General features: G+C 37.7%; 1 long non-coding RNA gene and 1 pseudogene across 1 annotated transcript; both read left to right on the plus strand.

Moving 5' to 3' along the window:
* The first annotated feature begins 6,773 nt into the window (after positions 1 to 6,773).
* On the plus strand, positions 6,774 to 51,500 carry LOC138804028 (uncharacterized). The gene is made up of 3 exons (XR_011365131.1): positions 6,774 to 6,857; positions 25,329 to 25,417; positions 51,305 to 51,500. It is a non-coding gene; the product is annotated as an uncharacterized lncRNA (long non-coding RNA).
* Positions 19,232 to 19,328, plus strand: LOC138804030 (U6 spliceosomal RNA; annotated as a pseudogene).
* Positions 51,501 to 72,089: the final 20,589 nt, after the last annotated feature.

The raw sequence follows: 72,089 nt of genomic DNA on the forward strand, positions 1-72,089 counted from the left end.
GTATAACAATGTTTCCATTTTTCTCTAGTACTCCTCGAGATTTAGACTAAGGGTTTGTGTGGAGTGGCTCCTCAGTGAATTCCTGAGGAAACCATTTGAAGCCTTCTCAGGAGAACGCCATTCAAGCCAGCAGAGCAGGAGAGTCTCTGAGACTATTTTCTCCAATAAACCACCAGAGAACCAGAAGTGAAGCAATGGCCCAGAGGGTAGAGCTCCAGCTTTAAGAGAGAAAACTGAGTAGGAGATACAATCCATACCAGGCAGGAAAGCCTGGGAATTGCTTAGGTCCAATTAACTACCAGCTGGCGGGAAGTGGAGCTGTGGTGGTGGTAGAGACTCAGCCTTGAGCAAAACAGCTCAGGAACACATCGGGCCCTGAGTTTAAATCCTGGGATGGCCACAAAAACATTCAAAAAGAGAAGGCCAAGTTTATGTATCAGTGCCCTACCTACATATGTGTGTATATATATATTACCTCCCATAGTGCAAACTCTGCTTTTATTTACTGGTTTATTTTTCAGATATGCTAGTTGTACATACTGCATCATTCTCTTCATTTCAGGCCCATTGCTTTTCTCTTCCAGGGTTCTAGGCCTGCGTCTTTATATGATGCACACTGAAGCTCTCAGCAGCCTTTATTTACATTTTATTATGAGGGCAATCCAGGAAAAATCACAAATCTGGCAAGGGTTTCTTAGAAGTAACCGGTATTCAGAAAATTAAACTTGAGAACATAAAATGGTAGCATACTTATGTAAAAACTACCATTAAGAAAAAAATGAAGGAGCTGGGAATATGGATTAATGAGAGAGTGCTTGCCTAGCATGCAAGAAGCCCTGGGTTTAATTCCTCAGGCACCTGTATACAGACAAACCAGAATATATGCTGTGGCTCAAGTACCAGAGTGCTAGAGACAATTCCCAGGCCTTGAATTCATCCCAATAACTGGCAAAGAGATAACTACCTAGGTAGGATGGTAGGTAGATAGATAAAAAGAAAGAGAGAGAGAGAGAGAGAGAGAGAGAGAGAGAGAGAGAGAGAGAGAGAGAGAGAGAGAGAGAGAGAGAGAGAGAGAGAGAGAGAAAGAAAGAAAGAAAGAAAGAAAGAAAGGAAGGAAGGAAGGAAGGAAGGAAGGAAGGAAGGAAGGAAGGAAGGAAGGAAGGAAGGAAGGAAAGAAAGTTGATAGATGAATCTGTTTTTGACGTCAGAAGGAAAGAAGGGAACATTCCCAGTCATAAGGCTTTCTGCAGTGCGCCAGGACACCAGTATCGCCTTCACACAAATGCAGAGTAGGATGACTGTCTCTGTCCGACTTCTCAGGCATCCAAGAGCCCCAGAGTCAAGAGGGCAGAGACAGGTTCTAACTCAGGTGCTTGGAGACAGAAGATAAATGGCCCTGCCCCTCCTTGGACTGGGGATTTGCATTAATGATGTAGAGAATGAAGTAAGGAGAATGGACTGGGAGAGATAGAAGGGCCTTCAAACTTGAGAAATTGAGAGTCAAAAACCTACTACCTAAGACCAGAGAGCAGGGTTTTCTACTCTGTTCCTCCCCTCTCCAGCCCTAGACTGGCTTTCTATTGGTAATCTAAAGATAGCCTGAGGCTCCCTTCACATGAGGAAGGAAGGTTAATTAGTCATTGTTTGAAGAGAGTGAGAAAAGCCTGATCCTGCTGTAACTCTAACAAATGTTTCAGGTTGCCCCCATTGCTGGCTGTGCCTGGAATGAATGAAGTGGTTTTGCAGCTCACTTCCGTGATGAATGTGTATATTCTGCCTCCTAATCCTGGAGGCCTAGTTCTCTGCACCTAGCCTGGCTTTTGAAACTGTTTTCTGTCCTTCAAATACAGTGTTACACTGGAGTTCTTCCTGCTATCAGAGTTAGGGCTTGGATCCTGAGAACTTCATTTGAACCCTGATTGGGTCAATAATATTTCTTTCCTTCTTCTGTAGCTCAAGAACTCCAAGAACATTTAGAGTGCAAGTAACTTCTCATCACCAAGTGAAACAGGAATTTCTTAAGCATCTGACCTTTCAGAACAGGAAATCAGAATGTCCTAGACTTCCCTGCCTTGGCTGGTTTCACCCTATGAGAGACCTCAGCCTCCTGAGCAAGCTTGATGGGCGTGAGGTATTGGTTCTCTGCTAGGGTCAGAACTGTAATGACATTGACAATACAAGTCAACTGCTTATCACAAAGTGCTTGGGGAGCATATTAAGACTTTCAACAATGTGCCTTTCAGAACCCTGTAGGACATAAGTTTATAATGCTAGAGTCTGAGAGGCTGGGCTTATGGATGTTCTACACTTGAACCTTGAGGTCTGACTCAAATTCTGGTGTAAATCAGCATTCATTTTCCTAAAAATATTTTCATAAGTAGCAAATAGGAAAATTATTTTGATTATCCCTCAATCTTTTTCCAGTTGTGTGTCTCAAACTGAAGCCTGGGTGCTGTCTCTGAGCGCTTCAGCTCAAGGCAAACATTCTACCACTTGAGCCACAGTGCCACATGGGGTTTTTTGATGGTTCATTGGAGGTAAGAATCTAACAGGCTTTCCTTCCCTAGGCTGTCTTCAAACTGTGATCTTCAGATCTCAGCCTCCTGAGAAAGTAGGTTTCCAGAGCCACTGGAATCTGGAGTATTGTTTTTGCCAGACCTGGAGCTTGAAATTAGGGCCTGGATACTGTCTTTGAGCTTCGTTTTCTCAAGGCTAGCACTCTATCACTTGAGCCACATCACAGCTTCTGGCTTTTTCTGAGTATGTAGCACTGAGGATTCAAACCCTGGCATTCATGCATGCTGAGCAAGATCTCTACCACTAAGCCACATTTCCAGACCCAACCTTATGATTTTTATCCCTCAACTTGCCTATCCACAAGAAAAGGCTTCTGAGTATAAATCATCTAAACAAATCCGTATAGGAAGTTGTCCAAAGATAAATAAGACAAAACTCATACTGGGGACAGACTCTAACCATGTGATGACTTGACAAATGCCTCCATTTAATTATTATATTTCAAAACTTAATAAAGTATTAATGAAAATTAGTCAATGTACTGAATTATTGTGTATAATTTTATAATATATATACACAACATAATAAATATTATGTGTATAATAATACTAAATACAATAAACAATAAAATGAGTAAAATGAAAATTAAATACAAAATTAATAATAATAATCATAATATGAAATATGCATACATATTTACCTATATATCTTTTTTTTTTTTTTTGTCGGTCGTGGGGCTTGAACTCTGGGCCTGAGCGCTGTCCCTCAGCTCTTCAGCTCAAGGCGAGCGCTCTACCACTTGAGCTACAGCGCCACTTCTGGTTTTCTGGTGGTTTATTGGAGATAGGAGTCTCACGGTCTCTCCTGCCCGGGCTGGCTTTGAACCGCGATCCTCAGATCTCAGCCTCCTGAGTAGCTAGGATTACAGGCGTGAGCCACCAGCGCCCAGCTTTTACCTATATATCTTATATTACACATGTACACAAATATTTTTTCTATTGCAGGGTCTTAATTCAGGCCCTGGGAACTCTAGCTTGAAAATTTTTTCCTCAAGGACAGGGATCTTAGCCTTCACCCAAGGTGCAAAAGAGTTACATGGACAGTGAGCTCAAATCCCAGCAATGGCAGAAATACTGGCCCCAGTTCCCAGACAGTGACTTAGTATTTGTAACAGAAACAGTTATGTTTATTCAGTTACATAATGAACACTGAAAAAAAATCAGTATAGAATTTTGTACAGCTGTTCAGACATACATCCCTTAACCCCAAAGTGCTTTTTGAGCACTACATAATGGCCTCCATTTAATGAAGGTGATTGTTTAAATGCTTCATAAAGTATTAATTAATATCGACCAGTATCCTATTATGTAATTGTGTATAATTTTATCCTCGAATCATTCAAGTACTGCCCATTTAATCATGACATATATCACATTCCTTTGGTAATCACATGAATAGGAATGAATTTCATAGGATCTCCTGCCATTTGTTGGTGGCAGCCCAGGATTCAAGCTGTGGGCTCCAGCTCCTACCACTTAAACCTGAGGATAGGGAACTCACAGGTCTGTCTAAGATCATCAGCAAAACCAGGCATCAGTGGCTCTCAGCAGTCCTCCTTAAAACTTACAAGGCTGTGAAAGGAAGATCATGGTCAAAGTCACCCTAGGCAGGACAGTCCTTGAGACTCCTGTCCAACTTGTGCCATCAAAGACAGAAGTAAAGCCGTGTGGCTCAAGTGGTACAGAGCTAGCCTTGATCAAAAACAACTCACAGATTGTGCCCTGATCTTGAGTTCAAGGTCTGGGAACAAACAGACATACACAACAATCTGTGCAGCCATCCGGCTAAAGTGGGTCACTCTCTTGTCCCCAACTGGATTGGACAGAGTTCCCTGGGAAAGGGGCTGCCGTCATTTTGACTCCACCCATTCTGCCTGCATCAGAAGATTCCAGCCACACCTCTATTGTTTCATGGTTCTTTCTGACCAATGGGATACAAGAATGGTGGCCACACCCACATTCCTTGCTGCCCAGTAGCACCTTGATTCTCTGTTTGTTGACACCACTACCTCCCCTCCGACCCTGACCTCGCCTCCCCTGTGCCCCACAGTCTGGCCCACGCCCTGCCACAAATGTGCCCCAGGGGTGGGGGTGGGGGTTGGCCCGAGGATGCCACCCCCATCCCCAGCGACTAGTGTCCAGGATACGGGGAGATGCAGGTTGGGTGAGGAGTGGGCGCCAAAGATCCCCTGGCCTGGAGCAGTGGGAGCCACACAGCAGCACATCTGCGCCCTTCCACTCCCTGGTGGGAGCCCAGTGGCTTTAGTCAGAGGTGGGGAGCAGCATGTCTACACCTGCCTTGGTTTTTTTCCTTTTTTTCTTGGGATGGGAGGTGTTGGATGCAGAAGATAGACACCCTTGCTGTGTGAGCCCTTGTCTTCTGTGCTCAGTCAAACTTTCACCTGAAGACAGAGAGACAGAGAGAGAGAGAGAGAGAGAGAGAGAGAGAGAGAGAGACAGAGACAGAGACAGAGACAGAGACAGAGACAGAGACAGAGACAGAGACAGAGAGACAGAGACAGAGAGACAGAGACAGAGAGACAGAGACAGAGACAGATAATCTTTTTCCTTGTACAGCCTGACTGTGCTCAGGTGAGTGATCCATTGGCAAATTGCAGGTACTGCATGCAGGAGTCTTCTGTCACCTGTCTGGATGTGTGTGTGTGTGTGTGTGTGTGTGTGTGTGTGTGTGTGTGTAGAATTGGGTTGTAACAAGGAGGCCGAATGCTTTGGTAACTTCTACCTGTTATCTTTGGGGCATGTATGGGCTTCACAGCTGAGGTCTGGGGGCCTGGAAGGGTGAGAGGCTTGAAGGGGACACAGCACAGTTAAATTACAAGAACAAGGGAACTGTGTGCAATGGAGCTGTGTACTCCCTTGGGCCTGGTTGGTGGCAGTGGGAGCTTGGGAGGATCTGGGAGTGTGGCCTGCAGGGGATGGCTTCCCAGGAGGACAGAGAGCATGGCCAACTCTTAGTAAGGATATGAGTTCTGCTAGTATGGAGCGCAACAGCATAGGTCAGTCTCTGGGTCTTCTCATAATGATGTCTGATGGGCAAGGCCAACCCTATTTTAAATCTTGAGCTGTGATCTTCAGATCTCAGCATCCTGAGTACCTAGTATTATAGGCATGAGCCTCTGGCACTGGGACTCTGGTTCTTTTTGGTATATTAGGGTTTGACCTCATAGCCTTAGGCTTGCCAGTCAAGTCTTCTACCATGCGAGTCAAGCTTTTCTGTCTTGGGCATTTCTGAGATGGAGAATTAATATATGCTCATTCTGGGCTGGATCATGCTCCTCCGATCTGTGACAGGCCTGAGCCACGAGGCCTGTTCTTCTGTAGTTGGGATGGTAGATATGTAGCGACATGCTCAGTCATTGGTTTAGATGGATTGTTCCAAACTCAGTCCACGGCAGCCAATTCTTGACCAGAGGTGAATCTCTGGGTTGGGCCTCAACCATTGGACTTCAATCTCTTCATGGGACAGTTGTGAGGAAACAAGGGATTGATACAGAGGGATCTCTGGAGCAGGGACAGGCACAGAGGGAGGGGCCATCTGATACTGTTCTTGGCAATTCTGTGAGCATATGATAGGAAAATACCCGGAAAGATCTCAAATGGTGTGTGTTATTAACAGTGCAACAGTTATGGGATTATGAAACAAAACATGGCTCTCTTTCTTTATTACTCTATCCCCATGAGTAACGGGATCACTCACTTTGTTCAGTTTTGAAGCTGGGGAAACTGAGGCATAGAGAAGCCGGGTGACCTACTAATGACTCCCAGCTGACAGGAAGCTCAGCCTGACTTCTCTGCCATGCTCCCTAGGACAATGGGTGCTATTCAGTCCACTTCTTGTGGTGGGAAGTCCACTTCTTTTCAGTCATGAGACTTGAACTTTGGGCCTAGGGCAGCTCCCTGAGCTCCTCAGCTCAAAGCTAGCACTCTACCACTTGAGTCACAGCACCACTTCCAGTTTTTTGGTGGTTCTTTGGAGATAAGAGTCTCACAGGTGTTCCTGCCCAGGCTGGCTATAAACCACATTCTTCATATCTCAGCTTCCATTGTACATAGGATTATAGGCCTGAGCCACCAGCACCTGGCTTAAGTGTAATTTTGACCTTCTTTCTTTCACTTTCTCTCTCAGGAACTGATTCAATGGGTGCTGGAGGAGGTGGTCCAGCAAGCCCATGTGGCTGGAACCAAGGTGGTCCTCTCATTCTCGAGGTAGGCTGTGGGTCAGGAGCTGTCTCGCTCAGTCTGTTGTACCAGCTCCATGAGGTAAGTCCCTCTGTGCCCTGGCTACACTGTGACAGTTATCCATTGTCCATCTAGCCTTACTGGACTCAAGTACTGTGTTCAATGCTCTTTTCTAGCAAAAATTCCTGGCTATAATTATGATACAGAGTTATAGAATGAAAATGTAATGCCATCTTAAGAAAGTCATTTAGGGTTCTGGGAATGTGGCTTCATGGTATGGTGATTGCCTAGCATGCATAAAACCCTGGGTTCAATTCCTCAGTACCACATAAATTGAAAAGGAAACACTGGAAGTGGTCCTGTGCCTCAAGTGGTGGAGGGTTAGCCTTGAGGGAAAAAAAACGCTGAAGAATAATTCCCAAGCACCGAGTTTCAGCCCCAGGACTGCCAAAACAACAGCAACAACAACAATGAACATTTAGTTAGTAAATGCGAAATAAAGAACCCATACTTGGAATATATAATTGCTCCTTCCATACTGATACCTGACAATAGTTCCTAATACATGTACTTTACCTATGTAAGGATACTGTGTTGAAAAAAATGTTTGTTCATTGGGTCATACCAATTAATGCTAGGAATGTGCTTAGATGTCAGGTGAAGATTAATTCTGGAAATTCAAATATTCCAGGCTTTTTAGTGGGGTCACTGCCAATCACAATGAGAAGGATAGTGTAAGTGAGATTCAGAAACTATTTTGGCCAGTCATCTTACAAAACAGGCAGAGGCTAATTAACAGTTGTGACAGAAGAGAAGGAATAACGCCAGATGGAAAGAATAAATGATAGTAACTAAGGTATAGTAGAAACCGTTCTAGGGAACCATTTTTGCTTATTAAAGAACTAGTTATCAACTAGGCTTATTCCTCATTGCCTTTGGCATTCAAAATCTCCTAGGCTAGTTCTTAATCTCTGTGTGATGAATGTATCTCCTTCTATGCTGATCTTTCATACCTGATCTCCTTTGCTTTCTAAAAATCTGTCTTGCTGTATTTATCTATGAACATTTCCTAATATTAAATACACCTACAAAGATGAAAGAGGATGCTAATGTAAGAGTCCCATAGCTCATGAGTCATTTATGTAACAAAATGGAAAAGGAGGACATATTTATTGCTACCTTAATTATTCTGAAAAGCTGCAATGTCACATCATATGGTTCATATTTCCAGTCTTTGTCTACATAGTGACATTAAGTGCACATAAATGCAATTATGAGTGGGGTGCTGGTGGCTCATGCCTGTAATCCTAGCTACTCAGGATGTTGAGTCCAGAGGATTGTGGTTCAAAGCCAGCCTGGTCAGGAAAGTCCATGAAACCCTTATCTTCAATTAACCCCAGAAACCCGGAAGTTGTGCTGTAGCTAAAGTGGTAGAGTGCTCAAGTTGTGCTGAAGAGCTGAGAGACAGTGCCCAGGATTAAGGTTCAATCCCCACAACCAACAAAAAAGTGCAAATATAGGTTTAAGTTTCCCCCAAAGGAATGATGAAATCAATAGTAATCTTCCCAAATGATTTAGTAGTGCACCTACTTTTACTGAGTTATTTGTTATGGCTTCTTTGCTAAACATATTCTCTTCTTTAAAAATTGTCAAATATTAGCTTTATAATAAACTTCATCTAATATTTCTAGGTTCAAAAGAGAAGTCCATAGAGTTGATGTCACTTAGCTTTCTTAGTGTCTTAGTTCAAAGCCAACCCAGGCAAGAGAGTCTGTCAAACACTTATCTGTAATTAAACACCAAAAAAGCCAGAAGTGGAGTTTTGGCTCAAGCAGTGGAGTACTAGGTTTGGGCCAGGTAGGAAAGAAAGACAACTGTTCAGGGACAGGGGCCAGTCTCTAAGTTCAAGCCCCAGAACCAGCACAAACTAAACAAACAAGCAAACCAAACAAACCCTGGGTATTTCTTTGGGACTCTCCTTAAAATAGTGGTGGTCTGAGAAGAGGCTGCTTTTGCTGATCATACTCACTGGATCCTGCTTTTTTGGAATTCTTATTGCTATGGAAAACTCAAGACCAGACTAAAGGAATTGAAAACTGATTCCTGCAACAAGAGAATCATCTCAGGAGTGAAACATCCATCCATAAGACACTTTAAAACCTCCATGTCTTTGCTTCTTTGCAGTAGAACACTTTTAAAACAAAGTTATTTCCTTTTGTTCTATGCCTGCCTTCAAATAGCATATTGTTTCCTTTTGCAAAACTCTCAACCAGAAGTTTACAGACAAGTTTTATATGAGTAAAGGACACACTCAAAAAAGTCAAGGACAGAATTTCCTTCCAGCCTTGGATTCTTTTCTTGTACAGTACAAAGGAAAGCAATAGTAAACTTGAACTTTGTCATTTCTCTATGTTAAATTCCTCTCCTGGGATCAGTTTCCACATCCAGTAACAGTTACTTCCACTTACTTCCAGTAACAATTTATGGTGCTGCTCCAGAAAAAATTGAATGTTTTCTGGCTTCATTGAAATAGCACAAAGACACTTTTGGACATGAGGTAACACGTGTTTCAGAGACAACTTAGTAAAGACAAATGCAATTTAAATTGCTTATAAATACATTATCCATGAGAATATTTTGTTCAAACTTCTCATGTGCTCTGTAAATTAAGGTGAATTTTAAATGGTAAGAAGGTTCTCAGATAATTTTTTGTGAGTCTATATGCTGTGCATTAATTTCCCAACTGTACATGAGTTAACCATAAAAGAAACAATAGCAATTATAGGAGAAAAAGAAGTTCTGTGTTTATGTATAAGTGTTCAATACAATATACAAGACTCTACAAATAAAAAATTGAAACAATAAAGCCAAGTCCCATATGTAGATTTATGGGAGTGATATAGAGAAAGCATTACCCCTAAGTGGAACGTGAAGCATGAGGCCACTCCCTTTCTAAATCACGCTTGCTAATCATGTAAATGTGCAAAAAGGAGAATGGAAAAATGATTCTTTTTCCAATGCAAGTCACATATGTGAGAACAGACTTAACTGGAAAAAAAGAGTCTATCTTGAGGGAACAGGAATTATACTAGCAATGAACCTGGTGGCTAAGATCACATTTCTTGTTCTTTCCTTTTCTTATATTCCTTTTTATTGTTGTTTTTCGTGGCACTTGAAATATGGGACTGGGCACTGTCCCTCTGAAACGCAGCTCAAGGCTAGTGCTCTTCCACTTGAGCTGCAGTGCTGCTTCCAGTTTTCTGGTAATTATTGGAGAAAAAGAGTCTCCAGGACTTTCCTACCCGTGCTGACATTAAAACCCAATCCTCAGATTTCACAACAACTTGGTTTATGATCACATTTCTAACAGTGTACACTCAGGATATGTATTGTATATGTTCATCTAACTTTATATGAATTCTTGAGTTAAAAATCTGGGCTACAGTTAGACTTTACACTCACAAAAGTGTTTGAAGTTTAAAAGTTGATACTCCTAGAAAATTAAAACCTAAGAATGTAAAGGAGTCTGGGAGGTTCAATTTGCATCCAGCTTGGACAGTATAGGCTTTGAGACACTACCTATAATTAACCAGCCAAAGCTGGGATACCAGTCACGAGCAAGATTGCTGAATTACAGCTTTAAGTTTTTGCATACATATATACATACAAACATACACATGCACACAGAGGCACTTATAGGTGCACACAAAAATACACAAATGAAACAACTCTCAGAATATGTAGAAAAGTTAGAAAACAATAGAAAATTGGTCCTGAGTAAGACTAGAATCAAGTGATAATTTTTAATATTAGAAAGCCCTCAAGTGAACTTTCCCCCAGAAGTTGAGAATATTACATAGGTAGGGACCAGAGATAGTAAGAGAGTCAAGCAATCATTCTTAACGGGATAGGATACATAGTGGAATGAATCAGGGAAGCCTGCAGGTGCATCAAAAAATGTTCATATCCTGTGTCAAATGTTAAAACACCTTTGAAAATAGTACATAAACAGTCTGAGCAGTCAGTCTAGTGTATAAAATCATAGGAGAAGTTCAGAATTTCTACTCTGTTTCTAGATTAAATAAACAAACTATGCCAGGGCAATGTGATACAAGCCTGGAATTCTAGCACTCAGACAAGAGATAAGAGAGTGGAATTACATAATGATCCCTTCCCTGGACCAGATAGAATAATTTTGTCTCAGTAAAACTAACCAAACAACAAGAAAGGAATACACAGTTAGAAGTTTGGCCTAATTTTTCATTATGTTTTGAGAAGTCAAGTTTCCTATTGAATGCACCTCATATATATCCTCACTTGTGTTTTAAATGCTCTCATCATTACAGAACATTCGTAGATGCAAAAGAGCTCATAATTCCCATCCCTCATTCTGTTGGATTCCAAATAAATGTTGAAGGATTACAAAAGCTTAAGACTGGAGAAATAGCAAAGTTCGTCTAATGTAGGATTTTGTAGACCTTGTTAAATTAGAATTTAGATTTAAAATATATTTTTTGGATTTGTTTGTAATTTCATATTCTATAGGATACTACAAAATTCTTTCAAAGTAGAGGGATTAATTGAAAAATTCACAAATAATTCTGGCATTCTATTTGCCTAGATATTCTTTCACGACAGTTATAATTAGAACATAGTTAATAGATAATTCGCAGAGTTCATGTATACCATGTTAATATGAATAATCTAGACAGAGTTGCCAAAAATGGATGACATTAATTTATACATTGAGAACAACCAATTTTTAAAGGTTTGGTTTAATATGGTATGAAGAGAGTAATTGTGTGACATCTTCTTTCTTCTACCTATATGTACCACAGGAAGCCATTTCCATATTTACGTGCCTTTGTATACATGGAGAGAAATGCTAGCTTTGGGGGTTTTTTTTCAGTTTTTTTTATTGGTTCATCCTAGAACTTGAACTCTTGGCATGGACAGGGTCTCTGATCCTGTTTATGCTCAAGGCTCAAGCCCTACCACTTCAACCTCAGTGCCACTTGGGTCTGGCTTTTGCAGAGAAGTTTTTTGGAGATAAGATTCTAAGAAACCTTTCTGCCTGGGTGGGCTTTGAATCATAATTTTCCTATCTTAGCATACTGAATATCTATTATAGTTAAAAAAGTCTAAATATAAATAATATTTGCAAGTGTTCTGATCTCAAGAATACCAGTGGAGGAAAAATGATGCAGCTCTGTTTATTGTGGTGTTCTTTTCAGAACAAGGAGGGTGTCACATTAGCAGAGGTGTAGTATTTTTTCAAAATAGAGATAAGGTATTCATAATGTGAATTAAGGAATTTTAAGGTATCCCTTACAAGTTGGAAACTGTTGGGCTAGGATGACTTTATGGCATAAATCTTGGGATTGATGGTCATAGACATAATAGCTTACTCTTATAAACAATTGCTTACTCTTGAAGAATTAATTATTACACATGCTTCACAGTTTTATCCTCTACAAGAATGTAGCTATTTTTCTGTTTACTTCTCAATCTGGACACCCCATTGGAAACTGCATCTATTGCAGAATTAATTAACATGCAAACAGGTACTGTTTTGAATCTCTTAGGAATGTTGAGAATTTAAAAATGAGTAGTAGTTAGTCATAGGAATTTTGAAGAACACATATATTCTGTCCTCTTAAAAACTTACTTACTTTTAAAATTATGGGTTTCCATAGTATTAAACTGGGTCCTGTCGTGGGGCCTGAATTCTGGGCCTGGGCGCTGTCCCTCAGCTCTTCAGCTCAAGGCTAGCGCTCTACCACTTGAACTTCTGGCTTTTTTTCTTTTTGCTTATGTGGTGCTGAGAAATCGAACCCAGGGCCTCAGGCATGCAAGGCAAGCGCTCTACCACTGAGCCATCTTCCCAGACCCTGTTTTCTGTTTTAGAATGAGAAAGTACTAAATTTATTCTTTTTTGAAAAATTTGGCAAGTATATTGTGAAAATAGTGTCTAGTTGGATAACATTCAAGTTGATGAACCTCTGATAAATAAGGGGTAATTAATTCAAATTAGAAGCCAAATATTATTGATTTTTAAAATGTTACTACATAAAGAATAATATTTACTGTGCCAATACAGTAAAATTACGTTTTACACAGCTTATTTTTTCAATTTTATTATCAAATTGATGTACAGTGACTTTACACTAATTGTAAGGTAGTGAATAAAAAATATTTCAAACTTGTTACCCCTCCCTCATTTTTCTCACAGTTTTCCTTCACCCCTTCACCCCTCACAAGTTGTAAAGTACATTTCTAACATATTGTCTTGTGAGTATTGCTATTGCATTGGTTTGCCTTTTGTCCTTTGTCTCACCATTGTCTCACCATACAGCAGGGATAAACCATAGGGGAAAACCCCAAAGAAAACAGAAATCACATAGTTCATCAAAAACAACATCCACAAATGAAAAAAAAATCTGGTTCCATATCTTCGAATTCATTTTGCTTAGCATCAGCTAATATGGTTACATATATGCAAAACAAAGCCACTGGAAAATAATAGCTGCATGGATACTATATCATGAAAGCAGCATGTTAACATTTTGATGGTAAAGGTGGAATTAGGATTGGTGAATTTGTGGTTCTGATAAAGGATTTTCAACAGTTTTAAATTTATGACAGGTAAAATTCAATAGTTCAAAATTTTTAATAACTTAGCCTATTAAGAAAATTTAAAATTGCCTGGAAGAATAGGCTCTCATGCAAAGAAATCCAAGGAGACTTAGTAGAGAGGGAGCAATATGGATGAAGATGGCTCTTTTTCAAACTAAACAAACAAACCTCAGAAACCTTGCTGTAATTCCTGTAGGTTCCCTTGGAATTGTCCTTACCCAGGAACTATATTCTCACTGTTTGAAAGAAGGTTATATTGGAATTTAAATTAAAAGTTCTTTAAAAAATAAGGCATCAAAATTTGTGAATGTACCTTCAATTACCAAATAGTAATTCTCTGAAAAAGATAATTTGAGTCAAAATATTTAGGGAGAAAGTGCCCTCCACAATGAAAGAAGGTGTTGGGATTACACATTTCTGTTTGTAACACTTTCCACAATGTCTTTGGACGTGAAGCAGTGAAACACAGAAAAAAAATTTGATTGGATACTTCAAACCAATGATTTCACATTTCTAAGTGGCTCACAAAAAATAATATTCTTATTAATATGAGGTAGTCTAGACTTCTTTTATTACATATGCCAAAAAGTTCAGAAAAGAATTGAGCAAATGGAAAAATTAATAGTAAAATTTTTCTTAGAAGCCTTAGCTAAGCGTATTGACTTCAGCAGTGAAGGGAGGCCAAAACTTTTTGATGTAAATTGTGTATTTTTACTCCCTAAAGTGATTTTACAGAGCCCATTTGGCTCACTACAATGCAGAACTGGTTGAATGAAGACATGAAAATACATTCCACATCCAAATGAGGCAACTTGAAGAGTTTTAAAAGAGAAATAATGAAGATGTAGCAGTGGTGGAGCCCGTATGGTCCTTCAGCTTCACTAGACTGGAAGCCAAGAAGCTGTGATTAATTGGAACTCTGGCAAGAGCTAAGAGTAGGATATAGAAGTAGGACATAGAAGCATTTTCCTTTTGTTACAGACACTTTCTTCCAAGGTATGGGTGATTTAACTCTATTCTCCTCCATACATCTTGGTGAACAAATGAAGACCAAGAGAAAAATAATCTATTAAAATAATTTTGCATAGAATAACTTCACTGTTCCTGATATGGTATCTAAGGAGAATCTTAAGAGAGAAGATTAAAAAGTGCAGTATTTTGTGGTTTCCTCTAAGCATCTTCTTAGCAAAATATATCTTTGAGGTTAGACAATTCTGATTGAACCAACAAGTGATGGAGTACTTATTTTGTGGGCACTTTAGACACAAGAAGTCTTTCAAGGTAAAAGAAAAAAATATATAGCCAAATATTTGTGATCACAGCATCTTGGACTGTTTTCTGGATACAAAGTTTTACATTAGATTTCTACTTATTAACATAGATGTTGTTTCATGGCAACCAAATACAAGAGGGGAGTTTTATGGACTCGCTTGGCCAATTAAACAGCATGAAAGAAGTAAATGGCAAATAATATTTAATGAAATTACTTTGACCAATTACTTTGCCAGAAGAAAGAAGGAAAAATATAATTCAAAATCAATTGACTTAAAAGTATGAAGAAAGAGTAGGGAAGAGAGATTAGAGAAAATATAGAGGATCTTTTCTCTCCAGTGGAGTAATGCGTTCTTGATCTTGTTTCTTCCATTCTACCTCACAAGCTACCAAGTGTTTCTCAGGACTGGATTATCCAGATCAGACAGAAATCTCGTAGAAGTAAGATACTGTATGCAGCAGATATAGGTGATTTATAACCTTAGACAATCTATTTAATTCTGTTGAAAATTCTCCCCTATCCCAAACTTCCCTCTTTGAACAGCTTTGTTTGCTTTTCCCGACTGCCATTCATTAACTGATTAAAATTTTGAGTGGTCATATACATACTCTCTAGAGATTGCTGTTTGATTGTGAGTTTTGTGTGTTTTTGTTTCTAGATGTGTTTTTAACTGAATTTTAAAAGTTTGTGCAATTGTGTTACAATTAAATATATCCATCTAATTGTCCAATGCTCCTAGATCAGAGTCACTCCTTCTATCATTCTCAACCAACCCTTTCTCCAAGATTTATTTCCAATTTACCACTTCCTTCATCACATGTGTACATTCAGTATTCTAGCTGTATTTGCTCCTTGTTCATTTTTCATTCATTTTATGTCTTTACTATAATTCCTCTTTGGTTTCAACTTCTGATATTCATTCTGTTAAATTGTCTATTAATACTTTGAAAGGTTTATATACATTCCATGGAGTTTCAATCCTGCATATTCTTGAAATGATGTCAGCTTATATTTCCATAATTCATTCATCTGCAGCAACAATTTGCAAGACTGGAGACGGGAAGCACCTAAACATGATTTTTTCTCAACCGTTTGAAAGATTAATCTTTAGTCAAAAAGAAAGTTAAAAAATGGCTTAGAATGTATTCCTAACTATGCATTTTTATAAATGGCTTTGTAAAATCGTGTGATTCTTTTATTTTACATGGAATAATATTTTCTACTACCTATAAGTTTTGGAAAAAGAACATTTTAATTTATTCCTAGATAGGAATATGATAGAAATAGAAGACAGATATTATATTTGTCATATCTCTGATTAGTACCCATATTCAAGACTTAAAGTCATATTTCTTACTATGTTAGACAGAGGGAAAACATAAAATAACATATGATGAGGCAACTATTTGTGATTGTTTAAAATGTACCTAATTAAATGATGAAATTTATTAGCTAAGTTTGGGTTTGAAATTTAGGAGGCTGACATATTAAACACATTTCTGAAAGGCCAAACTGAAAAACACAAATTGTGGGTGGTACTATTCTACACTTTATTGAATGGTTGAACATGTTTGGCATTAGTGCTGTGTAAATAATTCAACTCTATTGTAACTTGCTCCCTACACTTGAAAAACTTGTAATGTCACTAAGTATCATCAACATGTCAAATGTTATTTTGGCGTAAGTGATTTTTTTTAATTTAATTTAATTTTATTTGTGAACATACTGTACAGAAGGGTTACAATTACATGGGCAGGATAATGCGTACATGTCTTACCAAGCATTGCAGCCTCCTCCTTTGATTTACCCTTTACATCCCTTCCCAGCCTCCCCCCTCCCCCCCCAATCCCAATCCTTCTCCTCCCCCCCCTTACCCCCCCCCCCCGCACCGACGTTGTAAGGCTCGTTTTGGACATGACAACTTGTAATTCTCATTGTTGCAAGAGGTCCACCTGTATCCTTAAACACTGGTTTTTCTCCATCTCCTCCACAAGTTATACTGACATCAAACATAGTGAAAGCAGGGGTTATACTGTGGGGAAGGGACATACAAAGCAACAAAGAGATAATCTTATAAATGCGTTAGAAACACATGCATGAAAAAAAAAACATTAAAATACATATCTAAGGGTTCATTTTCCTGACCTCACATTATCTGACCTTTTCCGCTTGACTCATACATATACTAGATATTGCAAATAAGGGAAACCATGAGACCTATGTTTCTTTGGGCCTGGCTTCCTTCACTTAATATAATTTTTTCCAAGTTTTTCCATTTCCTAACAAATGGGGCAATGTCATTCTTTCTGATGGAGGCATAGAATTCCATTCTGTATATATACCACATTTTCTTGATCCATTCATCTACTGAGGGACATTTGGGTCGTTTCCATATCTTAGCTATGGTAAATAATGCTGCAATAAACATTGTTGTGCTGGTAGCTTTAGTGTTGTCTTGTTTGTAAACATTTGGGTAAATGCCCAAAAGTGGGATTGCTGGTTCATAGGGGAGATCTATGTGAAGTCTTTTGAGGAACCTCCATACTGCTTTCCAAAGTGGTTGAACAAGTTTACATTCCCACCAACAATGAAGTAAGGGCGAAATGGTTTTTTTAAGTTTATTTGAAAAGGAATATACTTTCAGGAGATTAAATGTAGATTATCATTGGTTTGAGAGTGACATTTTTATACCACAGAACCATGTTGTACTGAACTCCCAGAGTTTTGAAGCACTCCTTAGTGCTTCAAATTTTTTTCTGAATTACATTTGACCTCTAAATCAAGTTTTCGGGCTTTGTTAGACCAATTATAGATCTATCCTTCTAGGAACTATTTTTTTGGCCCACTTATGTTGGAATAAAATCTTTCGTTAATCATAGGTGAGGGATATTAAAAATAATCTTATGACAATTTGTGAACTTTTTCACTCATATGGGCTGGTCATCTGTAAGTTGAATGTTTGAATTACAGTACTTTCTCTCAAATTTTGTGATCTCATCCTTCATTTTAAGTTGCCTTGCATTTCACAATTGCTTACTGCTAATTCCTGCATCTCAAGGAATTGGGGCCCTGAAATATAGGAAATGCGAAATTGAGATTGGTCTTCAATTACTTTGTGTTGATATATTGCATGGGCCTTGGTGAAAAGTCTTGCCCCTGTTATCTGATGATGCAGGTAAATGGGCCTTGGGATCCTAGGACCCATGGGTACTGCAGAAGAATAATATTTTTTAGACATCTTAGCAAAATTTGGGCATAATCAGTAAGAATGCTTCAGAAATATGGACAAAAACAGTTTGGAACAAGCGAGTTAAAGCAATAAACAGAGCAGCAGAGTAAAATCCATTACAGATTAGAGGAAAACATTGTTTTATTATCATGTGGATTCAGAAGACCAAGAAGGGTTATAATGTATCACAAGTTTATACTAAAAAGATTGCATTGATATGTTTTCTAGTCTAATACATATTTGAAACCTAAATATTTATATTCCAATTCTGTTTATTGAAGTAAATAAATATCAATTTATTTGTCAAATTATCAACTAATTCTAGTAAGTTTCATTGTGTGAAATATAAAATCAGCACATATAACTATATATAATATGATTAAAAGACACACATTTTGTATTGTTCTGTTGTAGTTACTGTATCAAAGGCAACTCTGTTTTAAAGTATGATTCCATTATCTCTACTTCTGTGTTTGATAGAGTTAGATCTAAAGCTTTATCATTTGTAGATTTACAGCATGGAGGCAAGAGGAAACACTGTGATTAAAACATTATCAATTTAATGCCTAATAACGAGGAGAAACATATGCACTTCTCCTGCAACTATGAAAATATTTGGTGATAAAAAGGCAGGAGTGTAAGTTCCTGCCAGGAACTTACAGACAGGCCAGGACATTAAGTAATCATGCATACGAACAATTTTTTCACTTCTTGGCTTTAGCTACTTTTAAATGGAAGGTAAAATAAACAATTATATTTTGATAAAATACCTTCTCGTCTGAACAGTTCTGTTTGAACTGTTCATCTCTCTATGATCCCTTGTAACCAAGATTAGTTTTGTTCTAGTAAGAAAATCTTTGCTGTCAGGGTAAGGTATTCTGGTTGGTCTGTTCCCACATGGAAGAAGGGTAAAGGCTAGGGTAGACATTTGTTCCAGTAACACCTCATTTGGGAAAATGTCAGCTGAAGAAGTTTAGAAGTAGCGCTTAAGCAACGCTTAGTTTGAATCCATTAGGTCCACAAAGCTGGATAAATAAGTACTTGAAAAAGCCATCACCTTTGGACCTAACTATAAATAATAGAGAGTATGATCAAATTCCAAATAAAAAGACTTAAGATATTCATTGGCAAAAAAAGTTTGCAAATGTGAGCAATCGACTGATCAATATAATTTTTCCCAATATTCACAGAATTTTAGGGAAATAAGATCGATAGCATTGTTAGGAACAATAAGGTTTCCTTGTTACAAGTAGGCACCCATAGATATAAGCCTGTATAAAGATTGCAGCATTAACTATTAAATTTAGAGGATACTACATGCTTCAGCAGCACGTATACTCAAATTACAATACAGAGATTAACATGGCACTTGCACAAGGTTAATATGAAAATTTGAGAAATATTCCATATTTTTCATTCTTCAGATGCAAGAAATGAAAAAAGTGATTAAAAAGTTGATTACAAAATTAAAAGTGTAACAATACACGTAATTCATATAATTAAATTTAGTTTGACATCAGTGTATTAAATCACCTCAGAAAGGCGTTTACATAGCATAAACTTTACAAAACTTTTCAAATTAGACAACATTGTCATTTTATCCCAAAGAAAAATAATATTAAGACCTAGAAAAAAAGGAATCAAACTGTTTCTATATCGAATACAATCGGAAAGGACACATTAATGAACGTATATATTATAAAATAATATAGAATTCAATGCATATCTAGGAGAAAATAAATTATGAACATTATGCAAACATAGAATATAGAATATTTTAAAATATACTTTTTCAGAGAAGCACCAGAAATATTTTAGTTTCTTTACTACTCATTTCAACAGGTAAATTAAAATTATTTCTTATTAAAAAATCACAAACGCTGAAGAAATTATTATACATGTTTACAAAATCTATTGAATACATTTTTCCATCCAAGGCAGGCAATTCACTTGGAAGAATTCCGCAGAATCCATGAATTTTTACAGTAAAATATTGGTGCTGCCAGGCACTGGTGGTTCATGCCTATAATCCTAGCTAAACAGGAGACTGAGATCTGAGGATCATGGTTCAAAGCCAGCCTGGGAAGGAAAGTCTGTGGTACTCTTATCTCAAATAAACCACTAGAAAACTGGAAGTGGAGCTATGTCTCAAGTGGTAGAGGGCTCACCTTGAGCTGAAGATCACAGGGATAGCTCCAGGCCCAGAGTTCAAGCCCCATGACCGACCAAAAAAAAAAGATATTGTTCTTATTTGGATTGTGAAAATATTTTGTAGGGACACAAAAGATGAACTTGCATTTTTGAAATTTAAGAAACTTAACCTGACCATTAGGACTTCAGTGAACAATTTGTACAGCCTTTTACAACTTCTTAGAGGTAGTGATACATACTTATGCTTTTGGCAATGTCAAATAGAGTTTCTTCTATGTTGTTCTTCAGGCCTGGATTTATATAATGGTTCAACAGAAGGCGATCCAGCGTATCTTTGCTATCTCAATTCTCAACAGTAAGATATAAGGGTGTCAAGAGTCCTTTAGTTTGGGGAAGTGTTACTGTGGCTCAAGCGGTAGAGCACTCTCCTTGAGCTGAAGAGCACAGGGACAGCACCCAAGCCCAGAGCTCAAGCCCCATGACCGACCAAAAAAAAAAAAAAAGCCACAACAACAACAAAAATCAAACAAACAAAAATATTTGGGCTGGGAAAGTGGCTCAGTGGTAGAGCGCTGGCCTTGCATACATGAGGCCCAAGGTTCGATTCTTCAGCACCACATAAGCAGAAAAAAAAGCAGGAAGTGGTGCTGTGGATCAAGTGGTAGAGTGCTAGCCTTGAGCTGAAGAGAAGAGGGACAGAGTCTAGGCCCAGAGTTCAGGCCCCACGACCAGACCAAAAAAAATTTTTTTTAAAAAGTCCGTTAGTTTGGCCATTGGTATCTGTATCATGATGAAGTAAGAAAGAAGCGTCTCTGGTATTATTCCACGTGTATGCACTGTTCAGGGGTGTCCAGTCATCTACAGTTATTGCATGTGCCGCTTGAGACACCAACTCACTGACAATGTCTAAGTGTCCACCGTAGGCTTCTTGAAGAGGGATATACTGATCATCATCCCTACTATTCACATAAGTGGCCTTTTGAGAAAGAAGTCTCCGCACTGTAGTAAGCTGAATATTTTCGACAGCCCATTGAAGAAATATGGTTGGATGCTTCTCCAATGTTTTTTTCTTGCAAGTGATAACATTCCTTACTTTTTCATCTTGTTCCCCATATTCCTAAGAATTGCCTAACCAGAGACTTTGAGTGCCAGTGGGAATGAGATGTCCATGTATTTCCCTAATAGTTCACATTGGTTGAACTGGTCAGAAATATCTGGTGAATTTTCTGCAACTGTTTATTCACCATGATTTATTTTCTCTTTTTCTAATTTTACTATTCGAAATTATTCTAACTGGAGAGTAGGGAATTGATGGAGAGCAGAGGAAAGATATTCCTCCATATTCAAATGTACACACTGAAAATGAGGACAAGTGATGTCTTCATGTGCAGCTTATTCTAGGCATGAGAAAATAGGAAATAATGCCTTCCATATAAATGATTGGGGAAATGGCAGAGCAAAAAGTGAAATGATACAACCAAAAATATAAAAGCAAAATAAATTAGGATAATTATGGAGCAATCGTGTTATATATGAGAACCATGAAAGGGAGAGAGAAAGAAAGAGAAAGATGTGTAATGACGTAGCTAGCCACATAATCCATGCCTCTGATCAATTTGTAGAGCAAACAAAATTTTATTTTTTAAAAGAGATGGAAATCGAATTTATGTATTTACTTGAAGTTAGTAAATACATTTTTAGTAGCCTACGTAAAGAGACATAACTTTACCAAACTACAGACAGTAAAATAAATCCTTGATAGTTCTAGTAACAGATCTGACTGAAATCAGTTGAATCATACTTTTCTTGTACAATGAAGGAATAAGAGGGTAGTAAAGCATCTAGAGAAGGCAGGGAGATTGTATCTGTGACAAAACTTTGTGGAAATTGGTATTGAGGATTTCTTACTGGTGATCCACTTGCACTGGAAGCATGATTCTGAAGTATTGCTTGCCGATTCTGAACTATTGATTTGATTATTATATTCTCCAAGAAGAAAATGAGAATTGATAGTGAAGGACTACTAATACATTTTGACCTTCTCACTAAGCACTTTCAATCATCAAAATCACATGAAGACAATAGACAGGCCTACTTTTTAGATGAAAGCAAGTGTCTTATAAAAACAAGGAATGTATGTAGTCATGCAAAGGACTTCTATTTTACCAATGCCGCATACATTTTTCTAATGTTGGGTACCAATAAATAATGGATCTATTAGAAAGCTCTTAAGGCTCCTATGTTTAATAGTGAGTTCTCTTACACTATATCATGGTATTTTTTGTGTATGGTTTTAAGAATAAATTTACATTACTAACTTGAATTTCTGACAGGACAGTATCATCACTGTACATCTTGCTTCTATACTCTCATTTTAAAATTACCATCTAAGTATGTGCATTAGATAACTATATAGGAAAAAGTAGAAGCCACACTGATGGCTTATGTCTTTAGTAGTAGTTAATCAGAAAGATGAAATCTGAGCATTGTGGTTTGAAAGCAGACCAAGAAAACACAGTCCATTAGATTCTGATTTGAATGTAACCAGCAAAACCTAGAAATGGAGCTGTGGTACAAGCAGTAAAATGCTAGCCTTGAGAAAACTGAAACAAAAAATAAATTCTGGGACAAAGCCAGGCCCTGAGTTCAAGCCCTAGTAGTAGCACCAAACAAATAAATTAATTAATAAGGTAATTAATTAATTAAAACTAAATTAAGTGGTCACATGTGGAGAGGCAGGTAAAATGTAACATGCGTGGTAATGGTTTATGTATTATTTTGTAATAAGGCATATTATCATTTGTCCTAATCACTAATATTTTATGTGGACTTTTTTGTACAATAAACCCTGAATTTAGCATGCGTGTATATGTGTGTGTACATGTGCGAACATGTGTGTATGTGTATATGTGTGCGTGTGCTGTTGCAATGTTGCGTGCCAATGTGGACAGGGTGAGGCTGAAAAAAGCTAACTGTGTTGCAATGTTTTTATTTATCAGTGTTCTGTCATGTCATTTCATTGGAGCCAGCCTTTGTACATATTATTTGTCTAATAATAACATCATAATCAAAGCATTTACAATATTAAGTTAGAAAAAGAGACAGCTTTCAGCTCTTATTGTATGTTAGGTAAGAAGATACAGACATAATTAGTTAATAAGTTGTTGCTATAAGATGATTGTCAGTACAAAATACGTATTTGACCTCTTAAATTGGTTATACTTTTAAGATACACTCATAGACTGATTTGGACCGACTTGACCAAACAGGTATTACTCTCTGATTATTCCTGTGAAACACAAGTTGGATAAACTCTTTCCGGATTTCTGTTGAAAATCACTTTCTTTGCAAGATTATATCTATTCTCACTAAGAGATAATCCAACCCATATTATGTTTGAATATCCCATCTTATTCATTGAAAATAAGTATTGTGGATATGCTTGTTAGATATTCCTTTCAAAAACGAACAAACAAAAAGCAAGTGTTATGTCCATATTGTGGATGCATTTGAAGGTGTTTTGTACATGCACAGGTATCTTTACTAATGGCTTTTTTGTGGGAGAAACTACGGCAACTTTAACAAATAAGGCTTTTTGAATATCTGTTCCAATATACATAACATCTCAGAGCAAGTCTTGCAATTTCTGAAAATCCTTTGAATATTTTAGTATTATTTCAGTTCATTGACTGTAGAGCTAAAATTTCTGAAATATTGTGAAGATCTGAAAAAGTAAGTGGGTATATATGCTTTTTTATGCTTCGTTTTATGAAAACCCAGTTTTTATGAATGTAAATGGAATAGAATAAAAGAATTAAGTGAATTGGGTAAGCTAATTATTAGTATAATTTTGTTTTCTATTAATAGTCCATTGAATGTAGATGATGCAGTTAAATTATTTCCTCTCTATTTCAGTTAGTTTTAGAATCTTTATAGTTATGAGTGAACTTTTAAATAAAGGTCTTTTAAAATAATTAGGATTAACCTTGTGCTTTTCGTTCTACCCCCAAGAAAATGAGTTATTTTTAAGTGTTAATAGTTTATCATTATGATGATCATAGCGAATCATTATCATTATCATAGGGACTTAAAAATGCAGTAGTATTGATGTCTTTTTAAACCAATTGTATTCACAAGTTGGAGAGTCTTTAATTCATAATTAGGTCTTGGTGTCAATGATTTTTAACCTCTCGTTCCTAACATTAATGATAGGTAAGACTGCATTTTTGGGTATATGAAAGGTAAAATATTTATCAGGGGTCAAATGTGATTTTATATCATTCTTTCTTTAATAACATTTTAAAGTAGTACATTTCTCTCAAAATGGTGGGTATAAAAAGCAATCAAAATACTTCAAATGGTAAAAAATTTAGGTGAGCTACAATGTGGAAACGATTGCTCCAAAAGGCCTGTAGTCTGTTTCCATCAGGAATTGGGCAGGTCATTCTTTCAGTAAGACTGTGTTAACCAGAGATGGGGTCCCCAGGCAGTGCAGTGTTGAGTGAAGGCATAAAATATGATTTCTACTATTTTGAGCTAGAAATCAAGAATGTTATAGTTTAGCAGTTCCTTTCACTAGGGAGGTATAAAATGATTATGAACATGGAGTTTTCTTCTTACAGTTACTTTTTGTCTTTTTTTGTTGTTGTTGGTCATGGGGCTTGAACTCTCGGCTGGGGTGCTGTTCCTGCGCTCTTCCACTCAAGGCGAGCGCTCTACCACTTGGACCACAGTGCCACTTCCAGTTTACTAGTGGTTTATTAGAGATAAGTGTCTCACAGTCTGTCCTGCCCAAACTGGCTTTGAACCACAATCCTCAGATCTCAGCCTCCTGAGTAGCTAGCATTATAGGCGTGAGCCACCGGTGTCCGTCTTAGTTACCTATTTTCTAACAAAGATAAAGGAAATATTATTAGAGTGTGCACAATAATTTTGGGAATTTTCCTAGAATTAGTAGACTGAGTGCTGGTATTTAGTTATAAAATAGAATGAGGTTAGTTCATATAGTGGGAATGGAACGCAGGCTAACACTTACCGTGTGTAGAATGTTGTCCTAGTAATTCCAACTCTGAAGACTTAAATATCATCATCTTAGAATTAAAAATAGAAATAGTTTCACTTTATGGGATTATTGTGAGGATTAAATTAGATACCAAAGTTAAAGTACTTGGAAAAACAATCAGAGTTTGATACTTTCTACCTTTTATTTTATCATGTGATATATTCTAATGTTTTTACTGTGATTTTTATATTGTCTATTTAGGATATGCAAAGTGATGTATTGATATACATTGCGTTGTTCACTTTTCTGTCATTATGAGGAAAATACCTGCAAAGAAAATTTCTGAGAAGGCAAGTATAATATTGACTCATGGTTTAAGATCAGATGTCTCCATTGTTTTTAATTATATTTTTATTAAATAGGTGTACGAAATGTTTTCCATTCAAAGAATCAGTTTATAAATACAATGGATCTTTACATAACTTTCTCACATCCGTCCAAACCTCAACCCACTTTCGTTTTTATTAGTTTCATACTATCTGCATTGAATATTATGGCTTCACTCTCTACTTCCATAAGTCTCTTTATTTCTTCCCTTTGATTTTCCCTCACATTTTCCAAGTGGTAGCCTCCTGGTATTCATTTTGTTGGATTAAAAGTTCAATTTTATAAGAAATTACACCTGTTAAATACTCCTCTACAAATAGCATGCTTTGATTAATACTGTTTTTTAACTTGCATAAAATTCTGGCTTCTAAATACGCGTTCTTTTTGTGTCTGGCTGTGACTTCATTTATTTAACATAATTTTAGTTCTATCCATTTCTTTGCAAATGCTGTAACAGTCTTTATAATGGATGGGTGCAATCCAATTGTGTATATGTGCAACACTTTCTCCAACCATCCCTCTGCTAAAGTGCATCTGGGCTGTTTCCATAAATTCTCTACGGTGAATAATGCAGTAGTGAACATGATTGTGAGAGTGATTTTACTCTAACCTTTTGGGAAAATTCATCACTTTTTTTCTGGGAGCAATCCTCTAGCCAATTTTCCAGAATTAGCACATCCCTTCATTCATCTACATCACAACGTTTTTCAGGTCCTCAAAAACACACTACCCCCTACAGGTACCAATCAGCTAAAACCAGACTGTGCCCATATTCTTTTGTTGTTGTTATTGTTTTCTTTCCGGCCGAGGGGCCTGAACTCTGGGCCCCTCTGGTGCTGTCCCTCAGCTTTTTTGCTCAAGGCTAGCAATCTACCACAGCGTCACTTCTGGCTTTCTTCTTTTTGCTTATGTGGTGCTGAGAAATCAAACCCATGGCCTCAGGCATGCAAGGCAAGAGCTCTACCACTGAGCCACTTTCGCAGCCCCGATGTGCCCATATTCTTTTAATACATTTTTCATAATTTTCCACATAATTTAGTGAGAACCTTCTATGTACTTTCCTAATGTGGGAATGAGGTATATGACAATAGAGCAAAAGTAAAAAATATGGGATTAAATTAGCTATTATCATATTTAAAATAATTTTCAGCTCTAACTCATAGCCTCACTTAGTATCATTTTAATCTTTATTTGATTACTTCACCTATCCCCTAAATTATAACATGTGATTTAAATACAAAGGCAAAAAAGTGTGGTTTGACTTTGACACTCATGTGTGAGGATGCACAATATGGGCAAATAAAGGGATTGGAATTAATAGCCATTATCCATTTTGTTAAATGGTTTTCTCAAACTGATTCTCACAATTCATATTTCATTCAACAACAAGAAACATGTGACAATTCCCTTTGTTTTGCTCCTCATTAAACTTGTTTCCATGTTATTTTATAATGAAGGATGATTTCATAAATCTACTGTAGATACAAAATATGTTAAAATATTTCTATATGTATGCATTGATATAAATATAAACACATATATTATAAAGGTTATAATGATAAATTATAACTTCTGTAACTGTACAATTTACTAAATTATTAAAAACATGGACGACTCAGGCCTGGAATCCTGGTTACTCAGGAGGCTGAGAGCTGATGATCATGGTTTGAAACCAACCTGGTCAGGAAAGTCCATGAGCCTCTTATCTCCAAACAACCAACAGAAAATCAGAATTGGAACTGTGACTCATAGTAGTAGAGTGATAGCCTTGAGTGAAAAGACTCAGAGATATCACCCAGGCTTTTAGTACAAGAACTAAAATCTACCCCCAAAAAGTATTTAATTTACACTTATGTAAATAGAGTATTTCCTTCACACAAATGCACATCCATGCTCATTTGCAAGGTAACTCTGTTATGTCTGGAGTACCACATAATATTATCACTTAAGTAGAAAGTATTACAACATGGGTAAACTCTTCCTCTCTCATGGATTTTTCTCCACTCAAATATTCAAATCTTGCAATTATTCCCATTATTTAAAGTCATAGCTTTTTTTCTTTAATACACATAAGATTGGAATTTGAATTGAGTGTCTTGTGTCTCCTAAATGGTTGTTCTTACCACTTTGGCATGCCCCCAGCCCTAAATTATCCTGATTAACTTTCAGATAGAATCTTGCTTCCTACTTGTGTATGATCGTGGGCTCAGTCTACTTTATGTTATTCTTCCTGGAATTTAGAATAACAAGTGCCTGGCATTGTGTACAGATCTTTCTGTCCAGTCTGAGCTTTAAACACTATCCTCACAATAGTAGACTCCCTCGTAGTCAGGATTTTCATAAGCTTATCATAGCTATTTTTTTAAAAAATCTTTGCATTTCCTGCAGGTTCTTGAGTACTGAATTAATTGGTGTTTTCTTGGGTTTTGTTTCTTTTGAATGTATGTGTTGAGTTGTTCCTCATTTTTCCTTTTGTTTCTTTCACTCAAGTTCTTACCTACAGTGCTGAGAAACCAATTCTTCTTTCTCAAGATAGTCAAGGTGAACATTACTTATTCCAAAACAATTCCAGTAATATTTAAACACCTTCAGAAATTTCGAGAAAATGGCGGAGGAGAATCTGGTGGCTAAACAAGCTCTTGCAAAGAAAGCAGTTCTAGTGTTCCAATGAACAGTCCTAGGCACACCAAGTGTGCCATCACATTACAGAGAGTTTGGGCAGAGAGGAAAAATCCAGGTAAGGAGACAGATCTGAGCATTTTCCAGCAGCCATGGCTGAGGTTGCTGTGGTGGCTGTGGTGCCATCCATAGCTGCCATAACTACAACCCAGAGAGTCTGGGACAAATGTGCCAGATGCAGCGGGCAAGCACATTTTACTCAACACGAGCAAGAACTGACAAGTAGCAGATATCTTCATCCTGCAGATAGCAGACCAGAGGCTACCCAGGAACCCACACTCCAGCGTGAGTACAAAACTAACATCCTCACTCCTTCTCAAAGGGAGCAGAGGAGGGAAGGACACCCCTCACCCAAACACTGGAGATATCCACCTTTGATGTAGACAAAAGCCTGGCTAAGTAGCTAGATCCAACTCAGTTCTTTGATGAAAACAAAAGAGTCATTTAGCTAGTCACAAGTACCTACCCTGACCTGCCATTCTCAACTCCACCCATGGGAAAGTCACAACAACCAGGCAGAGAAAGCTAATCCCACAAAGGAGTGGCTTTCTTCACTGGGTAAACAGAGCCAGAGGCTGCCCCTCCCTACGACAGCCCTGACAATCAATTGAAACTCAGTAAAAATAAACCCTGAGAATGGCTCCAGGCTGGGCTTTGTGAATGTCTCAGAAGCTAGCTCCTCAGGGAAAAGCTACTGTTTGCTGAAAGGCCTCAACTTTACCCAGAACCCAGCCTTATTACAGTAACTCCAAACTAGAGGAAACAGCCACCTCCCTCTTTTGTGATACTGAAAGCAGATCTCCCTCCCACTGAACTAGCCTGGGAGGCAATCACAAACTTCTGGGTAAACCAACAGAATTTTTTCTGCCTGCCCAAACAAACTGACTTAAGAAACCAATCAAGCCACAGAAAACCAAACACCACAAGCAAACCAGAGACTCCACCAAGAGACTGGTTACTGACACAAGGGAGATACAGGATCTTCCCATCAACCCCCCAAAAACAAAATCAAAGAAGTCTTTTTTGTATCTTTTTAAATTTTTACTTTTTAATGATAAAAATTGTTTTCATTAATCTTTTTTTCTTCCTCTTATAACTTTTATTTTAGGTGTGTGTGTGTGTGTGTGTGTGTGTGTGCTTTTTTTAAAAAAAGTTTACTGACCTGTGTGTGTGTGTGTGTGTGTGTGTGTGTGTGTGTGTGTGCTTTATAAAAAAAATGTTTACTGACCTGTTGGTCTTTTTTGTTCTTTCTTTCTCATTCGTTTTACTTTTTCATCTTTTGTTCTTTTGGCATGAATTATTTGTTGTTCTGTTTACCTCCTATATACCTGTCATTGATTATAAGACCTTATCCACAATTGTGTACATTCTTAATCCAAAAACGTATCACTCAATTCAAAACCTCTTAGGATTAAATTCCTTAATAACAGTATTATTTATTTATACCTATAAATTATTTGAAGTATTTTTATTTTTTAGTTTTTCAGGTCTCCTTTCTATCCCTCCCCTCCTCTCATCCATGTTCATCTCTCAATTTTACTTCTTTAAATTTTCATTACTTTTAAGAGTTTCACTTTTTAAATTTAAATATTTGTCTTTCCATTTTTTCTTGTCTCTTTTTAAAAATTTTTTCTTCTCTCTTTTCTATCATCCTTTCCAATCCATTTCCCTCTGTGAGATTAGGACTTGGTTAATTTCACTTTCCTTTTACCTTTCCACATTCCTCTAACGCTGTTTTCCCCACCTTTCTCCCTAAACATAATAATTTCTGGTTTGTCAAATTATTCTTTGGTATTCTTAGCCCATTAAAACATAGTTGTTTAATGTTGAATGGACTGTATCTGTTGAACTAGATTGTATCTTCAAACATTTGACTATGCAATTACAGGACTTTGGTTGATGCTTGCCTTAAAATGGTGTTCTAGCACAAAACTGGCATTACTTTCATCCCAAATGGGCAGAACAAGCAAGAAAAACACAAGGAAAATGGCAAGTCCGGGTATCTCAATTCCCACTCAAGATAATCAGGTGACAGAACAGATAATGAATAATCCAGACGAGAGTTCCCAAAAAGCTCTACAAACACTACTGGGAAACATGGTGAATGAAAAGATTGAAACCCTGCAAAGGACTCAGTGTGAACGTGTTAGGGAGAGAGAGGAGGCAAACCAAAGATCTAAACAGGAAGCTCATGGGCTTGAGAAAGCTACTCAAAGATTGATACTGGAATTGCGTGAGCAGGTTGAGAATACTCAAAGAGAAATAAAGGAATTGTGTGAGCAGGCAGAGATCAGTCAAAGAGAACTAGAGAAGTTACATGAACGTGAGAAATCTAATCAAAGAGTAATACAAGAATTGCAAGAGCTGGATGAGCATAGACAAAGATCAATAGAGCCATTCATGGAATCCATAAACAGTCACCTGAAAGGAGTCAGGGAGACCACAAAGGGAATGTTGAATAGATCCCAACAGAAGGAATGGGAGTCCAAGGAAACCATAACCAATCAACTAAGTGATTTGAGAGTAAACACTGAACATCAAATTAAGGAAGTAAAGAATTTCATACAAGATCTAAAACAAAGCTCCAACAAAGAATTTGAAGCCATAACAGCCAACCTATTAAAAGGAAAAGAAATGAAAAATAAAGTAGAAAGTCTTGACATTAGGTTAGACTATGCAGAAGATTGAATCTCCAGCATTGAAGACAGCCTAGGTATTATAGAGAAAGAACATACAACTATCCAAGACAAATTCAAGAAATATGATAGATCTATTCAACACTTGGAAGACACCATCAGAAGGACTTATCTGAGGGAAATGGGTGTAGAGGAGCATATAGAGACAGAAGGTAATGGTCTAGAAAATTTGTTCAACAGGATCCCAGCAGAGAACTTCCCAACACGCAAAAAGATAGGCATATTCAGATACAAGAAGCTTTTAAAACTCTAAATAGACCAGACAAGAACAAGACTTCCCATCGTCCAATTAATTATAAGCCACACAGGATCAATTCAGACCAAGGAAAAGATCCTTAACGCTGTTAAGGAGAAAAGATCAGTCACCTATAAAGGAAAACCAATTAGAATCACCTCAGATTTCTCAAAAGAGACAATTAAAGCAAGAAGAGCCTGGAATGGTGTATGCCATGCTCTAAAGACAAACAACTATCAACCAAGAATAGTGTACCCAGCTAAACTCTCAATCATAATTGAAGGTCTAATAAAAATCTTCCATAGCAAAGAAAAACAAACAATATATCTCCACCAAATCATCTCTACAAAAGATACTAAAAGATGTCCTAAACATAGAAAACCAACAAGACCACAATAAAGGCCAAGAAACCACATACAAACAGAATCCAAGAACCAGAGAAAGAATCCAGTAGGCGCAGTACCCAAGAAGGTGGATAAAATGGCAGGAGCACCCAAATACCTCTCAGTCCTCTCTCTCAATATTAGGGGATGTAACTCTCCAATTAAGTGACATGAACTGTCTAGTTGGTTTAAAATGCAAGATTCTTCTATCTTCTACCTTCAGGAATCACAACTTGCCCATAAAAATCAAACACATTTTGAAAGTGAAAGGCTGGAACAAAATCTACCAAGCAAACGGCCCCCAAACACAGGCAGGAGTTGCAATCCTAATATCAGATAAAATAGACTTCAAATTAACATTATTGAGAAGAGATAAAGAAGGTTACTACAGACTAATTAAGGGATATCTCTTTCAGGAGGATATTAAAATTCTAAATATTTGCCAAACAATAGTGCACCCAAATTTATACAAGAAATACTACTATAAATTTCACATAGATCCAACGACATTAATTGTTGGGGACTTTAACAAACCACTATTCCCACTAAATAGATCTACTCGGCAAAAACTCAACAGAGAAACCGCAGATCTAAACAAGTGCATATATCAACTGATTTAGCAGACATCTAGCAAATATTCATCCAGCAGCATAAGAGTACACTTTTTACTCAGCAGCACATGGAACATTTTCCAAATCAAACTTGTCAAAATTCAGAAACATTGAATTCATATCTTGCATTCTATCAGACCAAAAGGGAATAAAATTAGAACTCAACACAAAAAGCCACCAAAGAAAGTCCAGTAAAAGATGGAGGCTGAAAAACACACTGTTCAAATACCAGTGGGTCATGGAAGAGCTTAGAATCGAAGTTCAAATGTTCATATTATTCAAGAAAAACTAGCACAGAGATTTTCTGCTCCTCTGGGACACAGAAAAGGCACGATTCAGAGGCAAGTATATAGCTCTGAGTTCCTATATTAACAAGTTGGAGAGACCTGGAATCAAAAATTTAATGAGTTCTGACACTCCTTGAAAAAGTGAATCAAGATAAACCCCAATCAAGTTGATGGAAAGAAAGAATTAAAAATCAATCAGAATTAAATGAATTAGAATCCCAAAAAAATACATATGAAGAATCAACAAAATCAGAAGGTTCTTCAAAATAATTAACAAAATTGACAGACCCTTAAAAAAGAAAAAGAAGAGAACACACCCAAATTAATAAAGTCAGAGATGAGAATGGAAGCATCACTACAAAAACAACCAAGATTCAGAACATTATAAAGGAATGCTGCTCAAAACTTTATGCAAATATGTTTGAGAACTTGGCAGAAATGGACATTTTCCTGGTAAATATTGACATGCTGAAACTAAGATGAGTTAAACCATCTTAACAGGCACATATTAAGCATTGAAATAGAAAGAGCAATAAGATAACTCCCATCTAAGAAAAACCCAGGAATAGATGGTTCTACAGCAGAATTCTACAAGGCCTTCAGAGCAGAACTCACACCAATACTCCTACAAATCATCAATGAAATTGAAAGAGAAAGTTCACTACCGAACTCTTTCTATGAAGCCATCATAACCCAAATCCCCAAACCCTCATCAAAGAAAGAGAACTATAGACCCATTTCTTTGATGAACATTGATGCAAAGCCTCTCACCAAAATTTTGGCTAATCAATTTCAACAATTCATGCAAAAAATCATACAACATGAGAAAACAGGATTCATTTCAGGGATGCAAAGCTGCTTCAACATACACAAATCAATTAACATAATTCATCACATCAACAAGAGCAAAGATAAGAACCACATGGTTATCTCAATAGTTGCAGAAAAAGCCTTTGACAAGATCCAACACCCTTTTATGGTGAAGGTCCTGGAAAAATTAGGAATCTATGGAACATTCCTCAATACAATAAAGGTTGTGCATGACAAAACTACAAAAGCATTATACTCAATGGTGAAAATCTAAAGCTATTCCCTCTAAACTCTGGAACGAGACAAGGAGGCCCACTCTCTACAGCTCTTCAATTCAAACATAAAGAGGAACCCAATAGGGAATGAAGAAGTATAACTTTCCCTCTTTGCAGATGACATGATCTTGTATTTAAAGAATCCACTTCCAAGTTACTCAAGGTTACTCAAAACTTGGGCAAACTAGAAGGGTATGAAATTAACCCTCAAAAACCAATGGTTTTTCTGAATGCCTACAATGAGAAAAGTGTGGCTGAAATTAGGAAAGCACTCCATTCGTAATAGCCCCACAAAAAATAAAATACCTACGAATTAACTTAATCAAAGTAGTGAAGGACCTCTATGATGAAAACTTTAAATACCTTTAAAAGGAAATCAAAACAAACTTAGAAAGTGGAAAAACTCCCATGTTCCTAGATTGGAAAGATCAAATCGTGATAATGGCAATACTTCCCAATGCTATCTACAAATTGAATGTGATACCTATCAATATTCCAACCTCATTCTTCAAGGACATAGGAAAGGCAATCCCAAAATTCATATGGAACAATAAAAGACCGTGAATAGCAAAAACGATCGTTAACAGAAAGAACAGTGTTGGAGAAAAATCAGTACCAAATTTCAAACTCTTCTACAAAGCCATAGTAAGCAAAACAGCTTGGTACTGGCACAAGAACAGACCTCAGGACAAATGGAATAGAATTGAAATGAACCTAAAGACCTACAGCCATCTAATCTTTGATAAGGGAGCTGAAAAAAATAGAATGGAAGAAAGACAGCCTCTTCAGTAAATGGTGCTCTCAAAATTGGTTAACTACTTGTAGAAAAATAAATCTAGATCCTTATATATCACCCTGCACCAGAATCAACTCCAAATGGATCAAAGACCTCACAATATAAAGACACTCTGAAAACATTACAGGATGGAATAGGAGAAACCCTAGATCTCCTTGGTACAGGCTGAAAATTGCTTAATAGAGACCCAGAAACACAACAAATCATAGAAAGGTTGACAAATGGACCTGCATGAAATTGCAGAGCTTCCATATGGCAAAGGACATAGCTAGCAAGATCCATAGAATGTCCACAAATTGGGAGAAGATCTTCACTAGCCATACAATGGACAAGGGTCTCATATCTAAAATATATCTGGAACTCCAAAAAATTAAATCCCCCAAAAACAAATCCTAAAAGAATCAACAGCCCAATAAATAAGTGGGCTAAAGGCCACAATAAATAAGTGGGCTAAAGAGAAACTACTCTGAAGAGGAAGGAAAGATGGACAATAAACACATGAAGAAATGCTAAACTTCCCTAGCTATAAAAAATGCAAATCAAAACAACATTGAGATACCACCTCACCCCAGTTAGAATGGCTATAATCAAGAACTCTAATAACAACATGCAGGAGGAGATGTGGATAGGGAACCCTACTGCATTGTTGGTGGTAGTGTAAACTTGTTCAACCACTTTGGAAAGGGGTATGGAGGTTCCTCAAAAGACTTCATATGGAGCTCCCCTATGACCCAGGAATCACACTTTTGGGCATTTACGCAAATGATCACAAAGAAGACCACACTAAAGCTCCCAGCACAACTATGTTTATGGCAACATTATTTACCATAGCTAAGCTTGGAACCAACCCACATGCCCCTCAGTAGGTGAATGGATCAATAAATTGTGGTATATATACACAATGGAATTTTTGCCTCCATCAGAAATAATGACATTGCCCCATTGTTAGGAAAATGAAAGTCTTGGAAAAAATTATATTAAGTGAACTACGCCAGGTCCAAGTACACATAGGCCCCATGGTTTCCCTTATTGGTAATAAATAGGATATGTCTGAGACAAGCAGAAAAGGTCAGATTCGTTGATGTTAGGTTAAATGTACCCCAAGATAAGCATTCAAATATTTTTCTTTCATGCGATTGTTTCTAACCTATTTATAAGATGAATTTTTGTTGCTTTGTATGTCCCTTCCCCACAATATAGCTCCTGTTTTCACTGTATTTTATGTTGGTATAGTTTGTGGAAGGGAAAGGAAAAAAAATCTTTTAAAAAAGGATAGAGTTGGACCCATTGTAACAATGAGATATACAAGATGTTTTGTCGAAAAATGAACTTTAAAATTTTCGCAAGGAGGGGCATAATGGGGGGAGGGGCAGGAGGGATGAGATGGAAAGTGATAGGAAGTGGAAACAAAAGAGGAGGCAACAATGCTTGATAAGAAATGTACTCATTATTTGCCCATGTAATTGAAACTCTTCTGTATGGTATTTTCAGAATAATAAAAAAAAAAACCTTCATACCTATTAATGGTATACGAATTCTATGTGCTTAGAAGGGTCTTTTTATTTTCACAGCCGTTTTTGGCATACACAGACATATCATTGATTATATGAAGATAATAAATTTCCAGATGCTTGCCAGGAGGAGTAAAACCTATAGTTTATTTTTTTCCAGAGGCTTCCCATTTCATGAAAGAAATATGTTGCTTGATGTAGGATTTCACAAAATTATATTGCTAGGAAGAACGTAAACAATCATCTAACATTACAGAGATGAGGGAGATGAATTGATCTCTTGAATAATTTACTTTTGGGTCAAATAAGAGCAGGCTGCCCAAAAGGGAGTAGACTTTAGAGAAACATGATGAGTTGTATGTAAATAGGTGCTTAGCTGATTTTGTTAATTTGTGAACTAATACAGGGAAATAAAGTACAGCAAGGTAAAAAAAAAATAAAGAACTCTGCATTGAAATACTCATTTGTGTGTGTGTGTGCACACACGTGCCTGTACACACACGTGCATGTTCATGTGCTCATGCATGCATTCATCATTCCTGCTCTAAGCATCTGTGCCCAAAGTAGTGGTCTACCACTTGAGCCACTGATGCACTTCTGGTTTTTTGGAGATAATCACATGTTTTTTCATGATTGTACTGGCTTTGAAAAGTGGTTTTCAGATCTCGGCCTCCAGAGTAGCTAGCTAAACTGATTCACCCTCTGAGTAGCTAGCTAAAATTCTGTTTGTCCTCTATGCTTCATTGCTCTTTTATTCCTTTCCTGAGGTAATCACAAACGTGTCATATAAATGTCTAATTGCTTTAAAAATACTGTTACTGTTTGGCACCAGGGTCTCCAATCTGTACTTTTAACTACTTAGGAGGCTTGAGAACAGAAACCAGGCCAAATTTTAGGGGAGTTCCTTCTCAATCTATAGCTGGGTGCATTAGATCATTTCCACCATCCTGCACTATCTAGAGACTAACATTGGAAGGACTGCAGGATCCAGGAAGCTAGACAAGTTGGTGTGCAACTCTGATGCAATTGATGATGGGAAACTTAAAAGGACAGATCAGGTGCATGTTTTTGTGGAAAGTGAACCCTTATCCTAAAATTAACCACTGACATAATGCCAGCCTAGCAAGAACAATACCCCAATTTGAAATCCTCACAATTTTCCAAAACCAAAATAAGTACATACATTGACATCCCAAAACTTAGTACAATCTCTTCTTTGCTCTAATATCATCTTTATCTGATTATCATATGACATGACAGAATAGTTTCTTCATTAAACTTATGATATATTTTAAAAGACCTAGAAAATTCTTTCTCACTTATTAAGTGCAAACGAATGGCATATTACCTCATTTCTTACATGTTTGACTGCCACTAAAAATCCATTCAATGATTAGTATAGTAATATATTCTGATTTATTACTTTATTTTTAACAGTTGTTAAACATGTTGCTTTTCTGCTGAAGTATAAGTATTTAAATAGTGTTAACACAGGGTGCTATATGCTGAGTCCTGGGAAAGAGTGCTATGTGCTGAGTTTTTCAAAGCATGCCATGCACTGAGTCCTATACAGGGCGTGCTATGGACTCCCTCCTTCAAAGTGTGTTGTGTGCTGAGTCATCCCAAAGGCTACTATATGCTAAGTCCTTCAAAGGACAAATTGTGCTGAGTCTGTTACTTAGTGTGCTTTGTGCTGTTTTTTGAAGTATGCTGTGTGCTGAGTCATCCCAAAGTGTGCTATGTTCTGAGTCCTTGAGAGGTAGTTTTCCCCAACAATCTCTCTCAGTCTCTCAGTCTCTCAGTCTCTCTCTCTGTCTCTCTCTCTAACTGGGTCACTGTGCACGTTCTTGATATGTGGAGTGGAGAGGCTTGGAGGAGAGTCTCCTCTAGAGGTGGGGCTGAGGGGAGATTCGATCCCCTGAGCAAGCGCTAGGGTTGGCGCGGAGTGCAGAGCTGAGGTGAGGCTGTAATTCCCATGGCCTGGAAGCCTTAGGGCCCACTCAGGGCTGATCTTTTGGGCAAGGGTAGGGGGCGGAGCCAAGGGGAAGAGGGGACTGGGCAGAGGGGAGGAGGAGAGAGGGTAAGGGGCCTCAATGTGGTGTCAGCAGTGGCCAGGGTCTCACAGGGGCAGATGTACATGCACAGAGGATGTGAGGCGGCCTGCAAGAGGAGTAGAAGTAGAGAGAGAGAGCAGAGAAGAGCAAGGATAGGCATGAGGGTAAGTGGCTTCACATGCTCTGTTCGTGGATCAATAGAAAAATAGCCAAAACAAGAATAAAGGAAACAAATGTACAGCCAAGAAAAATATAGTTAGAATAAAGGTAGAGGCAATAAAGGTGCAGCCAAGTATAGAGGAAGCCTTGAACCAACACCCCTTCCTGCAAGCATGCTTCCATGAAGCTTATGCTTTGTCTGGCATGATCTTTCACGCAGATTCAGCAGGAGGTGTCATGGCATTTCTTCCTTTTTTATTTTTTAATTGAAGCTCATGAATGTCTTGGTGCACAGAAGAGATAAATCTAAAGATCATCCGGAAAATGACTGGAAATATAAGAATAAGAATTGGGACAATTGATCTGACAATGGTATTTATTATTATTACATTAATCCAATCCAGAGGATTGAGAGCCTCCACGTAATGCTGCCAAAGATTGTAAGATTTTTACATCTAAATGAGCTTTACTAACTGCTATAATTTTATCCTGTAAAGCCTCCATAACATGAGAGATATCTTTATCTCTCCAGACTCCTAACAAATGATTTTTGGTGGCATTCCAATGAAAAGAAAGGCTATATTTTAGAACAGTAACACAGATATATTTCAAACTAGCATGACATTTAACTGAGAGTTGTGTTTTTAAATTTTTAACTTCCTGACCTATAGCCAGAACCACTTCCTCCAGAGGATTTATTTTCATTTCTAACTTTTTATCTATAATTTGTTGTTCTGCTAGGGCTAATGAAACATATTTGTTTAAATCAGTAACAAAATGAGCAGTGTTTACTTCATTTACTAAGGCTGCTGTAGAAATCGCTAACGAGCTAATTATTGTTAATAAAGCACTTATTCCTAAAATCAAGGCCGCAACAAAGTGTTTTGGCTGCAACATAATATCCAGAATTTTCAGCAATTGTAAAGCAGAATTTTTAAACCAAGGGTCATTTTATAGATCTACACGTAACATTACATATGAAGGTCTTTTTAAAATAAAAATTACAGAATATGTTTTATCCAGAGAAGAAGTAAGACATTTAGTAAAATTATAATCCTTACAGCTAATATAATAAGATTTTCCTTGATTAATAATGATTAAATTATCTAGTTTTCTAGATAAAATTCCCATAGGATAATCTACACATGCTCTTACCCCAATTGCAGTACTCTTAGTTCTTTGGGCTTTTTCAGTAAAATCATGTTTGTTGTTGCAAAAATTCTAAACAAATACAGATGAATGCCCATTTAATTGTGAAAGAGAGAGTGACTCACCAAAACGGAAGCCACCCACGCTGGAGTGAGCCATCTTTTCAGGGGTTCCCCGTGCCTATCAGGAGCATAGCCATTAAACTTTCCTGAATTATGTTTTAAGTAGGCGGCATAATCATAATCGGGGTTAGCAATGGAAAAATAAAAAATACTATCTGGTGCCCCAAAGGCTTGTTAAAAGAGGCCTTTAGAAATCCACATTCTCACCATTTCAGAGAGGTAATTAATACATCCCCAAACTGATCTTTGTCATGATATTTTGTAGGCAGTTACCTAAATGTATATTCCTCTTGGGAATGAAAAAGGATTCGTTATAAGTATGAAAGCCTAATGTCATCATGCCAATTTACCACATCAATCTTTTTTAGAACTTTTTATCATTGGATTGATCAAGGGTATCAGTCAAAAAAGTTCTATATTTTATAGGCCAACACCCGTGGAGATTTTCTCCTGATAGCGTTATGCAAATTGGAGTGGTATCTGTCATTCCTTCATAATTAATTGTTTGAGAAGTCATATGAGAATTAGAATAGTCCTCCAAACCCCCTAGCAGGTCACTATTATTTGTCATTACTTGTATTATATCCTCATCCCCCCACCCCATCCCATAGGATGTAGAAGAGGAGGATTAGGAACATATGTCCAGTATTGTTCTCCTGAAACAGACACTGCCTGCACAGCAATAATGGCAAGCATAGCAAGAAACCTATTTTCAACAGTGATAGTCTTTCCTGTAGAAACAACAATCTCCTCCGCAGAATGGATGAGTTTCTTAATTTATTCCCAGGTGGGTGGTTGGGCTTCTTTTGTTGTCTTCGCCTGTTGAGGAGAAAGGGGAAGACTTTTGAGCTTTGGCATCGCTTTCTTCATTTGCATCTTCTGTTTTGTTTTTTATCCCTGGGTTTCTCTTATTTTTGTAGGGGACACAAGTCGGTTGCAATTCCAGATGGGTGACGCGGCTCCTGTGGAAACACACATGTATACCCTCTTCCCGAGGTGATTAATACATCAGGCCCTTTCCAGGTGCCTCTGAGCAAATCTTTCCTTTTAACTTTTGGCTGAACTTTAAATCCAATTTCGCTCCAATGTTTTTGCATAAGTGTAAGATTTTATTGATTAGTATTAAGGTGATTAATTACAAATAAAGCATGATGGTTTCTCTAGTTAATAAGTCAGCCATCATATTTCCAAATGAAAGAGGACCTGGTAAATTTGTATGTCTCTTATGTGTTCAATAAATAATTTTTCTTTTCTAAGTTGAATTAATTTTTGTAACTGTTGTAACAAGTCTATAATTTTTAATTGTCCTGATAAAAGAGCTGTCTCTATGGCAGGAAATAAGTTAACCATATGCTTAGAGTCTGTGTAAATGTTATGCTGCTGGCGAAATATGGTTAAAGCTAAAATTACAGCAATAATTTCTTCCTGTTGCTCTGAAATGTCAGATCCCTTTTAATAATAGGGAATGGTCTGGAATGTATACCACTGAAGTTCCATTTGAGAACCTATCAGTAAAAACTGTTAGAGCTCCTTCGAAAAGTGTTGTTACCACTAATGGAAAAATGGTTTTTACCTCTTCCACAAATTTTAATGAAGGATGTTGAGGAACATGAAATTTTATTTGTCCTGTATAATTTAATAATGCTAATTTCCAATTCTCATCATTCTGTAATAATATTTTAATTGTTTTTTATTATAAGTTATAAATATATTATACATTTCTTTCTCAAGTAACTCTCAGGACCTACTCATTGCCTTGCCAATGAGTTGGCTGCACAAATATACATAAGAAGCTATCATTCTTGTCTGACTGTGAGGCAAGTGAAGCCATTCCAGGACTCCATCTTGCCATAAACATCTTGTATAAGATGTCTTTAATATTATAATATCCCAGTCTTTATTATAGTCCAATTGGACCACTTTTGCTTGTAACTTTTCTTCCACCAATGAATTTTTTCTAACATTATTGGAGTGAATTGTCTCTTAGATTTAGGATTAGAATCCCCTTTTAAGGCTTCAAACAATGGGTGTAATTCTCCTGTGGTAATTTTCAAGTAGGGTCTAAGCCAATTTATGTTTCCTAGTAATTTTTGAAAATAATTTAATGTTTTTAATTTATCTAGCCTTATACTCATTTTTGTGACATGATGTATTATTTTTCCTAAATAGTTTAAAGGTTTATTATGTTGAATTTTATCTGGAAAATAAGCAAACCAAAGTTGGTTAATTGCTCAATGGTTAATTGTTAAAATTTGTTCTGTTAAATGTTTACTTTCAGCAGCTATTAAAATATTGTCCATATAATGAATAATATAAGCATTAGAAAACTCTTCCCTAGTTTTTTGTAAAGCTTTATCCACAAATTTTTGACACAATGTAGGAGAATTTTTCATGCCTTGTGGCAAGAACTTCCACTGATATCTCTGCCAGGGCCTTTTCAAATTACATGAGGGCACATGAAATGCAAATCTTTGAAAATCATTAGGATCCAATTTTATTGTTTAAAAAATCCTGACAATAAATGATTATTATATAATGTTCTTTAGGAACAGCCACAGGAAATGGAAGTCTTGGCTGAAGAACCCCCATGTCATACATGGTGTTATTAATGGCTCTGAGGTCTTGTACAACCTCCATTACCCAGGTTTCTTTTTAATTACAAAAATTGGAGTATTCCAAGGGCTATTGGATTCCTCTAAATATCCTTTCTGTATTTGCTCATTTACCAATTATCCTACAGCCTGTATCTTCTCTTGAGTTAGGGACCACTGATCAACCCACACAGGCTGTTCATTTTTCCATGATATTGCATCAGCAAACTTCTCATCAGCGGCCCCTATGAAAAATTTTGTACAGTAAAGGAATCTGCAGTAACGAATTTTAGTTCAATGTTTTGCAAAATGTCTCTGCCCCATAATGTAAGCGCAAAGAAGATATAATATAAGGTTGAAAGTTTCCAAATCTATTTTCACACTCCCACTTTAAAATTTTTGAACTTGAGCAACATTGTTAGCCATACCCAATCCCATTAATGTAGATTCTGTCTTCATAATTGGCCAGGATGAGGGCCAGTCTTTTCCTGAAATACATGTTGGGTCTACCCCTGTGTCCAAGAGATCTTTAATAGGCTTTCTATCCACTTTTATAGTTTTCATGGGTCAATCCTTAGAAATAGATTGTACCCAGGCCACAGTTTGTGTGGAACTGAAACCTCCTGTACCTCGATCTTCTTTTAGGATTTGATTTGGAAGATGGACATAATTTAAAATTAAGATTTGAGCTAATCTTTGATCCATAGGTATTTGCATATTTTTAAAGACCTTACCGTTACGTTAATTTTCCCTTGGTAATCTGCATCAACTACTCTGAGTAATACCTCAAAGTTTTGTTATAATTTGAGCTTCTAGCAATTATCAAGCCCACAGTTGCTTCAATTACAGAACCATAAACTTGAGTTTCTATTAGCTGAACAGCATGCATGATAGAGATGATGTAATCTCTTTTTTCTGCCAGATCAAACCCTGCACTTCCTGGAGTAGCTCTTGGTAAATCCCATAGTGTAAATGGAGGAGACAAGGGGATTTAATGGAACTGATCCTGTAGGGGATTTTTGTGTAACAGTATGTGTTTCCCCTCTTTCGTTTAAGGGGCGGAGGGAGCACCCCTCTTCTTGTTTTTTGTCTCCTTTTCTTCTGCTGTTAGGAGAATTCTATCCTTATAATATTTTGATCTACACTCATTTTTCCAATGATTGCCTTTCTTTCATCGTGGACAAAGTCCAGGCACTTTACCCTTTTTATTTTTACTAGGTTTATTTTGCTTTTGTTGAAAATCTTTACTCATGTGTTCTGACTGGCCACATGAGAAACAGACCCCATTTCTAGCCTGAGGTCGTGTCTTATGTAATTTTTGTTCATAAGCACTGAATGATTCTCCTTTCATTGCTGCAGCATATGCCATTCCTTGAGTGACTGCTGGTGAGGCATCTATGCTTGCTTTAACAATATCTTGCAATGATCCCATCAGTAATTGAAAAGTACTTAATACATAACTTTTCATACTTGTTACCTCCTCCCTCATTTTTCTCACAGTTTTCCTTCTCCTCAATACTTCTCACAAGTTGATATATACATTTCCCATATATTGTCTTGTGAGCATTGCTATTCCATTGGTTTGCCCTTTGTCTTTTTTCTCACCATTTTGTTTTTCCTCTTTCATTCCCTAATTAAGGTAAATGTATACACAAAATACAGGGTACCAAAATCAGGGGGATAAACCATAGGGAGAAAACCCAAAACAAAATAGAAATCATATACTACCTTAAAAACAGCAACCGCAAAAAGAAAAAAAAGCCTCTGTTTTCATATCTTGGAGTTCATTTTGCTCTGCTTCAGCTTATATTGTAATATATATGCATAACAAAGCCACTGGAAAAGAATCGTTGCATGGACACTATATCATGAAAACAACATTAACTGTTTCTGATGGTAAAGGTGGAATTAAGATTGGTGAATTCACGATTCTGATAAAGGAATTTCAAAAGAGTTTTACAATTATGACAGGTAAATTTTAATTCTTCAGGATTTTTAACAACTTAGCCTATTAAGAAAATTTAAAATTGCCTGGGAAAAGAGGCTTTCATGCAAAGAAATCCATGGAGACTTAGTGGAGAGAGATCAATGTGGGTGAAGTTGGCTCATTAAACAAACAAACAAACCAATAAACCTCAGAAAACTTGCTGGAAATCCTGTAGGTTCCCTTGAAAATGTCCTTACCCAGGAAATATATTTTCAGTTTGTGAAACAAGGTTGTAGTGGAATTTAAATCCAAAGTTCTTAAAAAAAAAAGACATCAAAATTTGTGAATTGACCTTTACCAAACTGTAATTCTCTGAAAAATATAGTTTGAGTCAAAATATTTAGAGAGAAAGTGTCCTGAACAATGAAAGAATGTATTGGGTTTACATTTTTCTGTTTGTAATTCTTTCCACAATGTCTTTGCACATGAAGCACTGAAACACAGAAAAAAAAAATCTGATAGGATAATTCAAACCAATGATTTCACATTTCTATGTTGCTCACAAAAAATAATATCCTTATTAAGATGAGATAGTGAACACTTCTCTTATTACATAAGCCAAAAAATTTTGGGATCAGAAAAGAATTGAGGAAATGAAAAATGTAAGAAAACTCTTTTTAGAACCCGAGCTAAGCATATTGGCTTCAACAGTGGAGAGAGGCCAAAACTTTTTGATATAGATTCTCTTAATATTTTAGTTCCCTAAAGTGATTTTACAGAGCCTATTTGCCTCACTACGATGAAGAACAGATTGAATGAAGACATGAAAATAAATTACACATCCGAATGAGGCAACTTAAAAGAATTTTAAATGAGAAACAATGAAGATGGAGCAATGGGGGAGGCCGTATAGTCCTTCAGATTCACTAAACATGAAGCCAAGAAGCTGTGATTCATTGGAAATCAGGAAAGAGCTAAGAGGAGGACATAGAAGTAGGACATAGAAGCATTGTCCTTTGTAACAGACACTGTCATCCAAGGTATGGATGATTTAACTCTATTCTCCTCGATACATCTTGTTGAACAAATGCAAGACCAAGAGAAAAATAATCAATTGAAATAATTTTGCAAAGAATAACTTCACTTTTCCTGATATTATATCTAAGGAGAGACTTAAGAGAAAAGATAACAAGTGGAGTATACTTTGATTTCCTCTAAGCATCTTGTTCCCAAAATATATCTTTGAGGTTAGAAACGATTGAACCCAAAAGTGGTGGAATACTTATTTTTGTTGGCAATTGAGACACAAAAAGATTTTCAAGGTTAAAAAAAAGAAAAAAAGTATAGTCAAATATTTGTGATCACAGCTTCTTGGACTGGTTTTTGGAGACAAAGTTTTACATTAGAGTTTGTCCTCATTAACATAGAAGTTGGGTATTCATGACAACCAAATTCAAGAGGGAAGTTTAATGGACTCGCTAGGAAAGTAAAAAGAAAACCATTAGAAAACCCGAAAGTGGTGCTGTAGCTCAAGAGGTAGAGTGCTTGCCTTGAGCTGAAGAGCACAGGGACAGCACACAGGCCCAGAGTTCCAGCCCCATGACCAACAAAAACAAAAACAAAAAAATAAATCAAATTAGTAACAGAAACTGAGAAAACCTTGATCGTTCATCTTATATAATGGGTGGGAGAAGAAGGGTAACAAGAAATCTAAAGGGTTCTACATCTATGGCCAGGCAAATGTGTTAGTCATGTTCTTGGTGATAAGGATTACAGGTGAAAATGATCAATTTAGGGGAAAAAATTCTCTGATAGTTCTAACTGAAAGATTAAAAAAATTGACCACTACTATTACTAACTTGCTAACTGCTGATTCTGCTTCTGTAAACTTGCTTACGCTAGCATTGACCCTTCCCTTCCCAGAAATGAATGAAGAAGTTTCAGGGACCAGATGCCAGCCCCAGGACAAGGTCAGTGGTAGTAGATAAAGAACAGACAGTACGTGTTCCTCAGTTCCCATTTAGAAATTCCCCAGACAGGACCTTGAGATAATGACCACCTGGCAAGACCACAAGCTAAGCCAAAGGTCAACCAATCATAGGCCTGTAACCATGTAACCCCCCCCTTAAACCAACCATGGGCCAGTCATTTTACAAAGAGTGTTACAAAATTTCCCGCATGGCAAAGTGATTGTTGGTGTATATGGTGACCTTTAAATGTACCAATTATGGGATGCTTTGTGTTATGCATTAATCTTGTGGTTTTTGCCTTTTAAAAAGGGCTTGTAACCGCTGCTCGGGGCTCCCTGTCTGCTCGGGACAGAGAGTCCGTTTGCGCAAACGTCGAATAAACTCCTCTTGCTTATTGCATCTCCCGGCCTGGAGTCTGAGTTTTCTGGGGCGCCCTCCCATTGATGAAAGTATCCTAGGAGACTAGGGTCTTTCACTAACATTTATATTAAACAGATGCAAAGATTGATCTGTTTAGATATCATCAAAATAACCATGACCATGAATATGAAAAAGAATGATAAAATTGGGGGCATTATTAAAGAGAAGAAGAAAAGAAAAGTTATGACATAAGTGTAGCAATGTGAGCACCAGTGTGGACAAGATTGGAAGAAAGAGATAAGGAAACAAAAAAGTAATCGAAACAGATTTACAGAAGAAAAGAAAAGAAAGAATTTGCAGGAAGAAAAGGTCAAAACTGTTACAGAGACATTGAAGGAAATATGCTATTTGGATTTGAAAACTAAAAGGACATAGACAAGTTCAATAAGAACAGTGTTTGGTGAACTGCTAGAGATGTAATTCATATTGATGAAATTTTGACATATGAATGTGAAGCCATAAAATTCTAGATCCATTAATTCAACAGATCCTTTTTATTTTAAATGTTTGGAACAAATGCTTTTATTCTGATCTTAGAAGAACTAATGAGCTCCAAGAAAATGTCTCTAAGAAGCCTTTCAATTCAAATATCACTGTTTGTCTCAAAACGCCTTAAATTCTACATCTTATAATGTTGGCATAGAGTTACACTGTGGAACTTTTATCCGCAGAGAGTGAGTACTACCCTATTGGTTAACATGGACAAAGTACCTTCATAAATAGACTGGGTGTTTGGAAACAAGAAGTGGTAGCTGAACAATGTTCTTAGCAGTTTGTACAGATGAAATGGAAATAGAGCAATCAAAAGGAACATGCAAATAAACAAAGGCACAAAATAGAATGTGCCAAGGAAATGCTGATGTACAATTTCAAATAATGTGCTCAGGTGTGAGGATGTGTTCAAAGTACAGCATCAGACTATATACTTGTATACCTTGAGAAAAAACTGCATTAAACTATTCTGGGATTATCATACGATAGAAACCTGTTACACTGACTCTCTAATCAGTCACAACATCATCAATTTAGGGAGTATTTTCCAAGAGCATACTGAGAAAAAGAGGGCTCATCACAATTAGTGTTCAGGTTGAAGTAACGACAATCACATAACGTTTCATATAAGTTTTCAATTATTTTGGAGCATTAAAGTGGGAAAAAGCAAAGTAAATATTTTGCATGTATCTGAATTAAGTGGGATGAATTATATTGGTCTCTCTTTAACTTGGAAGTTATAGGTTATGTTTTTTTTATACTCTACGTTGGGACAATGATCTGCTTTCAGTTATTTTCTTCTCTTCCCCTTCTTTTGCCCTTCCACTTAAAGAGACATACTTGAGCTTGCATTTCTAAATCCTTCAAAATTATCCATACTTCTGTCAGCCTCCTATATCTTTCTCAAGGGTATATCTTCTTACTACCATTTTTTTTATCCCATATGATATTGGATATCTTCCTGCCTAATTCAGTGAAAGATACACATTAGACTCATCCATATATCTCAACACTTGTACCACCATAAAATCCTATCCTACTTAGAAATCATGATTTTAGTATGTCTGGGGAGGTGACATCTGTCATTTTTGAATGACCATAATTGATACTTACATGCAAGCATGTTTTAAACCAATATGCCTCTCAGTAGATGAATGAATTGGCATGTCCATTGCGGTGCTGTGGGCTGTGGCGGGGACGAGGAAGAAAAATGGTTGGCTACCCTCAGTTATTAATCCTGGGTCCCAGGGCTGGCCAGATGGAGAGTTTCCCTGCATAGGGTAAGCATCTTTATAGGAATTCTTTATTGTCTATTTTTTATCTATACACTCTTGCCCAGTGCTTTCCTTTTTATATTTAGGGCAAATTCCTGGTCCTCTCTTGTTAACATCAGTAGCCTTTTTACAGTTCTTCTTTATATGTCCCATTTGACCACATCCAAAACATTTTAGATTAGATGGTTTGTAAAGCATTCCAGGCAGTGGGCATACTTTCAGCAAACAACTGCAAACGCCGGGATTTGGATGTAATGTCTTTACACGCCCTTAAATATGTATTTACATCCCCAGATTCTTTAATAGGCAATAGGACTCGTTGACAGTCCTCATTAGCATTCTCATAAGCCAACATGCCTAGTAGTTGTTGCAGTGCAGCCTCTCCCACAACAGTATGTTCCAAGGTCAGTGTCAATCATGATAAAAATTCAACATAGTGTTTATTAGGTTTTTGAATTACTTTTGTCCAGGAGCCATAATGCTCTCCTACCAGCCGAATCCTCCCATGCCTCAATACCTATGTCTCATAACTGCTCATGGAACTCTTCAGGAGAGTTCACTTGCATATGAGCATCTGCATATGGTTCTGTTCCACTCAACATAGGACAGGTTATGATCTGCAGGCGTGGATTATTGCTCTGTGCATTTTGTCTAGTCCTTTCTGTATATAAGTCAGTAAACTACATTTGCCATTGTAGGTATTCTGGTTCCTTAAGCAAGGCTCTACAAAGCATCTTCCAATCCTCGGGAGCAAAATTATCGGGCAAGCCCATTAAGTAATTCCTTAACCTAATGAGACTGAGGACCATAAGTCACTGATTGTTAAGTTTACCAATATCATCGACAGCAACACCCTCATATCTGGTTGGTTGAGCTATACCATTCATAGGAGGTAGTCAAATTACAGGATAAGAAAAAATAGGCATTTCTTCATCAAACTCACTGAGCCTTCTGTTTTGTGAAGGACTGATGCGGTAAAAATTGCTTCCGCAAGCTGAGGAGAGGAAGGCTGTTTTACTTTCACCTTCTCAGATTATCCTTTCACTCTGCTAATTTCTAACTCCATATGTAGTAATCTTGATAAAATCAATTCCATTTGCTCAGACATTCTATTTACGCTTTCAGTTTGTTCATTTTCAGCTTTCTTTACCTCTTGTTTTTTCTCCTAATTGTGATGCAGCCTTATCTATTGCATCCTTAACCTCCGAGTCCAATAGTAAACCTACAATAGAAGGCACTGCCTCTTTCTTTAAGTCCGCTATTAATCTTTTCTCATTTAAAGCTTTAAAAAGGGTATGTAAAGTAGCCTAAATGGACCAAAATCTAACAGGAATCCTTTCCCCTTCTCGAACATCTCTTTCTACAATACTTTACTCAATTCCAATTATCAACATCTAATACCCCATCAACGGGGAACCAATGATTCCATTCCCTAAATACATTAATACACATTTCTATGTCAAAAGAAGAAATAGTTACACCACAAACAGCAAGTAAATATTTTAGCATATGTAAGTACGGAGTAGACTTAACTTGTTCCATCACCCTGTAATTAAAAGTACTTACCTGAATATCCCTTCCTGTATTCAACACTGCAGGGTCCCTGTTTGTGTGCCAGTTGTCAAGGTCTCAGGCATTGGGGTCCCTGGGTAAGGGTCGCAAAATCACCAGGACACAGGAGTTGCAGAGTGCAAACAGCAATTGCCACTGCATGCTGTGCTTTATTGTTAGTGGGTATTTAAAGACAAGCAAGTATTATCTTTGCCAATATTTATTCAGCAGACATTCACACAAAGAATTTCAACAGATACAATTTTGCTTAAACTATGAGATAAATCTTTGTATATTTTTATCTAAACTATTTTAGAGCAAGCTCAAACCATTTCCCTGTACTCTGGAAAATGCTTGACTAGCTGTTCGTCTATGCGTAAGTAAGCAGAAGAGCTACTTCCTCAGCTTTGAGACATGATAGCTTTGAGATAGGGAGAGAGAACATGTTCCCTCTCTAGGCTGGTATGCCAAGAGCTTTCCACATACACAAACACAGTCCTCAGATAATCCTGAGGCCGGAGCCAGCATCATTCTGCCAGTCCAACACAGACCCTGAGTCTTCACAGAGATTGTCTCACCAAGTCTTCTATTACTTTAAGCAAAAACAAAGCAAAGCAAAGCAAACAAAATAGACATTATTGTTAATTAAGCTGCTATTAAAGATTCTAGGCACAATTATACTGTTAAATGATGTTAGTAAATATGTTTTGTAGATACTGATCTCATATGTGTCACAAAAATATCCATGGATTCATAACTAGAAACTCTGAAGTGTAAAGTATATTAATTTGGTGAGTTTCATTAGGTAGCCAATGAAGAGAACACCACAGGGTTTTCAGTCAGGTAAAGAAGTTTATTTACTGAACTGCTGCCCATGCCATACATGGTAGAAATGCATGTAAAAAAAATGGGGCGATCCAACCTCTGGCAAGGATGAATCTATGTGAAGGACCAGATGAGGTGTGGTTGTTTGGGGGAAACTCTGGCCACACTGTATCTGGATGTGACTTCAAGTTCTGGGACTCACATCTGGTCAGATGGAAAGTGGGACCAGAGGCTGACCAGGTTGTGACTTAACAGGATGGGGAGGTGGCTGCCTCCAGGTGTGCCAGATACTAGGCAACACATAAAGGGTTGAAACTTAGCCAAGAATTGGCTGCATAGGGTCTGCATGACCTGGGGCAGACCTAACCTAACAACAAATACAGGTAGTACTTCTGACATATGACTCCTGACTCCAAACAATTCATTCTCAGTCATGTTCTTTCTTTCTTTCTTTCTTTCTTTCTTTCTTTCTTTCTTTCTTTCTTTCTTTCTTTCTTTCTTTCTTTCTTTCTTTCTTTATTTCTCTTTCTTTCTTTCTTTCTTTCTTCCTTCCTTCCTTCCTTCCTTCCTTCCTTCCTTCCTTCCTTCCTTCCTTCCTTTCTTTTCTCCCTCCCCTCTCTCTTTTTTGTTTTATTGGTTGGTCATAGGGTTTGAACTCTGGGCTTGGGCAATGTCCCTCAGCTCTTGAGCTCAAGTCGAGCACTCTACCGCTTGAGCCACAGCGCCACTTCTGGTTTTTGAGTGGTTTATTGGAGATAAGGGTTTCACGGACTTTCCTGCCCAGGCTGGCTTTGAACTGCAATCTTCAGATCTCAGCGTACTGATTAGCTAGGATTACAGGTGTGATCCACCAGCGCCCAGGTCTTTCTCTCTCTATCTCTCCTCTCTTTCACTCACCCTCCCTCTCTCCCCTACCTCAACTTTCTCAACTCTCAAATAATGAACACTTGCTGAGTTGAACTCACAGGCTGGGAGAGCAGCTCAATTGGCATATGTGAAATTTATTTAATGTTTCCTTCTACTTCTACCACAGGTCACTGGGATCAAATAATGAACACTCAGCAGCATGGCTTCTCAAGCCGTTTGGAGGAGGAAAGCAAGCATGCTCACTTCATTCTGTGAGGTTCACCCTGGGAAGGTGGGGCAGACTCCTCCCTCCTCTTGCTAAATCTCAGCCCAGATTCTGCATCCGTAGAGGTGACTGCCTCCAAGAGTCCCAGTTACTCAAGTGAAACAGTTACAAGGCAGAGACTTAGCTTCTTGTGGTGCTGAGATTAATGGCAGCATGATTCAACATGACTCACTAGTTTATTGAGATTGGGACTTCTTAAATTTTCGGTTAGGCTATGTTCAAATTGTGATCTATTTATTTCTGATTGCTAACCATGATTATAGATGTGAACCAGCACATCAGACCATTCAAAGTTCTTTATGCCACATGGACAACATGAAGTTTATTTTACCAAATGACATACAACTAGACAGACAGCAAAAGTAAGTCCTTAATTCTGGTCAAGATGTGTTGTTAATGTGAAACAAAATTACTTAGCAAAATTTCTGACTACTGCGATTATACTTTCAAACATACCCTACACTTTAATATCAAATCACTTATATTTAGCCCATGATTCACTCAAATTACCTGTAATCATTTATGTCTGGCCTATCTTCTAGAAGTAGGGAGAACAGGAGCTCACACAATTAACTAAAGTGGTAGAATTTGAGAGGATCACAGTTCTGAATAGGTCTAGGAAGGAAAGTATCAGCCATATCAACCTACTAGGTAGGGATATTGGAATGCAATCCTGATCCCTGCTTTTTGGGCTGGGTGCAAAAATTGCTACTCTATGCGTAAAGTAACTTAAACTAGAAAGGAGTGGTGGAGTGACTCCAGTGGTGGAATACTTATGTAGCAAACAACATCAAAACTCAAATCAACTTCCTAAAGATAAAATAAGACAAGGAAAGAAAGAACAACTTCATACTGAGCTTGGGTTCATTGTAAAGCTTTACTCTAAATCATTGTAGTTATAAATGCCATCATTTATTTCTAGGAGCACACACATTTTGTGTGAAGACTAAATGAAAAACTAACACCATATATATAAAGCTTTGGTAGAACACAGGTGTAGCTTACAATGGTGAACACTTAAGTTTGCATGTGCAGTGGTGTTGCAGGGTTGTTAAGGTTTATGGAAGTCCATCTTTTTGATGGACTTGACATGATGAAATTACCTAAACATAAATAACCATACAGTTCACTGGACAGATACTGCTGATATATATATATATATATATATATATATATATATATATATATATATATATATATATATATATATATAATATATATATATATATATAATATATATATTGCACACACATGTATGCAATTATATATAAAGTGACAGGTAAATAAAAATTAAAAAAATATAATGAATAAATTTAGTGAACAGATAACTTTTCCAAAGTATTACTTTACCTGAAACAGTTCATTTCATAAAGTCTACAATGCTATATCACACTTTCATGGCTGCTTATCCCCTTCAGCTTTTTTATGAAATTGTTTTTTCTTTGTTTTACAGGTGAAAAGCCTGCCAATAAATATACTTTCATGACATTCCTTTCTTTAGAAAATGTAAAGCACGTTGTGTTATCTGGCTCTTTATGTATCATCAATATAAATTTTTTATAATTTCAAGTACATATTGTCTAAGATCTCACTCATTCTCTTCCAATAGTACCTATGGGAAGGAGAAAATGAAGGATTATTCTGTTAGTTTGGGAGTTTCTGTTATTAATAACTGCAATAAATTTGAAAATGAAATTCTGAAATTACTTAGAGAGGTAACTTGAAAGTTAAATTTCTACACACTTATGTTACTCCCTCAACTAAAACACAGAACTTAAAATAAGTAACATTTTTAGCTGGGTGCCAGTGGCTCATGCCTGGAATCCTAGCTACTCAGGAGCTGAGATCTGAGGATAGTAATTCAAAGCTAGCCCTGGCAGGAAATCCATGACACTCTTACTTCAAATTAACCACCAGAAAACCAGAAGTAGCACTGTGGCTCAAGTGGTAACATGCTAGCCTTGATCTGAAGAGCCAGGGACAGAGCCCAGACCCAGAATTCAAGCCCCTTGACCAAGAAAATTAAAAAGGAAAAAAGGGGGAAAAAGTAATATTTTAATGCTAATGTGCATATATACACAAAATTTGTCTAGAAATAAAACTATAACAGCCCCTGGACGGGCAAAAAAAAAGAGATTAAAGTGAAATTGCCTTCAATAATTCATTTAGATGATCTAAACTGAGGGCAGGCTACTGGAACTCACATCACTAATTGAAGAGGTAGAATTTGAGAGGATCACAGATCAGAACCATTGTGCAGAGGATTTGGAGCTTGGGGAAGGTGGCAGAGGAGAAGCTGGACTCTGAACAAGCTCTTGCATAGAAAGTAGTTTTAGAGTTCCAGTGAACAGTACTAAGCCAGAGAATCACACCAAGTGTGCCATCACAGGACAGAGAGTTAGACAAGAGAGGGGAAGCCAAGGCAAAAAGACACAACTGAGCACCTGCCAGCAGCCGCCGCAGCAGCAGCGGCAGGGTAGCAGTGGAGAACACAGCCCCGGGGCCATAATTGAGCTCTCACACAGAGAGTCCAGGACGAAGGAGCCAGACGCAGCGGGAGAGCGGATTCTACTCAACACCAGCAAGAACCAACAAGGAGCTGCCATCTTCATCCTGCAGTTCCCAGACCAGAGACGACCCAGGATCCAAGACTCAACGTGAGTAGAAGGCCGACATCCTCACTCCTTCTCAGGGAGCAGAGGAGGGAAGGCCACCCCTCCCCCCCCAACACCAGTGATCTCCATCTTGGATACCGACAAACCTTGGAGGAGCTGCCAGCTCCAACCCAGGCCTTGGAATAAAACGAGTCATTTAGCAGGTCACAAGAACTTAATGGCGGCGAAGTGACTTGTCAGATTCGGCTCCATCCAGGGAAAAGTCACCCAGCTCAGACACCAGCCATTGGAGTGGCTTTCCTCACTGGGTAACAAGAGCCAGAGGCTGCCCCTCCCTCTAGCAGCCTCCACAATCAATTGAAAAACCGAAACCCTGAGAACGGCTCCAGGCTGGGCTCTGGGAGTTTTTTTTTTCTTCACAAAACAGCCCCAGGAAAAGCTACTGAGTGTTGAAAGGCCTCAACTCTACCCAGAACCTAGCCTTACCACTGCATCCCCCTCTTTTGTGATTCTCAAAGCAGATCACCCTCCCAGTAAACTAATCTGGGAGGGGGATCTCAAAATCTTGGGTAAAGCAGAGGATTTTTCTGCCTGTTCGAACAAACTGACTTAAGAAACCAATCAAGCCACAGGACCTCAAGCTGACCAGAGACTCCAACAAGAGGATGTTTACAGACAAAAGGGAGATATAGGATTCTTCCCACCCCTCCCAAAAAATCAAAAAAAAATCAAAGAACTTGTTTTTTCTTCTCTTCCTCTTCTTTTCTTTTTTTTTTCTCTTTTTGTTCTTTTTTTTTGGTACCTTATATATATATATAATTTTTTTCCTTTTCTAAAAATTGTATTAATCTTTAATTTTTGCCTTTTTTGAAAATATAATTGTTTTCCAGTAACTTTTTTTCCCTCTTATAATTTTTATTTTAGGAATACATGAATATGCGTTTTCCTTTCTTTTCTTGTTTTCTTTCTCTTTTTCTTTCTTTCTTAACTATCTTTTTGTTTTCTTGTCTAGCTCTACTGAATTTCTGAACTTTTTCTCTTCCTTTCTAATCCTTTTCACCTTTTCCTGTATTTTGATCTTCTGTATGTGACTTAACTCTTGTCCTGCACATCCTCAGATAAACCCGTAGTTAACTAGTAGACCCTATCCCCCATTGTGTACACAATTAATCCACAAATTTATTACTCAATTCAAAACCTCTGAGACTTTAATTCCTTAATAGCAGTACTACCTCTTTATACCTATATAATATTTTAAGCATTTTCTTAAGTTTTTCACTTCTCTTCTATGACCCTACACTTCTATTAATATACTCACATTCCTCTCTAAATAGATGGTCTTTTAATCTCCATAATAATATTAATTTTTACGTTTCTATTTTTTTCTGGTCTCTTCATTTCCCTTTCCCTTTCTTCCTTTTCTCTCTCTCTCTACTTGCATCCTACCCAACCTATTTCCTGCATTGAGATTAGGACATAGTTAACTCTCCCTGTGCCTCCCCACACCAATCTATTCCTATTTTTTACCCACATCTCTCCCTAACCCTAAAAATTTCTGGTTTTCCAAATTCTTCTCTGTGGTTCGAAACCCATTAACATATACTTGTTTGATGTTGAATAGATGTATCTGTTGAACTAGATTGTATCTGTAGACTATTGACTGTATAAATGCAAACGTTGGTTGATGGTTGCTTTAAGATAGTGTTCTAGCACAAAACTGGTGCTATTTTCCTCTCAAATGGGCAGAGTAAGCCGAAAAAACACAAGAAAAATGCAAATCCGGGTATCTCAATTCCCAATCTTGATATTCAGGGGTCAGATCAGATAATGAACAACACAGAGGAGAGTTCCCAAATAGCCCTACAAACACTGGTGGCAAACATGATAAATGAGAAGTTTGACAACTTACAAAGGACTCTGTATGAGCGTGATAGGGAGAGAGAGGAGGCATCCCAAAAGTTTATACAGGAATATCATAAGCGTGAGGAAGCTACCCAAAAACTGATACAGGATTTGCGTGAACAACTTGAGAATACTCAAAGAGAAAGGGAGGAATGGCGTGAGCAGGCTGAGAACACTCAAAAAGAACTGCAGGAATCCCACGAACGGGAAGAAAGAGAACTGCAGGAATCCCACAGACGGGAGGAAGCTAATCAAAGAGTAATTCAGGAATTGAGAGACCAGGTAGAGAATACACAAAGATCACTAAAGGCATTCATGGAATCCATTAACAAAGAGCTGAAAGAAGTCAGGGAAACCACAAAGGGAATGCTGAATGGAACCCAACAGAAGGAATGGGAGTCAAAAGAAACCATAACCAATCAACTAAGTGATTTGAGAACAAACACTGAACACCAAATTAAGGAAGTAATGAAATTCATACAAGACCTAAAACAGAGCTTCAACAAAGAACTTGAAGCCATCAAAGCTGACCAATTAGAAGGAAAAGAGATAAAAAAACAAAGTAGAGAGACTTGACAGCAGGTTAGACCATGCAGAAGATCGAATCTCAGGGATTGAAGACAGCCCAGATATTATAGAGAAAGCACATAAAACCATCTAAGACAAGTCCAATTTGCAATATTGATATTATCATATTAAACGGAGGAAATTATCACAAACAGTAAAAGTATGTTAATATATGAAATAATAATATTGCTCGTAGTATTTAAAAGTTTAGTAGAAAGAAAATAGTCACAATATACTTGGATTTTAATAGATTAAGTAAATTGAAAATTAATAGAAGACATGAGAACTTTTGCAAATAAGTTTAAATAATAAACATTTTGAAACATGTGTCCTTTTATTTTAACAAATGATTGATATTACTGGTGTTTTAACTCAAGATTTAGAATATGATAGTGAGGTGCTGTATATAAGGCTAAGGATGGCTATATCCATAATCATTTCACTCTGAATAGTTTAATACTAAGGTCTCATAGTTTCCCAGTCTCTCCCGAATTACAAACTCTATTTACACTTCCCACCATAGCTAGAAAATGGATGTCACAAATCACCATGCCGAGCTCAAAGTTTTTTTTTTAATTCAAGTAAAAGTACTTCCAAAAAGTGACCAAGTAATGAAGCCTTTCTTAGTAAAGTATGTGCTTCATGAAAATACTGTATTTGTTACCTGGACAAATATTTTTATACTATAAGAAAATAAATGTATTTAGATTCACTAGCGAAATAAAATTAAGAAATTAATTTTTAAATAGCCACATGTTAAATATTATAAAAGCAAAATATATGTGTCTGAATAATTTACATGTGTAAAAATCATGCAAAATTAAATTAACTGATCCTAAACTTTGAAAAAAGAATTACTCTAAAGAAACAAAAGGAAACATTTAAGCTCAAAATTTGAAATTTAGAAAATAAAATGAAGTAGGGGCAGGGAAGGTAGCTCAGTTGTAGATCACTTGCCTTGCAAGCATGAGGCCCTGGGTTCGATTCCTCAGCACCACAAAACCAAAAGGAAAAAGCCGGAAGAGGCGCTGTGGCTGAAGTGGCTCAAGCGCTAGCCTTGAGCTGAAGAGCTGAGGGACAGGGCTCAGGCCCAGACTTCAGGCCCCACAACGGACCCCCCCCCAAAAAAAAGAAAAGAAAATGAAGTATACTCTTTAGTTGACTTAATTAAGTGTAAACGCTCTGTATATCAATTTTATAATAAAAAATGCTTGAACAAAAAAAGCAAAAGTACCCATTGAACAATGGCAACAGCAAAAGCATCAATAGTTCTTGTTTTGAGTGTACAAAAATATCGTTGGAATATATAACAATGTTCCTTCCCGAAGAAATGTACTCATTACCTCATTTATGTAACTGTAACCCCTGTGTACATTACCATTACAATAAAATTAATTTGAAATTAAAAATAAACCAAGTAATATACCAATTAAGAATTCTTAGAAGCCATTGGTTAAAAACATTGTAAAAAACTCCCCTAAATATCCAAGGAATATACTTTGATGATACTATTTAAATGCTTCAACTTCAGCAGAAAAGTAAAAAGTTTAAAAAAGTAAAAAAAAAAGTAAAGTAATAAATCAGAATATATTACTATTAATAATAATCATATGACGAATTTAGAGTGGTAGTCAAATATTTAAGAAATGAGGCAACTTGCCATTCATTTGCATTTAATAAGTGAGAAAGAATTTTCTAGGTCTTTTTAAATTATCATAAGTTTAATGAAGAAATTATTCTGTCACATCATATGATAATCAGACAAAGCTAATATTAGAACAAAGAACAGATTTATTAAGGTTTTGGATGTTAATATATATACTTATTTTGGTTGTGGAAAATGTGGCGATTTCAACTTGGGGTATATTGTTCTTGTAGGCTGGCATCATATCTGTGGTTAATTTTAGGATAGTGGTTCCCTTTCCACAAGAACATGCACCTGCTCTGTCCTTTTAGCCTTCCCATCATCAGTGGCATCAGAGTTGCACACCAACTTTTCTAGCTTGCTACCTTGACTGGCCTGGATCCTCAGTCCTTCCAATCTTAGTTTCTAGATATTGCAGGATGGTGGAAATGATCCAATTCACCCAGCTATAGATTGAGAAATAAGTCCACTAAATTTTGGCCTGGGTTCTGTCCTCAAGCCTCCTAAGTAGTTAATAGTACACATGTGATACCCTGGTGCCAAGCAGTAAGAATATTTTTAAAGCAAGTAGACATATATATATATATATATATATATATATATATATATATATATATATATATATATATATATATGACTTAGGCTTGTGAATACCTCAGGAAAAGAATAAAAGTGCAATGAAGCACAGAGGATAGGTAGAATTTTAACTAGCTACTCAGAGGCTGAATAAGCTTAGCTAGCTACTCGGGAGTCTGAGATCTGAAGACCACTGTTCAATCATGAAAATACAAGCGATTATCTAAAAAAAAAACACACAACAGGATTGTAGCAGTGGCTGAAGTAGTAGACCACTATCCTTGGGCACAGAAGGTGAGGAATAGTTCCCAGGGACTATCAAGCCTCAAGAATGATGAATGCATGCATGAGCATATGCACGTGTTCGTGTGCGTACTCTTACATGCATGCACACATATACAAACATAAATGAATATTTCAATGTGAAGTTATTTTTTTTACCTTGCTGTACTTTATTTCCCTGTATTAGTTCACAAATTAACAAAATCAGCTAAGGACCTATTTACATAAAATTCATCATGTTTCTCTAAAATCTACTCTCTTTTTGGAATCCTGCTTTTATTTGTCCCAAAAGTAAATTATTCAGGAAGTCAATTCATCACTCTCAAGTCTATAATATTAGATGATTGTTTAGGTTCCTCCTAGCAATATGTTTTTTTTTTGAAATCCTGCTTCAAGCTATATATTTCTTTCACTAAAAGAGAAACCTCTGTCAAACAATTAATAATAGCTTATTCTCCTCCTGGCATTCATCTGTAGTTTTATTTTCTTCATATATTTCATGATCTCTCTGTGTATGCCAAAGTCTGCGCTTAGCATGTGTATACCATTCATAGATACTGAAATTGCTTTGGAATAAATAATGTTCCCCCTGACTATCTTGAAAAAGAAGAATTGGTTTCTTAGCATTTTAAGTAAGAACTTGAGGGAAAGAAACAAAAGGAAAAGTGAGGAACAACTCAACACATAGATTCAAATGAAACAAAACAACACAAGACAACAAAAATTAATTCAGTACTCAAGAACCTGCAGGAAATGAAAGATTTTTTAAAAATCAGCTATGACAAGCTTATGAAATTCGTGACTACATGGGAGTGCACTGTTGGGAGGATAGTGGCTAAAGCCCAGACTGAACAGAAAGTACTGTACACAATGTAATGCACCTGTTATTCTAAATTCCAGGAAGAATAACATCAAGTGCACTGAGACCAAGTTCATACACAAGTAGGAAGCTAGTTTCTACCTGAAAAATAATCAGGATAACTTAGGGCAGGGGGCATGACAAAGTGGTAAGAACATCCATTTAAGGGGCACAAAACACTCAATCAAACTCTACTATTAGGGGTAAAAAAAAGCTAGATTTAAATAATTAGAACAATTGTAATACTTGAGTATTTGAGTGGAGAAAAATCCATTAGAGAGATAGAATGAACCCACGTTCCAATGCTACTTTAGTGATAATATTTAGTGGTACTTGAGACAAAACAGAGTTACCTTGCAAATGAGCATGGATGTACATTTGGGTGATGGAAATACTCTACTTACAGAGGTGTAAATTTGATTTTTTTGGGTAGATTGTAGTTCTTGAACTAAGAGCCTGGGTGATGTCCTTGAGCTTTTTCTCTCAAGGTTACTACTCTTATACTTTGAGCCACAGTTCCAATTCTGATTTTCTGTTGGTTTGGAGATAAGAGGCTCATGGACTTTCCTGCCCAGGATGGCTTCAAACATGATCGTCAGATCTTATCCTCCTGAGTAACCAGGATTCCAGGCATGAGCCGTCCATGTTTTTAATAATTCAGTAAATTGTATAGTTACAGAAGTTATAAATTATCATTGTAACTTGTGCAATATATGTGTATGTATAGATCAATGCATACAGTTAGAAATATATTGACATATTTTTGCATCTACAGTAGATTTATGAAATCATCCTTCATTATAAAATAAAATGGAACCTTTAGTGTGGTCTTGTTTGTAAACATTTGGATAAATGCCCAAAAGTGGGATTGCTGGGTCATAGGGGAGCTCTATGTGAAGTCTTTTGAGGAACCTCCATACTGCTTTCCAAAGTGGTTGAACAAGTTTACATTCCCACCAACAACCACATCTCCTCCAGCAACTGTTGTTGTTAGAGTTCTTGATTTTTGCCGTTTTAACTGGAGTGAGGTGATATCCCAATGTTGTTTTGATTTGCATTTCTTTTATGGCTAGGGATGTTGAACATTTCTTCATGTGTCTATTGGCCATCCTTCTTTCTTCTTCAGAGAAGTTTCTCTTTAAGTCTTTAGCCCACTTATATATTGGGCAGTTGTTTCTTTGAGGATTTGTTGTTGGGGGTTTAATTTTTTGAGTTCCAAGTATATTTTAGATATGAGACCCTTGTCCGTTGTATGGCTAGTAAAGATCTTCTCCCAATCCGTGGGCTTTCTATTGATCTTGCTAGCTATGTCATTTGCCATGCAGAAGCTCTGCAACTTGATGCAATCCCATTTGTCCAACCTTTCTTTGATTTGTTGTGTTTTCGGGTCTCTATTCAGAAAATTTTGGCCTGAGCCAAGGAGACCTAGAGTTTCTCCTCTTCCATCCTGTAATGTTTTCATAGTGTCTGCTTTGAGTTCAAGGTCTTTGATCTATTTGGAGTTGATTCTGGTGCAGGGTGATGTATAAGGATCTAGCTTTAGTTTTCTACATGTAGTTAAGCAATTTTGCCAGCACCATTTACTGAAGAGGTTGTCTTTCTTACATTCTATTGTTTTAATTCCCTTATCGAAGATTAGATGGCTATAGGTTTGTAGGTTCATTTCTGGGTTTTCAATTATATTCCATTGGTCCTGAGGTAACACTAAAGCTACCAGCACAACTATGTTTATTGCAGCATTATTTACCATAGCTAAGATATGGAACCAACCCAGATGCCCCTCAGTAGATGAATGGATCAAGAAAATGTGGTATATATACACAATGGAATTCTATGCCTCCATAAGAAAGAATGACATTGCCCCATTTGTTAGGAAATGGAAAAATTTGGAAAAAATTATATTAAGTGAAGGAAGCCAGGCCCAAAGAAACATAGGTCCCATGGTTTCCCTTATTTGTAATATCTAGTATATGTATGAGTCAAGTGGAAAAGGTCAGATAATGTGATGTCAGGAAAATGAACCCTTAGATGTGTATTTTAATGTTTTTTTTCTTTCATGCATGTGTTTAAAACCAGTAGTTTAAGGATACAGGTGGACCTGTTGCAACAATGAGAAGTACAAGTTGTCATGTCCAAAATGAGCTTTACAACGTCGGGGGGGGGGCAGGGGGGGAAAGGAGAAGGATTGGGATGGGGGGAGGTGGGAGGCTGGGAAGGGATGTGAAGGGTAAACAAAGGAGGAGGCTGCAATGCTTGGTAAGAAATGTATGCATTATCCTGCCCATGTAATTGTAACTTCTCTGTACATTATTTTCACAAATAAAATAAAATAAAATTAAAAAAAAATAAAATAAAATGGAAACACTTTTAATAAGGAGCAAAACAAAGGGAATTGTTACACGTTACTACTTGTTGAATGGAAGATGAATTGTGAGAATCAGTTTGGGAAAACCATCTCTACTTTAACAAAATGGATAATTGCTATTAATTTCAATCAACTTTGGTGGGGGAGAGTATTGGATGAGGGGGCAGGGGGAGGCTGGGAATGGATGTGAAGGGTAAACAAAGGAGGAGGCTGCAATGCTTTATAAGAAATGTACTCATTATCTTGCCCATGTAATTTTAACTCCTCTGTACAGTATGTTCACAAAAAATAAAATAAAATAAAAAAGAAATAAAAAAGAAAAAAAAAGTGTAGGGAAAAGTTATATAAAGATCCATTACACTTAAATCATGATTTATTGAGTGGAAATTCCCTTGTTCAACTCGTTAAGATAATAAAAATAGAATTAAAAACAATGGAGACATCTGATCTTAAACTGTGTTCTCTTAAACCATGAGTCAATAAAATAGTTTCCTTCTCAGAAATTTTCTTTCCAGGTATTTTCCTCATAGTGACAGAAAAATGATCACTGCTATGAATATCAATACATGACATTGCACATCAAAAAGAGACACAATAAAAATCACAGTAAAAATGTTAGAATTCACCACATGATAATATAACAGGTAGAATGTGCCAAATGCTAATTGATTATTTTTCCAAGTACTTTACCTATGGTATCTAATTTAATTCTCAGAATAATTTCATAAAGTGGAACTACTTACATTTTTAATTCTCAGATGATGATATTGAAGTCTTCAGAGTTGTAATTACTAGTACAACATTGCACACATGGTAAGTGTTAGCCTGAGGTCCATCCCTGACTGTATCAATTAACCTCATTCTATTTTATTACTAAAATTCTAGGAAAAATTCCCAGAATTATTGTGTACACTCATAATATTTAAGTTTATCTTTGTTAGAAAATAGGGAACTGTAATATGAAAACTCGAAGTTCAGAATCAATGCATACCTCCCTGGTGAAAGGAACTGCTAAAGTATAATATTCTTGATTTCTAGGTCAAAATAGCAGAAATCATATTCTATCCCTTCACTCAACACTGCACTGCCTGGGGAGCCTAACTCTGTTTAACACTATCTTACTGAAAGAATGACCTCCCCAATTCCTGATGGAAACAGACTGCAGGTCTTATGGACCAATCATTTCCATATTGTAGCTCAACTAAGTTGTTTACCATTAGAAGGATTTTGATTGCTTTTTATATCCAACATTTTGCGACAAAGGTACTACTTTAAAATGCTATTGAAGCAACACTGATATAAAAATCACCTTTGACCCCAGATAAATAATTTACCTTTCATGTACCCAAAAATGCAGTCTGACCTATTATTAATGTAAGGAATGAGAGGATAAAAAATCATAGACAAGAAGGCCTAAGCATGAATTAAAGCTTCTCCAACTTGTGAATACAATTGGTTTAAAAAGACATTAAGGGCTGGGAAGGTGGCTCATTTGTAGAGCGCTTGCCTTGCATGAATGAAGCCCTGGGTTCGATTCCTCAGCACCACATAAGCAAAAAGAAAAAACCCGCAAGTGGTGCTGTGGCTCAAGTGGAAGACCGCTAGCCTTGAACTGAAGAGCTGAGGGACAGCGCCCAGGCCCAGAGTTCAGGCCCCACTACCAGACTCCCCCACCCCCGAAAAAAAGATATCAATACTACTATATTTGTTCAAAATTTCTTATGATACTGAAGATTCAATTGTAAACTGTTAACGCTTGAAAATAATTCATTTTCTTGGGAGTAGGAAACAAAACACAAGATTAATCCTAATCATTTTCAAAGACATTTATTTATACTACAAATTCATTCTTATAACTACAAAGATTCTGAAAATAACTGAAGCATAGTGTCACGAAGGACATAATTTAACTTCATCATATACAGTCAAAGGACTTTGCTAATAGAAAATAAATTTATACTAATAATTAGCTCACCGAATTCACTTCCATTCTTTTATTCTATATCTTTTATTTTCATAAAAACTGGCTTTTCATAAAATGATGCATAAAAAGCCTATATACCCACTTACATTTTCAGATTTTAACAACGTTTATTTCAGAAATGTCTTTAGCTGTGTAGTCAATGAACTGAAATAACACTAAAATATTCAAAGGGTTTTCAGAAATTGCAAGACTCGCTCTGGGATGTTATTTATATTGGAAAGGATATTCAAAAAGCCTTATTTGTTAAAGTTGTGATAGTTACTCCCACAAAAGTACTATTAATGAAGAAACCTTTGTATGTATAATACAACTTCAAATGCACACAATCTGGAGGTGACACATGCTTTTTTTTGTTTTTGCAATGTATATCTAACAAACATATCCACAATACTGATTTTCAGTAAATATGATGGGATATTCAAACCTAAAAAATACGGGGTTTATTATCTTAGTGTGAATAGATTCAATCTTACAAAGAAAGTTATTTTCAACAGAAATCCGGAAAGAGTTTATCCACCTTGAGTTTCACAAGAATAACTGGAGAATAATACCTGTTTGGTCAAGTTGGTCAAAATTACTCTATGAGTATATCTTAAAAGTATATCCAATTTAAGAGGTCAAATACATATTTTGTACTGACAGTCATCTTACAGCAATAACTTACTACCTAATTATATGTGTATCTTCTTTCCTAGCATATACTAAGAGCTGAAAGTGATCTCTTTTATCTAACTTAATGGTGTAAATATGATGATGTTATTATTTTACAAATAAAATGTACAGAAGGCTGGTTCCACTGAAATGACAGGACGGAATACTGATAAATAACAATATTGCAACATAGCTCTTTTCAGCCTCACTGTCCACATTGGCAAGCAACATTGCAACCGCACACACACACACAAACACACACATGTGCGCACATGTACACACACATATACATGAATGCCAAATTCAGGGTTTATTGTACATAAAAGTTCAATTAAAATATTAGTGATTAGGAAAAATGATAATTTGACTTATTACAAAATAATACATAATCCAATCACCACGGTTGTTACATTTTACCTATCTCTCCACATGTGACCACTTAATTTATTTTTAGTTCATTCATTCATTCATCATTCATTAGTTTGGTGCCAATACTGGAGCTTGAACTCAAGGCCTGGCTCTGTCCCAGAATTTGTTATGTTTTTGTTTTTGTTTTCTCAATGCTAGCATTTTACTGCTTATAATACAGCTCCATTTCTAGCTTTTGCTGGTTACTTTCAAACCAGAATCTAATGAACATTTTTGTCTGGTTTCAAAGTACAGTCATCAAATTTCGTCTTTCTGATTAGGTAGGATTAAAGACCTGAGCCACCCGTGTGGCTCTTAATTTTTCCTGCACATATGTAATGCACATACTTAGATAGTAATTTAAAACTGAGAGCATAGAAGCAAGATGTACAGTGATGATATTGTCCTGTCAGAAATTCAAGTTAGTAATGTAAATTTCTTCTTAAGACCATATACAAAAAATACTTAAGAAGAAATCTGATGTTGTGTGTGTATGTGTGTGTGTGTGTGTGTGTGTGTGTGTGTGTGTATGTGTGTGTGTGTGCTGTTGCAATATGTTCCACATATAAGCACTGTGCAGCGGTGTCCAGTCATTCACAGTTATTGCATGAATATCTGCCTTGAGATACCAACTCATGGGCAATGTCTAGGTGTCCACTCTAGGCTTCGCGATGAAGAGGGGTATACTCATCCTCATCCCTAGTATTCATATAGGTGGCCCTTTTGGAAAGTACTCTCCACACTGTAGTAAGCTGCAAGACAAGCACTCTACCACTGAGCCACCTTCCCAGCCCAAGGATTAAGATTCTTGTCTGTAATTTGGTCAAAGCTATGTCTCTTTACGTAGGCGACTAAAAATATATTTACTAATGTCAAGTAAATACATAAATTCTATTTCCATCTCTTTTAAAAAATAAAAAAAAATTGTTTGCTCTGTAAATTGATTAGAAGCATGGATTTTGTGGCTAGCTATGTCATTTCACATCTGTATCTGTTTTCCTCTTTCTCTTTTATGGTTCTCATAGACAATATGGTTGCTCCATAATTATCCTAATTTATTTTGCTTTTATATTTTTAGTTGCATCATTTCACTTTCTGCTCTGCCATTTCCCAGAACAGCATCACATAAACAGAAAAATCCAGAAGTGGTTCTGTGGCTCAAGTTGTAGAGTGCTTGCCTTGATTTGAAGAGCTAAAGGACAGTGCCCAGGCCCAGAGTTCAGGCCCACAACTAATTTTAAAAAAGAATCTAAATACTTGATAATTCTACTAACAGATCTGACTGAAATCAGTTCAATCACACTTTTCCTGTACAATGAAGGAATAGGTCCCGGCTAGGAAAGCAGCTACAGAAGGCAGGCAGATTGTATCTGTGATAAAACTTTGTGGAAAATGGAATCAAGGATTACTTACTGGTGATTCACTTGCACTTGAAGCATGATTCTGAACTATTGCTTGCTGATTCTGAACTATTGCTTTGATCATTATATTTTCCAAGAAGAAAAAGTGAAATTTAATTGATAGTAAAGGATTACTAATACATTTTGACTTCTCATTAAGCATCTTCAATCATCAAAATCACTTGAAGGCAATAGACAGGCCTATTTTTAGATGAAAACAAGTGTCTTTAAAAAAACAAGAATTTAGGTAGTCATACCAAGGACTTCTATTTTACTATTGCATTATACATTTTTTCTAATGTTGGATACCAACATTAGAAAGCTACTAGAAAGCTCTTAAAGCCCATATCTTGAATAGTGAGTTCTCTTACACTATAACATGATACTTCCCAAATCATTTACAAAGAAGGCATTGTTTCCTATTTTCTCATTCCTAGAATAAGCTGCACATGAAGACACCAAGGGTTCTCATGTTCAGACAAGGAACAAGATGAAAAAGTGAGGAATGGTATCAATTTAAAGAAAAAAAATGGAGTAGGATCCAAGCAAATTTCTTCTTTGGGATGCCGAAATTAATCTGCTTACTATGGTGTGAGGACTACTTTCCAAATAGGCCACCCAGATGAATACTAGGGATGAGGATGAGTATACCCCTCTTCATATGGAAGCCTAGAGTGGACATTTAGACATTGTCCATTGAGCACAGAAGCATAGGAACTTCACCTAGTCCCTGAGTTCAAGGCCCAGGTCTTCTACATCCAAACACACAGACAAAGACACACACAGACAAAAGACACACGAACACACAGACACACACAGTGGTAGCCCAAAGCCTCAGCAGTCCCTGAGCACCCTGAATATTCCACCCCAGAGATGATGTCACTATCATCATCAGACCAACTGCAGACAAAAGTCAGAGCCTCTCACATGTCTGCAATGGTTCACAACACATCATGGCATTTCTACTGTACACATTGTTATGCAGAAAATTCAGCTACCTTTTGTTTGGTTGTAGGTTATGGGGTTTGAACTTTGGGCCTGCCAGAAGGCCCTCAGCTCTTCAGATGAAGGTGTGCGCTCTACTACTGGTGTCACAGCACCACATCCAATTTTCTGGTAGTTCATAGGGGATAAAGTCTCACATACTTTCCTGACCAAGCTGGCTTTGAACCGTGATCCTCAGATCTCAGCCTCCTGAGTAACTAGGATGACAGTTATGAGCCACTGGCAGCGCCTGGCTACACCCAACTTCTTTTTTTTTTCAGCTCTTTTCTTTCTTTCTTTTTTTATTGTGAAAATACTATGAAGAGGGGTTACAATTACATGGGCAAGATAAGGAGTACATTTCTTATCAAGCATTGTAGCCTCCTCAGCAGCCACCTTCTTATACCAAGGGAAAACCCAACTCATCAAGACACAAACCAAATGTAACCCTACACTTCAGAACTGGTCACCAGCATCCAAAAACTTCTTCCATGGATGGAGAGCATATAATTGACACTACCATCCCACCCCTGCTCCCATTCACCCACTCCCTGCCTGCCACAGGCCACGACCTCTGGAGTTCTTGGTAAGACACCACCCACCCTGCTATGGCTTCACACAGGGGTAAACCTGGGGAGTTATTAGAAATGTCTCTACTGTGAGGCCAGCATCTGGTCTCACAACCTCAACCACCCCAATACTTCACTATCTCTTGCAAGCAAGGAAGGGGTATCTTTATTTCTTGTTTGGTTTTTTGTTTTTGTTTTTGTTTTTTTTTTTTTTTGGTTGAAAGCCTTGAACTCAGGGCTTGGGTACTGTCACTGATGTCTAATTTTCCTAAAGGCCAGTGTTCTGCCACTTGAGCCACAGTGCCACTTCCAGTTGGAGATTGGAGATGAGGCGCTGGAGGGACTGTCTTGCCAGGGCTGGGAAATGAGATCCACTGCATTTCAGACTCCCGAGTGGCCAGGATGACAGATGTGGGATGACAGGTATGAGCCAGCGGCTCATGGCTTAAGGTGTCTAGTCCTTCAGAATTTCCACCTAGTCCTCCTCTAGAAGATACCACCTAGACACCCCTCTACCTCCCTCAGAGACAGCAAAGGGAGGCTAGAATCTGGGTGTGGCCATGGGGATTAAAGGGCCCACTCCACATCACTAATCCCCTCTAAGCTCCCATCTGCCTCCCCCGGATTGCCTGGTCTTCCAGGGCAGATCAGACCCACTAGAAGTTCTGGGGCCTGCCCTATGTCCCCATGCCCCACCAAAGCGATACCTGAGGACTTCCAGGGCCAACTGCTCCATGTCCTGGTGGAAGACCTTGGGAGCCTTGCTGAAAACTGGGTCAGGGGTGCACAGGGCAGGAGTGTCCAGTTCACCTCTGTCAAAAGAGACACAAAGCACGAATGAATCTACTAAGAGCTTCAGGGCATAGCCATCCACCTGTCACCAAGGTCCCTGGGAGAACTGCTTTATGGTGACAGCCCTGGGGCCTGACCTCAGGGCCCCGATACTGTCCCTGACTTTCTTTGTCTCCAGAGGTGTGCTCTTTCAGCTGAGCCACAGTGCCACTTCCAGCCTTTTCTGTGTATGCAGGACTTAGCAATCGAACCCATGCTTTCCTGTGTGCTAGGTGAGCCCTCTACCTCTAAGACGCAATGCCAGCCCTGGATAGCTGTTCTTTTGTGATCCCTCAGGCCTGTCTTGGGACAGTCTTGCACATCTATACCAAGTCTCTCACCAGCAGCCCTGTCTGGAAATAAACATGCTCTGCTATATTGTCTCCAAGAAGCCCTTTCTTATCACCTTGGCATAGCTGGAGCCTCTCTGCTGTGCAGGCTGCCAGACTTGTCAAGCTCTGACTTCCAGCCAGTGTGGGTTGAGAATGCACAAAGGGGAAGGCCTGGATTCCACCACCGGATTTCTGAAGGCCCTGATACACCACCAAGGGGCAGGTGTTGTATCATACTCCATGAGAGGGGCTCGAGGCCTGGGCAATCTGTGGGCAACAAGACAGGACCATTTCTTTGTGTGGGCTTGAACTGAGGATTTGGGAGCTGTCTCTCTGAGTTTAATTGCTCAAGGCTGGTGCTCTACCACTTGAGCGACAGCTCCACTTCTGGCTTTTTGGTGGTTCCATGGAAAGTAGATTTTCATGGGCTTTCCAGCTTATGGCTGGCTTCAAACTGTCATCCTCAGATCTCAGCCTCCCAAGTAGCCACGATGACAGGCATGAGCCTGAACTCCAGGTGACAAGCACCAAAGTTTTTTTGGTTTTTGTTGGCTCACGTTCATTTCTTATCAACTAGCAAGCCTAAGTTAAAATAATCAGTTACAGGGGATCAAATTCCTCTCCTAGTTCAGTTAATCCAAGGAGATAAAGTGTCTTTGGAAAGGGCTAGTCTGGGTTGCCTTAGGGATGTTTGTGTGTTTGCGTGTGTGTATGTGTGTGAGTGTTGGGGTCCCTACCCTCACCTCTGTGGTGCCTCATCCTCCCAGCAGGGAGTGCATCCAGGATCTTGACCCCAAGGGAGGTGGATGGGAGAGGGTACCTAAGGTCACATCCAGGGGGATGATCTGAATTCTGTCCTGCAACCTAAGCCTGGACAGATAAAGGAGAGAAGGAGAGGGTTGAGGGAACATCAAAGTTATCCCCTTACATTTGGCTGAATGTACCATCGAGAAAACTGAATACATCTTTCTTGGTAGTCAGTTAGAAGGTGTACAGTGTTCATTTATTTTATGATTGTCTTAGTCCTAGGGCTTGGATTAGGGCCTGGGTGTTATCCCTTAGCTTCTTTTGTTAAGGCTGAGGCTCTACCACTTGAGCCACAGCACCAAATCTGGCTTTTTTCTCTGTAGTTTTGGGGAGGGAGGTGGTTTATGGGAGATAAGAATCTCCTGGACTTTCCTGCCCGGGCTGTTCTGAGTCACAGCCATCAGACCTCAGCCTCCCAAAGAGCCAGGATGATGGGTGGGAGCCATGAGCTCCTGACTGCCACCATCCATTTATAATCACTTAAGCCCAGGGTTGGGCAACCCACACTACACCTCCTTGTTGGGAGTAGGAAGCAGACATGAGTGGGTTTGATACTTCAACAGCCTACCTATCTTTGAGCATTTTTCTGGGTCAGTTTGATGGTGGCTTCATCCTTATCCACAGCAATGACATGGCTCTGTCACAAGAATAAATGTCCAACGGGAGGTGTCAGGTCTGGGGTCTTTCCTCTGAACCCTGCCACCATAACCAAAATGACACTTCCGAGCAAAGGGTAGTACACACAGAGTGTTTTTATTGTCTTGTAGCCAGGGTCTTGTCAGATAGGTGGGGGTAGAAGTCAGAAGCCCTGGATTATGCTGGGCAGGGGGACAAGGTGACACCTCCTCATCCACTTTTCTTCAACGGTGTAGCAGAGGGATGTAGGGAAGAAATCATGTGATGGACAATGAATAACCATCACGGTCTAGCCCGGGCACAGAGGGGCTTACCTCAAGGGGCTGGTTCAACAGGCTGAGCAAAACAGCTCCTGACCCATAGCCCACCTTCAGAATGAGAGGGCCACCTTGGGTTCCAGGCACATGGGGATGCTGGGCCACCTCCTCTAGCACTCATTCAACCAATTCCTGAGAGAGAAAGAGAGAGGGAGAGAGAGAGAGAGAGAGACAGACAGACAGACAGATTGAGAGAGACAGAGAGAGAGAGAGAGAGAGAGAGAGAGAGAGAGAGAGAGAGAGAGAGAGAGAGAGAGAGAGAGAGAGAGAGAGCGGGGGAGAGAGAGAGAAAGACAAAAGTCCAGAATTACACTTAAGCCAGGTGCCGGCGGCTCAGACCTTTAATCCTACCTACACAGGAGGCTGAGATGTGAAGATTTTGGTTCATAGCTGGCTCAGGAGGAATGTCTGTGAGACTCTTATCCTCAAAGAACCAACAGAAAACCGGAAGTGATGCTGTAGCTCAGGGGGTAGAGTACTAGCCTTGTTCTGAAGAGCTCAGGCATAGTATCCAGGCCCAGAATTCAATCCCCACAAATGACAAGAAGTGGACTTCCCACCACAAGAAGTGGACTGAATAACACCCACTGTTCTAGGAAGCATGGAAGAAAAATCAGGCCAAGATTCTTGTCAGCTGGAGGTCATGTGTAGGTCACCTGGCTTCTCCATTACTCATTTTCCCCAGCTGGAAAAATGAATAGAATGAAGGATCCCTTCCTCATGGAGACAGGGTAATGATGAAAGACAGCCATGTTTTGTTTCATAATCCCACACCTGTTGCATGATTAATAACAGACCCCATCTGAGCCCTTCCCGGGCAACTCCCTGTCATGTGCTCACAAAATTGTTGAGAACTCTATATGACACCTGCTCCCTCTGTGCCTGGCCCTGCTCCAGAGATCCCTCTGTATTAATCCCTTATTTATTCACAACTGTCCCATGAGGAGACTGAGGTC

Source organism: Dipodomys merriami, unplaced genomic scaffold (assembly GCF_024711535.1).
Source record: "Dipodomys merriami isolate MVZ:Mamm:240054 unplaced genomic scaffold, mDipMer1.0.p SCAF_352, whole genome shotgun sequence".
Classification (NCBI taxonomy): Eukaryota; Metazoa; Chordata; class Mammalia; order Rodentia; family Heteromyidae; genus Dipodomys; species Dipodomys merriami.